General features: G+C 54.4%; 1 protein-coding gene and 1 pseudogene across 2 annotated transcripts; one reads left to right on the forward strand and one right to left on the reverse strand.

Moving 5' to 3' along the window:
* Positions 1 to 658: 658 nt before the first annotated feature.
* On the reverse strand, positions 659 to 52,422 carry CD82 (CD82 molecule). 2 transcript variants are annotated; one of them, XM_059709595.1, is made up of 11 exons: positions 52,291 to 52,422; positions 31,016 to 31,083; positions 26,100 to 26,226; positions 25,860 to 25,942; positions 20,289 to 20,361; positions 15,119 to 15,243; positions 14,925 to 14,999; positions 5,585 to 5,686; positions 2,422 to 2,643; positions 2,068 to 2,151; positions 659 to 1,529 (listed from the first exon to the last, which is right to left on the reverse strand). In XM_059709595.1, exons 4-11 carry the CDS (start codon positions 25,920 to 25,922, stop codon positions 1,452 to 1,454), a joined length of 822 nt encoding a protein of 273 aa, XP_059565578.1. In that variant the 5' UTR covers positions 25,923 to 25,942; positions 26,100 to 26,226; positions 31,016 to 31,083; positions 52,291 to 52,422; the 3' UTR covers positions 659 to 1,451. The 2 variants fall into 2 exon arrangements, with proteins under 2 accessions (XP_059565578.1, XP_059565577.1); XM_059709594.1 differs by lacking the exon at positions 26,100 to 26,226.
* An 8,939-nt stretch (positions 52,423 to 61,361) lies between these two features.
* LOC132242318 (small ribosomal subunit protein uS15-like) lies at positions 61,362 to 62,090 on the forward strand (annotated as a pseudogene).
* Positions 62,091 to 70,543: the final 8,453 nt, after the last annotated feature.

Here is a 70,543-nt window from a genome sequence, read left to right on the forward strand (position 1 = left end):
CCCTAACCCTCTGCCTCTCCCAGGGCCCCAAGAGGTTGGAGAGGAGGAGATGGTGGGGCAAGTGCCCTCCTATGTCAACCTTTCCCCCGACTTCCACCCCCATCTCAGCGGAGTGGGACTCCCGTGACAGGCCTTACAGCCGCGGTGCAGGCTGGGGAAGCCAGGCCTGGGGAGTGCCGGGCTCACGCTCCGTGTACAAGTAAGAGCTTCCTTTAAGGTCCACGTTGCATTGTTAAAGCTCCCGAATTCTGCACATCTTGCGCCATCACATCTCTTTAATACAAAAATGCTTCCTTCCTTTGTCAAAACCAGATGCTCAGGTAGAGGCCAGGCTTGTCCTGCGGCCCCACTGACCACTCCCTCACCAGCCCACTTTCTGTACCTTCTGGGGGCACCTGGTCTCAGAAACAGGAACCTAGAGGCACAACCTACACCTGTTTCAGTATACAAATCCAATTCCAGCCACATGGGCAGGCAGGCCAATGGACCAAGGCACGGGGCTGAAGAGGGGGCCAGAGATGCCGAGAAAGGGCCCTGCCCTGGGGACAGTAGTGGGTGTCACCACACTTCCCTGCAGAACCAGCCACTCCACTCACACCCTCTCTCTCCCCTCTGGCCCTCCCGGGCCCGGGACGCAGCATCCCCAAGTCAGACCAGATTCTTACAAATCCTCTTTAATCGTCAGTCTTCAGATCCGCAGCGAGCTTTACAGAGCGGTGCTCGGAGCCCTCCTCGCGCTACAAAGCACAGCCTCACCCACCCACTCCTGAACAGCTCAGGTCCCGGCAAAGGCAGGGCCAGCTCTGTGCCACGCCCCGAGGACGCACCCCTCTGATGCCCTAAGCAGCCCAGGGCCAGGCCCAGCCCCTTCAGCCTGGCCCAGCTAGGCCTTGCTCCCACAAGTTGGGCCAGGCAGATCTGAGCTGCCTGGGTGGGGCTGGGTCAGGCCTGGGGAAGGGGTGCCGTCCCTAACGTCAGGTAAAGCTTACCCTTTCCCACAACCTTTAATGAAAATATGAAAGCCAACGGTATAAGCCTTATAGTGGAAAACAGTTGACCCACGCAGTGGGTAGTCCCCTGACAGCTCAGGGTGCCTTATCTACCCCGCCCCCCATTTTTAATACACTTCCCCCCATACAATATATACATCCCCCAAGGCAGGTAGAAACCCAGCCCACCTGCGCAGAGATGCTGCAGGGAGGGTTTTCCTTGAGTTGCTCAGAGAACCCTGGTGGGCAGCGAGCGGAGGAGCCACAGCGCAGCCGGGCTCAAGGCTGGAGGCAGAAAGGCAGGGAGGCATCCAGGCCCCAGACAGCCCCTCACTTCCAGCAGCACGGGGTGCACAGTTGCCTTGGCAGTGAGGTGCGGGGAGGGCCTGGAGGAGGGAGCCAGGGACACCCTGGGAGCCCTGAGGTTGGGGGACAGGCAGGGAGTTGGGGACAGCAGCTGCCTCAGTACTTGGGGACCTTGCTGTAGTCTTCAGAGTGTACGTTCCGGCACAAGCAGATGGACAGGAGCATCCCCAGGAGCTGTTGAGGGGGAGGGCAAGAGTCAGTGGAGGCGGGCTGCCCAGCCCCCAGAAGCCCCAGGGCAGCACCCCACTGTCCAGGTCCACACACAGGGAGTAAGAGGATCCTCGCCCAACGGCATGGCTCAGTGGTTGAGCATCAACCTATGAACCAGATCATGGTTCAATTCCCGGTCAGGGCACATGCCCAGGTTACAGGCTCCGTCCCCAGGGTAGGCTGGGGGGGACATGCAGGAGGCAGCCTATCTATGATCCTCCCCTATCACTGATGTTTCTATCTCTCTCTCCCTCTCCCTTCCTCTTTGAAATCAATAAGAGACGAAGAGAGAGAGAGAGAGAGAGAGAGAGAGAGAGAGGGAGAGAGAGAGAGAGAGAGAGAGCTATAGCCTCATGACCAGCCTGAGATTCAGGCGGCAGAGGGCCAGGGTGGGACAGTGCTCAGGCCAGGCTTGCCACACGGCCTCCCCCAGGACATCAGCACAGCAGGGACAATCCGCGGGGACAGAGCATGGGGAGGGCTGCAGGGAGGGGACACGGACCTCAATGACAGCGACGCCCACGCACACGCCTAGGATGATGCCCAGGTTTTCCTGCAGCCACGCCTGCACCGTCTCCATGCAGCCCTGCGAGGGAAGAACACAGCCACGTCACCCACATCACGCGCCTCACCCCATCATGCAGAACCACTGGGGGCCACCCCCAGCCCAGAGGGGTCTGTGCGTATCTGGAATAGATATATTAGTGAATAGGTAATGAAGGTACCAATGGCAAGTGGACAAATGGATCAAAGGCAGGAACAACTAAGTGAAGGAAGGGGAAAGGATGGCGCGGGAGCCCAGGCGAGCCTGGGTGCCCCTGAGCCCAGCCCCTCGACCCCACCGCCCTCTACGTACCTCCTCATACACGGGCCACTGCTCGGGACTGTTGCCGCTCTGGGTCCCGTTGCCACTCTGGGTCCCGTTGCCGTTGGAAACCTGGCAGAAGCCCTTCTTCACGAGGGGGCTGCCGTCCTCCCCCTTCTTCTCGCAGGAGCAGGGGTAGGTGACGGTGGTGCGGTTCAGGAGCTCAGCATTTTCTGTCCAGTTGTAGAAGCTGACCCAGCCACAGCACTTGCCCTGGGCAGAGAGGGGACAGGATGCTCATGCCCAGGCCCATCAGGCAGGCTGCCCTCCTGGCAGAGGTGGGGCCGCCTGGAAAGAGGCTCGGATCTGCTACTTCTAGGCCTCCCTGGTCCCAGCCACACCTCCAGGACTCGAGTTTAGGTTTTACTTCGGCTTCTGTGAGCCATGAAGAATTTAAAGGGGCTTTCGGGAAACACATGCCATAAATTGCTAAACAGTGGGAAGAAAAAAAATCAGGACCAGCAGAACAGGAGGGGAGTTCATGTTGAAAAGCAGAACACGGGTGTGGGGGACAAGTAGGAGGGCAGATGGCATTCAGCTAAGAGCGTGGGGTCTGGAGTCAGGCTCCTGGGTTCAAGTCCCAGCTCTGCCACCTACCAGCTGCTCAGCTTTGGTCAAAGTACTGACCTCAGTTTCCTCATCTGCAAAACGGGGTAATACGTTTTCTAACTCCCTGTTACTCGGACTAAACGGGACGAGGCAGGCGGAGCGCCCAGCACAGGTCTGGAGAGCACAATCATTGCTCAGGAAAGGCCAGTCCCACTGCCAGGGGCTGGGCCCATGCTGGAAATACCCCGGGAAGGCACAGCAGAGTGGGGGCAGGGCTCCTTTCCAATCCTGGCCCTGCCCTGTGCACAGGCAAGCCTCTGCCTTTCTCTGGGCTCGACTCCTCGCCTGGAGAATGGGATGGCAATAACCACTATGCTAGGATCCCTGGGAGGATTAAATGAGTTGCATGGGCGAGCTGGGCAAGCTGGGTGAGCTGCGTGCCACTGTGCCCAGCACATGGTCAGTTCCTCACCTGCTTCCTTCTCAGTGACGAGTCCCTGACAGGCAGCCCGGTGGCCAACAGGGGGCGTGCCAAGCATCTCGGGTGTTCTGGGGCTTCAGGTTGTACTTTTTATGTTGCAGTTGCCTGTCTGCTTTCGCTCTAGCACAGTGGTTCTCAACCTTCCTAATGCCGCGACCCTTTAATACAGTCCCTCATGTTGTGGTGACCCCCAATTTCGTTGTTACAAATTGAACATAATGAAAGCATAGTGATTAATCACAAAAACAATATGTAATTACATATGTGTTTTCCGATGGTCTTAGGCGACCCCTGTGAAAGGGTTGTTTGACCCCCCAAAGGGGTCGCGACCCACAGGTTGAGGACCGCTGCCTAGCAGAAAGGTTGGCACCTCGGAGGTCCTCCCACAAAAGGAGGTGGCTTTCCTTGGCCTGTACTGCACCAGGCGGAGCCCTCCTCTCCACGACCTGCTGCCCTGACCCACCCACCCTGTGTCTCGGTGTTGTGCATGGTGAGTAAAACACCACCACGTAAGTGCTAAGTGCTGCCCAAGGGCTTTAAAAGTTCGCCCCATGAATGATACTATAAATATCCAAATGAGTATGGATCAATAGCCCCATTTTATAGATGAGGAAACTGAGGCTCAGAGAAGGTCTGGCCAGGAAGGGGCAGAGTTAGTATCCCAGTTGTCAGGAGCCTGACTTAACCACCTTCTCAGGCGGTGTCTGACAGACATCAGAATCATCTAGAACAGTGGTTCTCAGCCTGTGGGTCGCGACCCCTTTGGCGGTCGAACGACCCTTTCACAGGGGTCGCCTAAGACCATCCTGCATATCAGATATTTACATGACGATTCATAACAGTAGCAACATTACAGTTATGAAGTAGCAACGAAAATAATTTTATGGTTGGGTCACAACATGAGGAACTATATTTAAAGGGCCAGAAGGTTGAGAACCACTGATCTAGAGCCTTGCCAGCTGCAGGGAACCCCCACCAGCCAACCACCTCCCCGGGTGGGCTGCTCCTCAGCTCCCAAGGGACTCGCTTCTCCCCCCCCAGGCTTCTGGGAAGGTGGGACTTGTTCATCCTGGGACGGCGACTCCCTCCAATCTTAGCAAAGCATCTCAGGAATTGTGGGTCACACGAATGGTGTGATGACAGCAGCCTCCTGTGTGTGCCCAGCCCTCCAGGTGACCCAGGCCTTCCTACCTGTCCTCACCTGGTCCTCACCAGGAAGTCCGTGAGGCACTCGGGCCAGAAAACATCACCCTCCCCTTTTCCCAGCTCAGAAAACTGTGCCCACGTCCCCTGGACAAAGTCCCTCCTCCATGTCCAGACGCTCCGGCTGTCACTCGGTGCCAGCAGGTCCTGTGTGATTGCTGTGCCCAGCGTCCTCAGGGGAGAGGAGGAGGCTGCTGCCCAGAGGAGGGGCCCTGGCCAAGGGCCCACGAGAGAGTGAGTCGCCGGGACCTGATCACCGCTGATGTGTGTGTGATGATTGGCTCACCACCAAGGCAGGCTGGGAGCCCAGTCAGATGGCCATTCATTCATTCAGTCAGTCAGTTATTCCATCAGTCATTCAGTCAGCATCCAGTCTGTCTGTCACGTAGTCCTTCATTCTGGTAGTCAGTCATTGGTCTCTGCCTCTCCCACTTTAATTCAGGTGGAATACACATACTACACTAAAGTACACAAATGCCATCTGTGAGTGTTATATGCATGCCGGCCTAACCGCCTGGATCAATGGTTAGAACATTCCTTTTACCCCAGAAGTTCCATGGGCTCCTCCCGAGAGGTAGCCTCCACTCAGACTTGGCACCCCATTTCTTAACCTCCAGGTAGAGTTCCCAACACTGGCCAGCCTGGCTTGTGGTGAGAGGGCCGAGAGCTGAACCCTGCTCTCTGGCCACAGGTGGGAGCACTGTGAGCCATGGGACAGCCTCCAAGCCCCGGGGCCCCTGAGCAAGGAGCTGTGGTGGTGGCTGAGGGGCCAGGAGCCCCGAGCCCATCAGATGCACACTCACACAAACTCGCTAACATAGTCTGTCAGGTACATACAGGCACACGGACGACCAGACCCAGACACACAGATACCCACAGGCCGGGAGCCTCACACTGGCCACCCCTCCCCACCCAGCTTACCTGAGCCTGCACGTAGTCCCAGCCCTGCTGCAGGCTGTCCTCCTGGCCGTCCTTGTAGTCCCGAATGAGCTTGATCACGATGCTGCCCATCTCCTGCTTCACCTGCAGAGAGGAGAGCCAGGGTCAGGTCTGACTTCTGGAAACCCATGCCCACCTCTGGTCACATCGATTTAAACCGCCTCTCCCCCCTCCCTCACCCGCGAGCCCGGGAACATGCTCGTGGTGCCACAGCATTTCATTGTCCATTCCAACCACTTTCCTGGCACTTCCTGTCGGTCACCACGCCATGCTCAGTGCAGCCAGGACCAACCGCTCCTGCCCGCAGTCTATTTGGCACTCAGCAGCCGCAGGGCCCTTTAAATGTGAATCTTTCCATGTCACCGAGAAAACCTCCCAGTCGCTCCCTGCGGCATTCAGGACAAATGCCAACACCCTCTCAGTGCCCACAAGGCCCTGCCTCATCTGTGCCCTGCTCTCCCCAGACCTCGGTCCTTCTGTTCTTGCCTCCTCTGTTTCTATTACACTGGTCTCCTTGCAGTCTGTGTGCTAGGCTCACTCCTGCCTCAGGGCCTTTGCACTCACTGTCACTCTGCCTGGAATCCTCTTCCCCCAAACATTAACACGACTCCCTTCTTTACTTCCTTCAGGGCTCTGCCCAAATGTCACCTCCTCAGACAGGCCTTCCTGGACCACCCTACAGAATAGCATCCCTTCCCTCCCCACACCCACCCAGGCCCTCCTTGTCTTGTATTTTCTCCATAGCATTGTTATGACATGATCATTTGTTTCCAGGATTTATCACCCTCTACTTCTCCCCCCTGAGAACGTCAGCTCCATGGGAACAGGGATTGTGTCTGTGAGCCTGGCCAGAGTAGGTGTGCGGTGTCCACAGTAAGGAACATGTGCAGAACCGCTGCTATCTGCATGCACCCCGAGGTCCTCATGCACACACCCACAGTCCTCATGCATGTACCCCACAGTCCTCATGCATGCACCCCGAGGTCCTCATGCATGCACCACACAGTCCTCATGCATGCACCTCGAGGTCCTCATGCATGCACCCCACAGTCCTCATGCACGCACCCACAGTCCTCATGCATGCACCCCGAGGTCCTCATGCATGCACCCCACAGTCCTCATGCACGCACCCACAGTCCTCATGCATGCACCCACAGTCCTTATGCACGCACCCAGTCCTCATAACCGCGGCTATCTGCACGCACCCACAGTCCTCATGCATGCACCACACAGTCCTCATGCACGCACCCACAGGCCTCAAGCACGTATAACACAGCCCTCATGCACGCACCCTGTCTACCCTCACACCTGCCCTGGGCCCCACAGAATCCACATCCTGGCAGTGCTGGTCGCCATGCTCAGGAATTCAGAGGCCCACAATGAAGAAGAGAAAAGCACACCGCTTTTCACTAAATGCACAGAGAGATACTGATTTACAAATAAGGCAGGTGAGGGGTGCAGGATCAAAAGGATTCACCCCAAAGGCCTCTCACTGAGGCCCTGAACTGAGGCCCTCACTACAGCAGCTTTTCAGGAACGAGTTAGCTGTGTGAAAGGAGGCAAACGGAAACCAGCCCAGGTGGCTGAGGACAGGGCTTTCCCCAGGGACTAGAACAGCCCCATGTAGGACGGGGCCCCGGAGCCAGCCCTGGCCTGGCCCTCCCTGGCCTCTCCCGCGGACCTTGCCCAAGGCCCTTCTCAGCATGCACAGGCTGGTTGTGGTCACCCCAGGCGAAGGGCCCGAGAGGCGCAGGGGCACCTGCCTCTCAGTTCCTGAGAAAGGGGATCGGGGAGAGGCGACAGGTGCTTCCAGGCAGGGACTTTCACAGCCTGGCTCCGAATCCTGTGCGTGGGACTTCCGCCAGCACCCCACAGGCAGCCGCGCCTGCTGTGCTCAGAGAAACCACATCCTCCGGATGGACCTGCGGCCCTGGGTCCTGGGCCTCCGTCACTAACCCAGGGAAACCAGCCTGAGGACCTTGCTCTGCCCTCTCCCTCTTGATAAAACCATTTGCATGTTGCTTCTTGTTTACTCCCCAGAACTCTCTACAGTTTACCAAGCTTTCTGGTCCATAACAAGCCCAGTGGCTAACATGGACCGAATGCTTGCTTTGCACCAGTGCTGTGCTAAGCACTTTTCATGCGGCATCGCACTTCAATCCCCAGAGCAGACCTATGGTCAGGGTACTGACCTCGTTCCCTCAGTCTAGAGATGTAGAAAAGGAGGCTCAGAGAGGTTCGTTAACTTGCTCAAAGTCACACAGCCAACAAGTAGAACAGCTGAGGTTTGAACTCAGGCCTGATTCGAAAACCCAAGCTTTTACCCATTGGGCTCTACTGGCACTTTAACCATATGGCTATACCTTGAAGTGGGTCATAGCACCTTTAAGAAGGGCCCAGAGAAGCCTAGTGGTGGGCCCCTGCCACATAGCTGGGCCGGTCCACCTGCAGATCTTGTATCTTTCTGCCCCGCCATCTCTGCTCTCCACCTCTGCCCCCGGGAACGGATGATCACCGAGGCGTGGAAAGAAGGGGGTTCCCCAGAGGCATTTGTTGGGGAACATCCTCTCCCGGCCTTCCCCCACATCCTCTCGGCCTTCCCCCACGGACCCAGGCTCCATTTACACCCCGGGGTGGTTGCCGCAGCAGCCAGGACTTCCCTGTTTCGGGTCCTTCCGAAATGAGAAGGTGATGGAAACCACGTGCTTTCCACTGACACTGGGTGGTTTCCATGGAAACACCGTATCATCCTCCAGCCCAGAATGTGGCTGAAGGCCACAGCTGAGCCACAGGGACCACGGCTGCAGAGGCCGGTTCAGCTGATGCCTGGGGATCCCAATCCCAAGGCTGTGTTGGGAGCCCAGGGAGGTCACCCTGGCAACCAGGCTGCTCCTGAGACAAGGAGGAGCAGGGAGATAGAGAGGATGCTCACCATCTCCTTCACCTCTGCAGGCTGCCTCTATGGTTCCCGACTGCCCTGCACCCATTCTCCCTTCTTCGTGAAATAACAGCTCCTTTCCTTAAGGGTCAGCACCCCTCAGTCCATCCATGTGCCTGGCAGGCCTCCCCCCACCCCACCTCCCTGCTGCTATGGGCAGGCAAAGACCCAGGCTGCCCTTCAATGCCTTCCACACCGTTGGAACAGGGGGTGCTTTAGGGATGAGTATGTGTCCCATGGTCACACACACAGGCTCTCTCTTTCTACTAATCTGATGGGAGGAGGGCCGCCACCTTGGGCTCCACTGGGGACAGCCCGCCTGAGAAGAAAGTGGAGGAGGGAGAGGGAGAGACCTGCTGGCAGCCTCTGGATGCCTGGGCCCAGCTGAGCCTGCGGCCAGCCGCCTACTCTCAGTGGGTCACTGCCGCCGGCGATCAAGTCCTGCCCAGGAAGAACCACATCTTTATAGCCAGTGCAAGATGGAAATGCAGGGCCCTCGCTCAAAAAGGACTAAGAATTTCGAAGCAGCAGAGCAGCAGGCCGAGCACAGGACCCTTCTAAGTGCGGGACCCTGCGTGACTGCTCGGGTCATGTGCCTAAGAAGCCAGCTCCGGTCCTGCCATCCTCCCATTTCCAGGAGAGCAGACGGAGGCCCCCAGGGTCAGAGCAACTTCCCAAGGCCACACAGCTGCAGGCAGCAAAGGTATGACTGATGTGAGCAGCTCCAGAAGCCCGAGACCTGAACCACAACAAGCCACTCACTGTCTCCACCGACCCTCAGATGGACACCCCCCGCCTTTCCCCACCAATGCTGTGCCTTTATTTCACCCTGTGGTGTGACTTTGCACAGGAAGGCTAAATTAGAAGAGAACTTTGAGTCCAGTGTATCATTTACAATACATGTAAGAATCCCTCTCGTACTTTTCCAGGTTCTACTTAAATGCTCCCTTTGATGGGGACCTCAATACCTCAGAAAACAGCATATTTTAGTGTTGAGGGCCTCTTGAGAGAAGCAATTCATTTTAAGTTGAGCCCAAATGATTTCCACCATTCGTGTTAGTTCTCATCCCCCCTTTTTCTGCCCAACGGGGAACAATCAAATCGCTCTCTCCCCCAGGACAATGATGTTTCAGATATTCGAGACCAGGCCACGTCTCCCTTTACCCTCTTCTTTCCAGGGGAAGTTTCCAGGTTCCTTTGGTCACCCTTTTGGGATGGTGTCCAGACATCTCCCCACACTGTTTATACTAACTCAGAGGTGGGGGACATCCTGCCCACGGGCCATATAAAACCCACAAAGTCATTTGGCCTTGCCCTGCTAAGGCAACCGCAGGTGGAACTCAAAATTCAATAAATCTAGGAGCTTTTATCATAGCGACATCTATATATATAAAAGGCTAATATGCAAAGTGTCCCCTCGGGAGTTCAACCAGGAGACCAGGGGTTCAATCACTTGCTATGATGTGCGCTGACCACCAGGGGGCGGCACGGAATGAAGCAAGGCTCCGACTGGCAGCCAAAGGCTCCGGTTGGCCCTGATCACCGGCTAGGCCTAGGGACCCTACCCGTGCATGAATTTCGTGCACCGAGCCTCTAGTAAATTTATATTAAGTGAATTATATTAAGGACCCTTGGCAGAAAAAAGGTTCCCCACCCCTGCTCTAACCTGTCAAATCCCCTTAGAATGAGTGCCCCAGACGCAATGTAACGGCTACATTCTCCTGTCTTCTCCCTGGGTTCCACGGGCCATGTGCCTGAATGCTTCCAGGCTTCACCCCGGTGTCCTGAGAGGAAACGGGCACCCTTTGCAAGCGCTAATGTGGAGGGATGGCATGTTTACTCTTAATGACCACCAGAGTCTCCCCGAAATTCCACTGCAATCCAAACAGCCAGAGACCCCGAGTTCACGTCATGTCCCGGTCACCTCAGGAGGTCCTGAGGGCAGGCCCTGAGCCGGAGTCACCCGCACAGCCCGGCACCCGCAGGTGCTACAAGTCTTTGTCCCACTTTCCCTGGGATCCCTTCCCAGAGGGACAACCTGGACACTTCCTTCCCTAAAGCGAAGAGAAAGGGCGCCCTCTCCCTGTGCTGCCCCAGGGAGTTTCATCTCAGCGAGGGGGCCTCTCACAGACTCGCATGGTCCCCGAGGAACCTGCTTTCCTACCTGTAACTTAGGACGCGTGCCCGGTGCCTATGTGGGCCTCTCGGGGAAAGAGAAGGAAGGATCACAGCTCTCCTGACCACACTCTCTGAGGACCACGGGCAGTCTGCTCAGACAGTGTCCTGACCTCCCACCCCCAGCTCCCACCCAGACCATGCGAGCCCCTTCCCTGTCAAGCTCTCATCCCCCAGGCCTTCTCCTGAGCCCTTGATATAACCCCTCGGAACCTCAGCAATTTCATCTGTGCAGGCTGCTGGGCAGGTGAGAAGTGTGCATTGCGTGAGTGCAGCCAGCCCAGTGCCCGGCACGTCATAGGAAGCGGTATCAACCCACTTCCTTCCTCCTTACCTCCTCCCACCGTCTGCTGCCTGCAGGGAACACGTCAGAACCCCAGACTGTCAGGTCGCCTGAGGCTCAGAGAGACCAGGTAACCTGTCTGAACACACACCGCACCCAGTGGCAGAGCCCACCCTCCAGCACAGGGTCCCCGAATCCCAGACCTGCCCTTTGCCCTCTAAATGGAGGCTGGATCAACAGTCAGGCGAGGAAGCAGCCAGGGGAATCTCAACCTCACACTTCCTGGTCCCATAGTCCTTGCTAATATCAATATTGATACCAACAACAGGAACAGCTGCCATTTGTTGAGCCCTTACTAGGCACCAACGAAGTTAATAACGGTGACAACAGCCATCACACTTGCAATGATGCCAGCGACCATCTGCTCGGGGCCAGTACTACTCTGAGCCCTTCCCACGAGTCAGCGCCCTTCCCCCTCGCCACGGCCTATAAGGTGGCTCTTGGGGCCCACGTGCTCCGGCGCTGAGATCCCCCAAGTTTCACAAGGGGATCAGGCTGTGTCACAGTCCAAAGTCTCTCCCATTCACGTTTCCGGGGAGCACCTGAATGGGGGACACAAAGGCCACAAAGAGCCCCACTTCCGTTCGGGTCCATTTTGCCACCAAATGAGCTGCAAATGTGTGTGTGTGTGTGTGTGTGTGTGTGTGTGTGTGTGTGTGTGTGTTGGGGCGGGGGGGCAGCGCGGTTTCAAAGTGGTTTGGGGTTTCAGAATTGCAGACAATTGCTTATTGCCATTTGACACACAAGGCAACTGAGGCCCAGAGAGGCTAAGGAATGTGCTGAGTCTCAGCGCAGAGGTTCCAACATGGGTGGTTTACTCTGGAGCCAGGCTGGGCCACCACGCTGTATGTTATAAACGTGTTGTAGTTGGTGCGCCTGGGTGTGTGTGTGGGGGGGGACAGGCAGGTTTATCCTGATTTATAATCAGGGAACCCAAGGCTGGAGAGCCCACATGCCTGGTCCAAGGACCCGGCTGCCCTCGGCTCTGCCCTGGAAACAGTGGCCGCTGGAAGCGAGGGGCAGGAAACACAGATGGCAGCCCAGGGGTTCCTTCCCTCCCACCTGCCCAGGGGGCCTGGCAAGGGGGGAGAAGGCCCTTCACCGCCGCCTTGGAACAGGCCTTCCCTTCAGGCTCCCAGCGCCCGCCCCCCCCCCCCCCCCCTCCAGCTGGGCCTCATCTGCAGGAATAAACACCATCAAGGGCATGTTTAGTCTTTAGCTGGGATTTACAATGTGCCGGGAAAGAAAAAATAAATCATTCATTCCAACTTGGGCGATAGGGTGGCGCCAGAACTTCCCCAGAAAAGCCAGAAAATTTCCCTTGCCTTCCAGAGAGGAGGTGGGCCAAGGGGAGGGGGCTGGGACCAGGGGAAGGGGGATGTCGAGCCTGGGGGTGGTGAAGGAGGCAAAGAAGGGGACAGCGTCTAGCGTGGAGTCAGGAGAGGCGATCCTCGCCCCAAGCCCTGCTCTGGAGCCGGGGACGCCTCCGCGGTGTAGCGCCTGGTGGTGAGCCAAGCAGAGACTGTACCATCCTGTGGGCAGGTGGCGTGGTGTCGGGGGAGGCATGGGCCTGAGGCAGAGGATGCGGAGGGAAATCTCCACTCTGACACCTCCAACCTGTGGGTGACCGTGACCAAAGGTCACTTTGCTTTTCTGGGCCTCGGTTTCCTGAAGTGGAAAATGCTTGCAAAACTGAAACGTGTGTCGAGTTATGAAGTCAGCTCCTGGCGTGTGGTTGGTGCCCATAGATGGGCACCACCTTTATTACTGTGAGATGGGGAAACACACAGGGGTGAGAAGGTGGACTGCCCGGCACCCGACAGAGCTGACTAGCTTCTGAGTCACAGGAACCACCTCATTGGAGACCATTTCTGATCTACCCTGATGATAACGTGCAACTGACTGGGTCCCAGAAAAGCCCCAGGGACTGATCCCCAAACCCTGTCTCTGGAAAAGGACAGTCCTTGCCCTAAGCATTTGCCTCCTGTGCGGTGGCCAAGCAAGCTTCCTGTCATCTGCTGAAACTGTTTCCCTTTTTCCCTTGACCACCAGGAAGCTCAGTGTCCAAGTTAGCCCTCCGTTACATGAGCATCTCATCCCATGGCTTCAGGCAGAATGGTCTTCCTCTCTCTCAGTGTACATTCTGATCTCTCCAATTTGGTTTTCTGTAGGAAGTCAGGGCCAGTCCTCCTGGCAAACAGGCTGGGTGTGGATTGTAAATAAGTAAAGCAGGTTTAGGTAGGAACCACCACAGTGAGAAATTTCACCCGCGTGAACCCAGAAGCCAGGTTGCTGGGGTTTGGATCTCAGCTCTGCCATTTACTAGCTGTGTGACCTTTGGCCAAGTTGCTTAACCTCTCTGTGCCTCAGCTTCCATATGTGCACACAAGGGTTTTCATATCCATGACCTCATAGGATTTCTGTGAGGATCGAATATTAAATGCAGTAAGTACACATTTAGTTCCAGGTGTTTTCTAAGTGTTAGCTATTGACGGTGTCATGTTTTCTCAGCTTCCTTCTAAGAGGGATTGGAGGTAACTTGACCTTCAAATGGTAAAATGCAGGAGCCCTCATGGCTGCCGGCTCTGCACCTGCTCAGAGGACCAGACCTGTAGCACTGGACGAAGGTAGACCCCAGCCAAACTGGGCCACGGTGAACTTCTCCTAGAGTCCGGGAGTCTGAGCGCTCCCTGCTCTGGCCATTGACCTGCTGGCTGCCCTCACGCCCTCACCTGTAGGACAGGGCTCTCACACTTGGGGAAGCGTGGTGGGGATCAGTGGAAGAATGAATGTAAAGTGGCCAACACTGCCCCAGCATATGGTTTGTGCTGACCCAATGTAGGGATGGTGGAGGCTACTGTTACTATTGCTGACATTGTTATCGCTATTAATCTCTCTGAGCATCTGCTTTCCTGTCTGACAACCTAACACTTACTGCACAGAGCTGCTGTGAGGAGAGACTATGTGTGTAAGGCTTCTAGAAGTTACCATGTGCACATAGTAGGTCTTCCTTAAGTAACTGTGATTATCACAATTGACTGGCTCACCCAGCAGCCATTCCCGGCTCCTTGTGTCCCTGTCTTTAGAGTCGGAAAGCCAGATACGTTCTCAGCCACCCTGAACGCCAGGGGTGCCTTTGTAATGCAATCTGGGGCACGTTTTTAGGGGCCTTGCTCTTCTTTCCCTTGATCTGGCCACAGCGGCACAAGACGGGGCTGTGGCAGCCACCGTGGGACCACAAGGTGAGTGGCATGCTGTGGAAAAGCCATCACAATGAGGATGCTGAAGAGACAGCCAGGACCGCAGTCCCTGAGCTTCTACGCTTAACTGCTGGCTACGTGCACCAGTGTCCTTAGATCTGAAGCACAGTAAGTCTAACGTTCTCGTCCGCAAAGCTGCGCACCTTCCCTCTGGCGCAGGCCGGGGGTTTTTATTGACAGCCTCCTCCCTGGGCCTCACCTGTGGGTGAGGGGCATGGATTTAACGGTTGCTAAGGAGCCTTCACATTAATGAAAACGTTTACTGAGTCCTTACCATGCCAAGCACTGACATAATCTCACGGAACCCTCCCAACGACCCAAAGAGTTAGATTTCATTATTGTCCCCAGTTTGCAGAGGGTGAACCGGGCAGAGAGAGGCGAGCGGCTTGCGCACAGTGGCTACAGGCCTGGAACAGGGTGGAGTGGGATCCTGGTCCAAGAGTGACCCTTCCAGGCCAAGGGTCCGCGGTGTGACCACGGGAAGGCTGCCTGTACCCACGGGCTCATCTGGGACAGCTGAGGCTTCTATCTCCCCCCATCCGCTCCGGGCGGATCCCCCACGTGGCCGTCCAGTGCCGGCTGGGCACGGGAGGGAGGGGTGCGTACCTTGTCCATGTTGAAATAGAAGAGGACGCCAGCAGCCACCTGGGCGATGAGGATCAGGAGGAGGAAGACGAAGTACTGGGGACACAGAGCCGGCAGGTTAGCTGGAAGCCCTCACCAGGTCCCCCCTCAGGTGCGCCCCACCCAGCCGGGGCCCCGCAGGGCTCAGGGCAGGAGAGGCAGAGGGGGCTACTCACCAGCCCCAGCAGGCAGCGGACCTCGTTCACGGCGCCGATGCAGCCCAGGAAGCCCATGAGCATGGTGACGGCCCCCACGCCGATGAAGACGTAGGCGCCCACGTTGAGCGAGGTGGAGGAGGCCTCTGGGGGATGGGAAGGAGGGTGTTCCATTAGGCCCGGCTGTCTCACCCTCATGAAGTACAGAATCAGGGGCAGGGCCCGAAGGTCCAGGACCTTCCTTGGAGTCAGGGTGCTGGGTCAGCCCCCCAGCAAGGAACCTGCTCCTCACCCCCTTTGGAAGCTGCCCGGATGTGCCTCCCCCAATCTACCCTGACCCCCATCCCTGCTTCACTTGATCTCCTCAGCACTGACCAGGAGTGAGAAGACGACCTTTTGCTAATCTCGCTTGCTCCTGCCTGCAGCCCCACAAGAATGAGAGCTCCAGGAGGGCAGGGACTCAGGTTTGCTCCTGCTGAACCCCCAGATCCCGAGCCGTGTCTGGCACAGCAACAGGATGAGGGAGTAGCTGCTGAATTAACGAACCGTGGACTGGCAGGTCCTGCTGGGGCCACGGACACCACTGCCTGCCTTCCTCCTCGCCCATTGATAGGACTAAACACCTGCCTCTCCAGCCCACTCACTCCCTGTGCCTCAGGGCTTCACACGCCACCTCCAACTCTGACATCACTCAGCACAGCCGCTTCCAGCCGAGGAAACGAGGAAACGGAGGCCCAGAGCAAGGAACCAGAGGCTCAGAGCGCTGCACCAGCACAGACCAGAGCTGGGATGGGAAATGTGCAGACCTCCAAGGCCGCTCTTTCCACCAAAGCACAGGGCACATGTCCTGGCATGGGTGTGGCCCTTGCTCATTCCTTCAGCCAACACATGTTTACCAGGTGCTCACCACCTGCAAGACACTGTGCTGGCTGCTGGGGATGCAGAGTCAGGCGGCAGAGGTTCCCACACCCAGGAGCTGACATTATGTGGGGTGGGGAGTGGGGACAACAAGAAAACAATACAATCTTCTGGCCGCATAAAGGGCCATGGAGGTGCTAAGCCGGCTAACGTGGAGAACTACGGAGCAGGGAGTGGGTTGCAGTGTGCGGAAGGCTGGTCTGAGCAGGTGATGTTTGAGCTGAGATGAGAAAGGAGAAGTCATTCAATTCAAGACCTCAAGGGAAGGGAAAAGCATTCCAGGCAGTGGGAACAGCAGGTGCAAAGGCCCGAGGAAGGAGTAAGCTCGATGCATTTGAAGAATGGAAAGAAGGGGAGAAAGAACGGACCAGTGTGAGTGGGAGAGGAGTATGACAGGCAATGGCAAGAGTCCCTCGCCAGGGCCATGGACAGACAGAGCCTGCCCCTGTGGGTGGAGATGGGCAGTTCTGTGCAGGCATTTCCCAAGAAGCCCAACAGATCACACAGGGCAGAGCGCATGTCCACCTCTGGCCTGTAGGCATGGGGTACCCTCTAGCCTGAGGCTGGGACACACCAGGAGGCCAGGGTAAATGTGCCCCTACAGGCAGGGGCTGAGGGCTCACTCCCAGGAGGCAGCTGGGAGCAGAGGCTGGAGACCACACTAGCGATCAGAGGAACTTCCTAGGGATACGGATTCCTGGGTGCCGCACAAGACCGCCCGGAGTCTGCATGTGCGATGTGCCTCCACAGGACTGGGGCACAGTCAGGGCCGGCCCAGGGAGAACACAGCCTACCCCTGGGGGACCTGGGAGGCCATGAGGGGTTAGCGCCCTTAAGGAATAACCACACAGCTGGAGTGTGGGTGGGGGGAGGGCCTGGTCCAGCTCCACTTCCTGTTGGCAGACAGAATGTTCTGGAACTCAGGACGAGCCTGGCCCGCCCACCCCACGCTCAGGGTGCCAGGGCAGGGCTGCCTCTGTCTGGCTCCTCACAGGCCTCCAGGAATCCGGGCAGAGCTCTGCTGGGTGAGGGTGGGGCTTCCTCTGGCTCCAGGCCCTCGCCGCCCTGGCTCTGAGCAATCTCCATGGGCAGCAGGAGCCCACAAATTTCACTTTTCCTGAACTTCCTGGGCTTGGGTTCTGACGGGTCCTCCCAGCAATGACAACTCCTAGAACAAAGGACCTGGCACTGCCTGGTGTGTGGCAGCCCAGCAAGGCCCTTTATCCATCATCCTGCTTCCCTTCCACCACAGCCCCCCGAGGGCAGGCTCACATCCTGATTGGTCCCTAAGGGCCCGAGGCCCAGAGAGGCTGAGAGGCGGCTGAGGTGGCCAGCAGGCCAGGCCCAGGGCTGAGACCCCAGCTCCGGCTCTGCCGCTGGGAGGCAGCTGAGCCTCTGGATCTTGGTTTCTCAGATACCAGCCCCTGTCCTCACCCAGGTCGCAGGCCGGCCCCTATCTGAGCAACTGACTGAGGAAGGGACCTGTGACTATTCCAGGGTGACCCATCCGCTGTGTGTGGCAGAAACACCTTGATCTTACTGGGCCAGGCAGGTACCAATGAGGGAGAGGGAAGTGGCCGAGCCCAAAGGGACTGGGGACCACGAGGAGGGAGCTCTAATCCCAGCGCTGCTGCCCACAGCCTCTGGGCACTTGGCCGGCACGTCCCTGACTGAGCCGAGTCCCTATGGAAGCACATCGAAAAGGCAGACTCCGGGCGGCCTTGTGGCGGACCCCTTTCCCTGGCTTCTATTCCTTTCTCTGTGAAAAGGAACAAAGCCCTACTTCCTAAAGACGTTATAAGGATTAGAGGGTGTTATTAATGTTATTCTTTAACAATTATAATTATTATAACTAATGTTACAATTGTTGTAAATATTAATCTTTAACAATCACGTAGGCGTTTTCTAAACTCTTTTTGAATAATTAACTCATTTAATTTCTCACCATCACCTTACGAGGTACATTCTATTACTTCTATTTTACAGACAAAGAGGCTCAGAGAGGTGAAGTAATGTGCCCAGGATCACAGAGCTCACAGGCAGCAGAGCCGGGCTTGGAACCAGAGGAGCCCGTATCCAGAACCTGCACTCTTACCCCTGTGCTTGCGTCCGCTCACTGTGTGAACCCGTGGTGTCCGCAGAACGACAGGGGACCAGGAAGTGGGGGCTCAGGAGCCATGCCACCTGGCTCACATCCGGCTCTCCACCCTCCGGCCGGGTGCCCTCAGATACGTTACTTCCCTCCCTGTGCTTCCGTTTCCTCCACTGTAACACGTGGATAGAAATGCAGGGAGGATTCGATGAGGTAAGAGAGGCGCTGTGACACGCAGCCTGCACATAGTAGGTCAGGAGCCCTGGGTTCCCGGCTCCCATCCTTACTTGCTATGTGACTCTGAGCAAGCCATTTTCCCCTTGCCAAGCTTCAGTCTACCCAAGGGTAGAGTGACTGGGCTAGCAGATCAGATGGGTGTTTCTGAACCCTGTCTGCCTGGGGAAACACCTGGGGAGCTTTGTAAAAACCACGGTGCTCCAGGCCATACCCTTGGGGAGGGTCCCAGGCCTGGTATTGGTAAAACACACAGAGTGCATCCAGGAGCTTCTAAAGCAGCGGTTCTCAACCTGTGGATCGCGACCCCTTTGGCGGTCGAACGACCCTTTCACAGGGGTTGCCTAAGACCATCCTGCATATCAGATATTTACATTATGATTCATAACAGTAGCTGCATTACAGTTATGAAGTAGCAACGAAAATAAATTTATGGTTGGGTCACAACATGAGGAACTGTATTTAAAGGGCCAGAAGGTTGAGAACCACTGCTCTAAAGTCTGGCCAGCTTGAGATTCTCAGACTTGAACAGGGAGGAAGCAGGAGGAGGCAGGGGGAGTAGCGAGCAGTCCCTGGAGCCTTGGGGCGGGGTAAAGAGGGCAGAAATGAGCAGGCTGGGCCTCAAGACTTTGCCCTGTGGCACAGTGCCCACTGGGTGTGGGTTATGGCCCAGGAAGTAGTGAGTCTGGGCTTAGTCAAGGCCAAGGAGGATGGGTCCCCTCTTGGGAGGGCATGGGAGTGTGAGCACCCAGCTGAGACAGGAAACCCGGATCCTCGCCCCAGAATAGGGGAACAGTCTGCTGCCCCCCAGTAGGAGGAAAGACTGACAGCCCCAGGTTGAATCTGATGTGGCTGGCGGGTGGATCACCCTTGCTCCCCTCATGGTCTGAGGGGAGAAGGCTCAGCCCCCTGGGGCCACGGTGACAGGTGTGCCCCTCCATCACCCATCCCAGCCCGGTTCTGTTTTATTCAAATCAAGCAGCTGTCGTGGGCCTGAGTCCAAACCTGCTACCTCCACAGCTGCTTGGAGGGGAAGTGAGCCAAGGACGACACACTCACTGGTGGGAGTGGCATCACTGTGCTACTTGGGGCCATGTGCTCGGCTTCCCTCCCACCACAGGCGTCTATGAGAGGTCAGTGCAACAAGCCTGGTGGGCTTCCTGGAGGAGACTGCGAGTAGACTGGGAACGGCTCTTATCATCTTGGGCGTCTTTCTTCCTGCTTCTAAATAGTGAAAGAAGGGGCTTCCGTGTTGTGGCTCTCTCACCATGTGCAGCATTTAGGGCCAAAGCTCTCAGAGCTCAAGCCCCACACCTATCACTCATAAGCTGCGTGAACTTGAGCAAGGGGCGTGAGTCCTTTGGACCTCATTCCTTCATTTTTGAGGCAGGGATAGCACAGTTCCTACCTCGCAGAGCTGTGGTGGGATTAAGACAATTGATCTGTGCAACATGCTTAGGCCTGTGAGCACGAACAACAGAAGTGGTCGCTGGTACCTTCCTCCTCAGTGCACGTGCCCGGCCCACCTAGGCATTGCCAGGGATGCAGCAGGCACCTCATCAACACCCGACAACCTGCCATTCCTGGCTTTCCTACGTCTCTCTGAGCTGGGAAGGGGAGGGACTGCTGCCCACACTTGGCTGAACAGGCCAGTGGAGAATGTAAGAGGCTTTCTCAAGGTCAGGGCTGAGGGAAGGGCCCAGGATGGGAGAACAAGCCTCCCACCTCCCAGTGTTCTCCAGACAACAGCCGCTTTGTCTGGGGAGGGAGAGAAAATTCCTTCCGGAACCCCCGCAGCAGCCAGTCAGCGGCAGGACTGGGCAGGGCTAGAGGTCAGCTGGGAAAGTGACCGGCAGCTCTGGAGCTGAAGTCCTGGTGGGCCAGCCCTGCCTGCGCCTGGCCCTCCCCTCCAGGGCCGGCAGGGCAGGGGCAGTGAGGGCTCCTTACGCAAGACAGAGATGAAACTGCTCCTGTCGGCCAGGATCCACACCCCGAAGCCCAGGATCACTCCGCCCAGGATCTGGAAGAAGAAGTGGGGGGCGGTTAATGGGGGGACTGAGAGTGGGTGGGGGAGAGAACCCTGCCCAGCTGTCCCTGTAGCCCAGGCCGGGGGATACAGGGGGGCCACTGCCATCCTTGCCCAACCCAGGATGTCAAAGTGGCCTCAGGCCCCGAACCCCAAATCCCAGTGAACCCAGCAATCCAGACAGCAGGACCATGGTGGGGAGTCCCTCCTGCCTCCAGTCTCCCCATGACCGTGTGAGGGGCACAGCCTCCTGCCAGGGTGCCCTCTGACTTATCTCCTCGCCCTTTTCCACACTCAGCGCTCATCCTCTCCACTCCAGCCCAGCTCGGGGGCTGGGAGTCTCCCAAACAAGCCAGGCTCTGGGGAGGACCCCCATGAACTTGAACTCATTAAAACCCACCTTGTCCTTCAGAGCTTGGCTCCAAGGCCTCCTTCCGCAGGAGCCTCTGACTCCCCCGGGCAGATTTAGGGGCTCCTGTGGCAACCACTATGGGACCCCTCAAATAGGCATTCCACTGGGTTTAACTACCATGCGTGACTCTCTGGTTAGACTGCGCACCCCCGGAGGGCAGGGCAAGGTTGCACGCAGCTTGTACCTGCACCAGGAGCTGAGGGCTCAGGAAATAAACGAGTCCATGAACCCAACGGTGAATGCAGGAGTAGAAAGGCAAAGGAATGAAGCGTGGCAGGCGTGGTCACAGGCCCAGGCCCAGGAATTTCCTGCCTCTCCCCTCCACCAGGGCGGCCCCACAACCTGAGCCCACCTCCCAGATGGAACCCTCCAAGCCAGTTAAGGCGGGGAAGTGCCTACAGTCTGGACAAAACTACAGGTTCCCTGGGTGGGGAGCTGCATCACCCCTCATGACTGCCCTTGACCTGGGGCCTGGCCTGGGCCCACCTAGGGATAACCCATCGCCCACCTTTACCACCAGCCCTGGGTTCCCACCTCAGCCATCACCCCCTAGCCCTGGGCACAAGATCAGCAGCTGCCCCTAAAGCCCTCAGCCTGGGGTTAGCATCCCAGCCCGGGTTTGGTTAGCCCTGCTCCACTGTCACTGAGGACCAGAGCTGGGACCCTGAGGAAGGCGAATGGGGCATTTGCTCCAGGTGTTAAAAATTAAGGAGACACCAAAAGACTCACCAAGATAAGTAAGAGTTTACAGCAAGTATTTAAAAACAAAATTAGTGCAAAAAATCCATGATGAACAAAATAGTTCTAAATGAAAACTGTCTCAGTATTACTGATTTTTCCTTTTAAAAATATTTTTATTGATTTTTAGAAAGAGAAAGGGAGAGGGAGAGAGACATTGGTGTGAGAGAGAAATACCCATCAGTTGCCTCCTTCTGCAATGCCCTGCCAGGGATTGAGCCTGCAACCTGGGCATGTGCCCTGACTTGCTGGAATCGAACCAGCAACCTTTCGGTGCATCGGACGACGCCCCACAAACTGAGCCACGCCAGCCAGGGCCGTTTTTTCCTTTTGACGAGGAGTGGGCCCCCAATGTGGCGTGGCACGGCACTGTTTCTGATCTGGAAGTGAGCGCCTCACTCGCCCCACCCTAGTCCAGGCGCCTTAAAGACAACAGCAGGTGATGACCATGGAGGTGAAGGCAGATGACCACCCCACATTGTTCCCCAGTCGCCCAGCAGCTCACTCGCCCCCTCCTCTCTCCTTGGCAGATGGGCCCTGTTATTGTTTTCCTTTTACAGGTGGGGATACTGAGGCCCTGACCTTGCTCAAGGTCATCCAATTCATCCACCAGGGGCTCAAAGCCAGGTCTGACTGTTAGGCTGGGTCAGATGGTGGCACCTCAGCTGCAGGGATAATTGGGGTCTGTCCTGGGTTTTAGCCTAGAAAGCCAGTCTCGGTGGGGGGTGGGGCCGTGGGGAGGAGAGGGTACCCTCACGTGGGGGTGCCTCAGACTGCACAGCTTACTGGGAGGAAGGAGAGGGGGCTTTACAGAACCTGGCAGTTAGGTTCCCAAAGACTCCTGATTCCCTCCCCACCCCAAACCTCACAGCACAGCTGGGCAAGCGCCCCAGTCAGGCCCAACATCTGTTCCTGTCACCTCAAACCCATGAGGGAGAGGGAGCCCCTGCCTCACCCACCTCCCGCACTCACCGGGCCGGGCAGGGTGGGGAGAGCCACCCTTCCAAAGAGGGATGAGAAGCGGGGCAGAAAATTCCCTCCGGACAAATGTAATCCCATGTAGAGTAAACCCCGGACTGCCGGCTAAGCTCCTGGCTCTCCTGGAGAAATCCCGGGCCAGTCCCCGTGCGGCTCTGTCAGCTTCTCTGCAGGTCCGATGACTGCAGCCTGACCCGCAGGTATGGCAGGTCAGCCACCAGGTCCTGCTGCAGCCAGAAAGGAGGCCAGGCCAGGTGGCTGACCAGAATGGGGGAGGCACCACGGTACCCCCTTTCTCTGAGAACCAAGTCTGGGGCCCTGGGACACACCCCACATGAACCCCCTCTCCCGCCCTACCACAATCTGCCCCCCTCCCCAAGGCTGGGCCAGAACCCTGATAGTATTCTTCCTCCAGCAGCCTCAGGGTTCTCTGATGTCAGAAAAGCTGATGGGGCAATTTATGAGGAGTCTGGATCAGGAGGGTGTAGGCAAAAACGTACATGCACGTGTCCACGTGTGCATGTGAGAGCATACACGGCAGCCAGAGCAATCGTTCCAAACCACAAGTCCGACCACGTGACTGCTTCCCACTGTGCATCAAACGAAGATTAGAATCGCTCTGGGAAGCCTGCGGGCTGTGCCCTGGAGAGGCAGCCCCTGTCCTGTTGCCCGCTGGCCTCAGTTCCTGCTGCTGCGACCCTCTCTCCCCAGCCACACGGAGCTCCAGGAAGTTCTGCTGAGGTCAAGTGCCTTATCGGCTCTCCTAGGGCCACATCCTTCCTTCCCAGAACCTACAACTGCGATTTCATCACCAGTTTGGGTAAGTCTGTCTGGAGCCCACCACCGCCCCGGACATAAGCCCCATGACCGGCTCTGCTGCTGGTTAGTGTGTACCTGGCACCCCCACAGGGTGTGAGTACACAGAGGTGTCAAATACACAGCTGGTGGACGAGTGAACAGCAAACACATACTGTTGCCTCCAGCTCTCTCCTTTCCTTCTCGTCCTCTGTAATAGACGCTTCCCTCCCCACCACACCCCCACATCCTGAGGGGCCATTCTGGCCCCAGCACACAGGGAGTTAACAGCTGACTCCCGCCAGCCCCCTGGAGTAGCTGGGAGGGAGCCAAGCCCCAAGAGCAGCCCCAGCTTCTGGCCAGAGAGAATTTTCCAGTCGCTGGCTGCATAGGGCTGCCTAGTAGAACAGGAAAGGACAGTCGGCCAAAACCATCAAGCCCGAGGCCTCTCACCACAAAGTCTCTACCCTCCCTCCTGCTGCATGGGGAGCGGGGGTCTACAGCCCTGAACCCCAAGCAGCGTCACTATCTAGGATATAGTCTAGACCCCTCTCTCCTGTCCCTAGACCCCCCCACCCCGTCCCCCACTGGCCCTAGAAACCAGGGAGCCTCCTGCCTGCCAGGGAAGGCTTGGCTCCAGCTGCTTGGGCAGCTGCTTTCCGCAGACCTGGCCAGCCAGGAGGGCCGGACTGCCAAGCTGGGGAAGCCCAGGTGCCCAGGCCCTGCCCGGGTGGCTTCCAGGCCTGGCTGCCATCAGTGAAGGGCTCAGCGTGGTGCTCAGGAGGGAGGGGGGCTGGAGCCAGGGTGGTCCATATGCATGTGCATGTACATGTGTGACACGTGTGAGCTTACATATGCCAGGAACTCACTTGTAAGTATCTGTGTGTTGAGTTCAAGTTATAAGGAGGAATTTAGATTGATTCTTTATTTTCTAAACTTTCCGTAATCCTAGGTAACTTGTAATATAAAGCAATTTTCCCCCCACAAATAATTCATATCTATTTAGAACATTTGAAAAATGCAGAGGCACAAAGAATAAACCCCAAATTCCCAGGAATCCAACATTAACATTCAGAGGTATTTTTTTCTTCTCTTAAAAATATGCATGCATGTGTATAATTTTTAAAAATAAAATTGGTTCATAAGAGACATCCTATTGCAGAACCTGATTTTAACAGCATGGGATGAACGAGCATGGAGAGGCTGCAGCCCCCAGCACCGGTCCGGGCTGTGAAGGCCCCTCTAGGTCACTCTCACCCCCATCCCATCACACACACATCATACACACGTTCTCATGCACACATTCTCTCTCTCTCACACACTCACGCACATACACTCCTACTCATACACTCTCACACACATACTCACACACTCTCACACATTCATATACTCTCTCTCACACACACCTACTCATACTCTCTCACACACACATACACACTCATACACTCTCTCACACACTCATACACTCTCTCACACACATACTCATACACTCACACACACACACAAATACCTACTCATACATTCTCACATACATACTCAATACACTCTCTCACATACCTACTCATATTCTCTCTCTCTCTCTCTCTCTCTCTCTTTCTCTCTCTCTCTCTCTCTCACACACACACACACACACACACACACACACACACACACACAAACACATCATCATCATCATCATCATCATCATCATCATCATCCTGGCAACTCCAAGGCAGAGGAGTCAGTCGGTGCCAGACCAGCAAAGAGAATCAAGGCCCCAGAAAAACCAGGTCCAGATGTGCATGGAGCTCACATCTGGGCGTCCCCTGGCTCAGGGACCTGGTGATGCCTGCCAGGATGGGTCTGGGGAGAGGGAACTGTACCTCCCCCTGGCCCAGAGCCCAGTCCCCTCACACCCTCCAGGACTCAGGGCACAGCCCCCACACACCCTCAGGGACTCAGGGCACAGCCTCCACACACCCTCAGGGACTCAGGGCACAGCCCCCACACACCTTCAGGGACTCAGGGCACAGCCCCCTCACACCCTCTGGAACTCAGGGCACAGCCCCCACACACCCTCCAGGACTCAGGGCACAGCCTCCACACACCCTCAGGGACTCAGGGCACAGCCTCCACAATGCAGGTGGGAGCGTGGTGAGGGCAGCTGAGACCAGAACTGAAACAGGCAAGTTCTCAGAGGGGCAGAGGAAGGTGGTGGGTCAGGGTAGGACAAGAAGGATCCAGAGACACCCCCTCACACACAGTTCCCTGATGACAAGGATTTAGGCGATGCCCAGAGGGCTTCCTTCCCCCACACCAGGCTCCAGCCCTGGCAGCCTGGTCTGGCCTCAGTGCCCCAGGAGAGGGGAATGCTGGGCCAGGAGTCCAGGGCTCTGCATGGAGCCAGCTGGGCATGCCAGGTATCTCCTTCTCACCCGAGCCGGTTCCACTTGGAATGGTCTGCCCTCAGTCCGCAACTACCACACCCACCACCATCCCCAGGCCTGGTAGCTCCGCAGGGTCTCAGGCTGGGATGCACCAGGGATCAGAGTCCTGTTGGAGACAGCCAAGCAGGGCTGGCCATACTTACAAAGAAGAGCAAGTTGAAGAGGAAGAGGAAGTATTTGGTGACTTTGATGCAGGCTGACCCCATCCTGCCGGCCCTGGAGCTCCCTGTGGAGAGAGAAGGCAGGTAGGTCAGTGGCGGGTGGGACTGGGTGGGGCAGGAGGGAGAGAGAACCGATGCTAGTGGGCACCGACCATCTGCTGGCCCCAAATCCTCACAACGACCCAGGAGGTAGTACTAATATGAGGTCCCGTTTTACGGCACCTTGAGGCCCAGAGAGGTTAGATGACTGGTCCAAAGCCACACAGCTGGGAGGTATGGTCCTGAGTAGTCTCGGCTGTTAGATGCTTGGCAGTCAGGGTCTGGGTCAGCCACTCAGCTGGGGCCAGGCCTGGAGGAAAATTATAGAGGAGAACCTCAGGGTCTGAGACTTGCCCAGATAGGCTCATGAAGTCCGGGAAGTTAGTGAGTGGCTGCTGGACACCCAGAGGGTGAGACCTGTGGCTTGTCCCACACATGTTCAGATCCTCTCCGACACAGCTCATGCTTCTGAACAACACACACCACGCTTCCGCATGCTGGGACCCTTTACTCAGGACCCCAGGCCAGGGCAGGACTGGGGCGGAAGGGGAAAGCTGCAAGCTGGCTGCCCCTGTGCCCTCCCCTAGGCCAGACAACCCAGGAATGACAACAGCCAGCTCTCAGGCCCTGAGGGGTGAAGGGAACCAGAGCCAGGCGGTTAGGGCTGGGACAGCTGGCCAGGGCAGCTGCAAGGCTAGAGCCAGGCTGGGGGTGGGGGAAGCAGGCACCAGACCCAGCCATGTTCCCACCACCCTATGAAAGCGGGGGTGGGGGGTGGGGGGAACAGAGCAGAGAGAATAGGGGCCCGGAGGCCCCAGGTGCGGGGTTCACCCTTCCTGCTCTTGCAGGTGAAGGGCATCCGAAGTCATGGGAATCTCCCCTGTCCATGCGGAGGTCCCTCATGTGCTCTGGACATAATAACAATCTTCCATCATCCCTGCCAAGCAGACGCTCAGCTTCTACTTCATGCTTCCAGGGACAGGGGCAAGGGGGCAGGGGGAGGGCTCACGGCCGCCCAGGGGCCCAGTTGAGGTTCCCAACACCCCTGTCGTTAGCTAGCTGCCTTTCTAGGGGTCAGATTTGGGCCCATGAAGCAAAGCCACCCGAAGAAGGGAAAAGGCAGCCTGGCTGGTGGGGAGCGCCCCGTCACAAGTGTCATGGAAACAAAGTCTGAGCCAAGACGTAGGGGGTTCAAGTGCTACATGGGGAAACTAGACTAACTGGCTCTTCCAAGCCACGGGGGTCCAAGGTCTGGGTCTGAGAAATGCAAAGAGGCAGTGACTTAGGAACCATGAAAGTCCAGCCTTAGCAACTCTGCCTGGGGCCTCCCCAAGACCCCGAGGGGAGAAAACAGGCCCGCCACCCCCGTGTCAGGAGACACAGAGATCTGAGAGTAGGCCTGCCGGGGGCCGGGGCCGGTCTGCATACAGGAGAGCTACTGTTTTCCGTGGGCCGCTCCCAGCACAGCGCCTGACACGCCACAGGCACTTCACAAACTTGCAGGGAACAAAGAGCCAGCTAGGAAAGATCCTCCCATGGAGGGAGGCATGCTTGCCTTTCCTCCCAGGACCGGCTTGCCCGCCTGGGTTTTCTCCCGTAAATGACACGTGATGCCCGCCCCACGGGCTGACACAGGCCCAGCCAAACGGCCTGTAGATAAAATAGTCGGAATTTCACCAGAAGGACTTTTCAGTAACCACGTCCCAGGGTTGAGGGGCCCAGATGCACGAGCTGGTGCCAGTTGGTTCTTGTGAAACTGGAGACGTTTGGAAACAGCCCTTTGGCAACTGCAGCGGCCTCAGAGCCTGGGAAGGGAGTTTGTATACTTTCCGGCTCCCACATCCTCCTCTCGGGCCAGGTGTCCAGGCAGCTTTTAAAAATTTTTTGCTAATGTTTTTCTTTTCCATTGATTTCAGAGAGAGAAAGGGAGGGGGAAGCACTAGAAACATGAATGATTTGAGAGAATCATTGATCAGCGGCCTCCTGCACACCCCACACTGGGGATCAAGCCTGCAACCCAGGCATGTGCCCTGACCGGGAATCAAACCGGGACCTCCTGGTTCATGGGTTGACACAACCACTGAGCGACACCGGCCGGACTGGGATGGGGCAGCTTTTAGACAAGAGTGAATACCAGGAATGGCGGCCTGTGAACAGCCATTGGCCTCAGTCATCCTTTTAATCCTCACAACCTGCCCAGAAGGTGGGAAGGCAAGGAGGGGATTCCTATCCTGGGGAGGAGGTGGGACAGGCTCAGGCAGGTGCGGTCACTTGCCCAAGTCACACAGCTCCTTAAGCAGCCCGAGACCTTCCCACCATGAAACACTGCCTGCAGAGAGTGGTTGCCACTGTATCTGGGGTGGCTGGGCTTCCGTTGACCAGGCAGGTGGCAAGGACCAAGGTGACTGACTGCTCAAAGGCACTCTGGTTTGGTGGGCAAGGCGGAGGCAGAGGCTGCTGGGCTGGCATCCCCAATACTCTGGCCCCCGGATCACTTCGCTGGTCTCTTGGTCACTCACACAAACTGTATCAAGCGTTGGGCAAAGCCTTTCAACATCCTATAATCAAACTAAGGCACAGAGCACAGGGGGGTAAAGGAGCATGTCCAGTTACCAGCATGCGGACCGGCCAAGGCAGAACCCAGGCCGCTGAGCCCTTGGGCCGCCCCCTCCTCTTCAGGAGGCAGCTGGTTGGTTTAGATGCTGGAGCTGAAGCCAGGCAGCCCCATGACTGGCGGGCAGCTTGGCCAACCGGGGTAGGTGCAGAGGCTCCCTGGGAATCGCTTGAGAGAGGAGAGGGTGCTGAGAACCAGAGTCTGGGGTGGGTGGCTCCTGGGCTCGTGGCCAAGATCCAGGATGCAAAGTCTTTCTGCCTAGACATTTCCCTTTAAGCCACAGAGAGCAGGCCTCTCCACACCCGAGAGGAGGTGTGTGGTTCCATGAAGGGCAGGGGGTCAGCGCAGGCTGGGAACACACCCAGGTCGCCCCACGATGGCATGTGGCATCAACTTTAGGGAGCCCACCACCACCACCAGGCCCCAAGGAGACTCCAAAGTTGGAATCAGAGGGCTTGGGGTTCCATTCTAGCTCCACCTGCTCATGCTGAGGGTCTGAGCCTCAGGCTCCTCATTCACAGATATGAATAAGGGCTAGGGTAGGACAGAGGGTGGCCTGCCCGGCCTGTAGATCAAATCCAGCCCATCCTTATGTTTGTATGGCTTGCAAAGTAAGAACAGATTTTACATTTTTAAATAGTTGGGGAAAAATAAAAAGAAGAGTATTGGTAACACATGAAGTTGAAATGTCGGTGTCCATAAATAAAGTGGGTTGGCACACGGCCACACCCTCTAGTGTGTCTCGGAGGCTGCTATGGCGCTGTGGGGGCAGGGCAGCTGCGGCGGACCCTCGGGCCATAGAGCCCAACACATTTACCGCCTGGCCCCTTATGGGAAAAGTTTGCCGGTCCCTGGTGTAGGGGAGCAAATGGTGGTGACACAGGATCCCCGGACACGGTGCAAATCCCGGCTCTGCCAGTCCATGGCCGTGGGAAAGGACTTCCGGGGCCTGGTTCTCTTCACCTGTAGAATGGGGCTCCCAGCTGAAGCCCCTGTTATAAAGACGGGGAGGTCACACCTGGCAGTCAGGACTCCTGAGCGGAGCTGGCTAGGCCTCTATGTTGGGACTTCTGGAAGAAGTGAGGGTGAGCGTCTCATTTGCATATGAAATTCAACAGAGAGCCTCTCCCGGTGTTATGCTTCCTTGTATACACTTTCTGTAAACACTGGAGGGTCTGCCCACGCTTTCCTATGAGGATGTTTGACAGCCACAAAACAAGCACCTTTTATCTGGAAAATTCCAGAACAGTCACTGACAGCTGTGTGAGCGGTAGGAGGAAGAAGGTACTAATTTCATGTTAGGCTTTATAGCAGGTAAATGGACCATTTCTAAGCATCTATCATTTAAATTGACCATATATATAGTTTTATGCCAAATCAGTTTGTACAGTGAAATTACTATGCTAATATGTTATTAACTCCTACTCATCCTTCAGTCTCACCTCAGACACCCGCCTCCTCCAGGAGCCCTCCTACTCCAGCCAGCCCTACCACCACTGCCAAGGCCACCCCTCCCCGGGAGCCAGCACTCGTTGGTTAGGGGCGTTCCCTCTCTGCTCCCTTCCAGCAGCACTGGGTGCTGGTGCGGTTCCCAGAACAGGCTCTGGCATCAGACTGCCTGGGTTTGAATGGGATCCTATCACCTCTTAGCTGTGTGACTTCGACAAAGAAATTAACCTCTCTGAGCCTCACCTTACTCATCTGTGAAAAGAAGAAAATGAAATCTATTTGGCAGATTTGCTCAGACGATGTGGGTAAAGTATCTGGCATGAGGTAGGCTTTCAATAAATGGAGGTTACTATTCCAACTCAGAATGCTGTACAGTAATTTTCTACTCACTTGTCCATCTCCCCTAGGGGTTGTGGTACCTTGAGGGGAAAGACAATGTATTGTTTATGAAAACAAAGAAGGCTCCCAGAAAATGTTGCCAATGGGAGCATGGGGGGATCGAGGGCTAGCAGGATGGAGTATGGATAGAGAGAGGGATGGATGGATGGAGAGGTGAAGGGGAGGGGAAAGAACTTCCACATCGAATACCAGGACTTTCAAGTATTCAACCACCTGAAGGGGGGTGAGACCCACTGGCCCTGGGTCAGCTGAGACTCTTTTCAGGCCTCTTCTGTCCTCACCTAAGGGATGAGTGGGGGTTGTGTAGGGTGAGCACCCAGGGCCAGCTCTGAAAGTCAGACCCACTCCCAAGGCTCCCTAGCCTTCCCCAGAGCCCCTGCACCTGTAGAGGAGGCGGCTTGGTTTGTCCCTCAGCTGAGGAGGAGGAGGAGCCTTCCACCCTGACCCTAGAACCTGGATGTCCCCACCTGGCCTTGGGGACACTGGGTGGGGCCTGCAGCATGGTACCTCAAGGCCCGGAGTCAGGGGGTGCGGGCAGGCGGAGGCCTGCTCTGATGGCTCACTCAGTAGGAAACCTAGCGCAGGTGACTGTCCCCACCCCACCCTCCCACTCGCACACCCACCCCACCCTCCTCACCTGTGGAATGACCGGACCAGAGCAGTGTTTCTGGAGTAGTTCCTCCGAATACAAGTCCTAGGAGATCCCTGTTAAGAACAAAAAGTTTTGCTGTCACCAAGTTTGTGAAGCAACAGTTCTCTCCAAGAGTCACCCTATATTAGGCTGTTAAGGACTCCACACTTAGCAGCAGCGATAAACACCGCTGACTTAAAACCATTGTTCACTTAATAGCCCTTAGCACCATGTGGAACACATCCTGGTCTGCTCTTGAGGTCCCTGGGGGGCCGGTGCTCCAGGATTCTAAGTACCCTCTCCCTTCAGAGGGGGGGCCGAGATGGCCCTTCCATCCTCCCGCTGAACACCTAAGAGCCTCAGGCAGGTCTCTGCCTCCTCCCCACCTCCCACAGCCCAATCCAGGGCCCCTCTCGGCCCCACGCCTCACCTCCCCCTGGACCAGTACAGTTCCCTGGCTGGTCACGGGTTCCACTCCTGCCCTTCCCAATCCGTTATCCACACCCCAGGAAGGGCTTTGCAAAATGCAGGCCAGACCTTGCCGCTCCCCAACCCTGCAACCCTGCAACGGTGATACAGCCGAGAGGTTTGCTATAACATCCGTGCTCTGTGTGGCCTCCAGAGCCCTGCCTGGTGTACCCTGCCCACCTCTGTCCTCTGCACCGCCCCCTTCCCATACACACGTTCATTCCTCGGGCCATAAAGGCCATGCTTTCCTGTTGTTCCAGTAGAGCAGGCCCTTGTCCACCACAGGCCCTTGACCGGCCTCTTCTCCCATGACCACTCCTCCCCCCAAACCCCAGGCTGGCTCCTAACCTCCTTGTAGGCTGAGCTCCCTCCTCCCAGAGGCCTTCCCTGAACACCTCATCTACTCACGGGGCCTCACTCCCAGCTGCACATCAGAACCAAAATATGCCAATGCCGGCCCCCCCTCCCTAGCCCACCAAGTCATCAAGATCTTGGGGGAACTCCCCCAGGGACTATCCAGAGCAGCAGCTTTGACACGTGGCCCTGCCACACGCCCTGTTCGCTGCATTTGTCCTCTTGGTTCACTACTGTGTCTGCAGCCCCCATTAGAGTCTGGCTCCTGGAGGGGAGGGGCTGGGTCTGTCTTATTCACCCGATACCTCAGAGCCTAGGACAGTGCCCAGTACATAGCAAGCACTTAGTATGTATTTGCAGGAAAGGAAACGGGGGCGGGGCAGCCTGGAGAGGTCAGGAAAGGTTTCTTAGAGAAGATAAGACAAACCGACTTTGAAACTGCAGCTGGAGGTTTCTAGTCCTTAGAAATGAAGTGGCTGGCTTGGGCTGGGGGAGGGGCGGGAGGGGGTTGCTTCCTATAAGAGTGGGATTTTAATCTCCTTTGGGTCAGAAAAGCCAGTGGAAGCTGTGAACTGTCTCCCAAGAAAGATGCACGCAGTGGGACAGGCAGATGTGTCATCTGGCCAGGGGGTCACTAAGCAGGGAGAGCCAGGAGGTACATACTTCCCTTTTGTCTGGAGCCGTGGCCCTCAGTCATGGCTGCACTCAGGAATTACCCTGGCAGCTCTGAAACTGGCTGGTGCCTGAGACCCCTCCCAGAGATGCTGGTATAATTGGTCCAGGATTTTTTAAAGCTTTCCTGGGCACTCTAATGTGTGAGACCCACTGCCGTAGGCCCATCCCCAGCATCGCCCGGTCCCTCTGCTGGGAGTGGGATGCAGGCAGGCCTGGGATCCCCGTGCAGCAGGGCCTGGCCAGGGAGAATTCCCACCAAGCTCCCGCACCCCTGCTCCACCCTTGACTTCCTCAGGCGGCACAGCCCCCTGAGTCACGAACTCCAGAGCAATGTCCGCTCTGTGGGTGAAGACCTTTCAGATCAGTGCATTTTTCAGAGGGGGCCGGAGGGAGCAAGAGCCTGCAGGTCACACAGTAAAATCAGGGCTGAGCACGTGGTAGGGGCCTGGGAGAGTCTGGGTCCAGAGCTCTTCTCCCCCCATCGGCGGCCCTGTCCCAGCTCACCAGCCCTTCGGCATAGGAAGGTATGAGAACTGACCTCAGTCACATGGTGACCCTTGGTTCCCTCCCTGGACCTGCCACATATCAGCCACAAAGCCCTGGGAGTCACTGCAGACCTACCTCCTTATCAGTGAATGGGGATCCCAAACCCGCCCACCCACACTGGTGTGACGGTGACCTGCTATCAGGCTAGCACCCGGGAGGGCTCAGACCGTGCTGGCACCCTAGCCCACTCCTTCTCTCCCTGCCTGAAATGCCAAATCGGCTGCGTCTTACCAGCTGTGTGGCCTTGGGCAACCACTTCACCATTGTGCCTCAGCTTTCCCACCTATAAAATGGACTTAATAATGGGCTATGATGAGACTGACAAGAATTAGTACCTGTAAAGTGCCTGGCACCCAGTAAATGTCAAATAAATGCTACCAATTACGATGATGACGACTAGTCTCCGGAAGCTGTTCGTGTCCACCAACAGTCTGAAAGCCCTCGGAGGGGCTTGACCAGCCTCCAGATGTGTGCCCAGCCTGGAGGGCTCCATGCCAGAGGGTGACTGCCGCTGCTCTGAGGCAAGGGGTTGGGGGTGAAGTTAAACAGGGCCGGGCGGGGCCGCCTAGTTAAGGAGGGCCTCTGCCCTCACAGGGGAGGGGCCTCTGTCTCTGAGCTTCTGGCTGTGCCTAGGGGCCTGTCTCAGGCCTGGAGGTCCAGCCAGTCTGGTGAGTTGGACAACTGATCCCGTGGGAGCCCGGGCTGCCTCCTTGGGCAGAAAGTGGAGTGAGAGAGCCTGGCCTGGCCGCTCCGCTTGGAAGCCCACCTGTGTGTGGGCACTCCACCTGCAAGCCCGTTCCTGGCCACCCGGCTCTCCGGTGCCTGGACTTTGTCTCGATCACCCAGGCAGAGGCTGGTCACAGGTGGCTGTGTTTGTTTTCACATGTGACAGGTGATGTGTTTCCTGAAAACACGGCTGACTCCAGGGACTGGCTTTTTGAACTCTTCACTATCTTATTTTTCAGCCTCAGATCTTGGGTGTGTGTGTGTGTGTGTGTGTGTGTGTGTGTGTGTGTGTGTGTGTGGTGTTGTTGTTGTTGCTGTTGTTGTTAAAACAAAAGGAGGAAAACAAAAGTAAAAGGAGACTCTGGGAGACAGAAAAATCGTGAGGCCACCAGCATGATTAGAATCTCAAGTTTCCTCCAAGACCTGGGTGTGAGTCTCAGCTCTGCTTCCTACTAGCTGGGTTGTGACCTTGAGCAAGGGAGTTATTAAACGTCCCAGAGCCCAATGTCTCATCTCTAACACAGGGACACTAGCAGGACCCCTGTCTCGTAGGATTGTTGGGGGACTGAGATAAGGTGCGTAAAGAGCTTTGGGGAAACTGTCAGTTGCTCAATATAAGTGAGCAAATCCCACCACCGCCGCCATCATGGCTTGGAAGAAACATACTCAGATCAGACCCTTCCAGGAATCATGGGATTTCAGAGCCCCAAGGACTCCTTTCTTCTTACTGATGAGAACTCGGGGCTCCATGAGGAGCAGCTCCTGACATATGATTCCACCCACGTGGGAAATAGGCTCCCATTCTCCTGAGGACTTAACACCCTGGAGCTGGGACTGACCCCTGGCAGCTGGGGGAAGACCAAGGGTACCAGAGAAATGTAGGCAGCAGCCACCCCTGGCCAGACTGTGGCAAAGGAGGGGCAGCACTTTATAGCTTGTATCATGCCATTCCCACCATGCCTCATTTCATCTAATACCCTACCCTTGGGATATCATTGTCCCCATTTAACAGAGAAAAAAACTGAGACTCAGAGGTTCAGTGGCTTGCCTGAGGTCACACAAGTAAGTGGCCAAACCCTGATTAAAACTCAGGTCTGGCCCTGGCTGGTGTGGCTCAGGTGACTGAGCATTGTCCCATGCACTGAGAGGTCGCTGGTTCAATTCCTGGTCAGAGCACATGCCTGGGTTGTGGGCTTAATCCCCAAGGGGGGGGGCATGCAAGAGGCAGCTGATAGATGGTTCTCACTCATCGATGTTACCCTCTCTCTCCCTCTCCCTTTCCCTCTCTCTCTAAAGACATCTCAGTGGACGTCCTCTGCTCAGAGTTTCCGACCTGCTGCCTATGGGAACGAGGTAGATGGTGGGGTCTGCCTACCCTACCCTTCCATACCTCTGTTTTCCTGCCTGGCCTCTTGCCCTCTCCCAGCTCTGAGGCCTGACTCTTAGCTTCCTGTCAGGAAGAAAAAGATCAGCCCCACCAAACCTAGCCAGGTGTTCCTTCAGTGTGCCTGATGAGGCTGACAGATGTGGCCTTTCCCAGCACATTTTGCTCCGAATCCCACGCAATGAGACTGGAGAGCCTTCAGCATCAAGAAGGGCTCCCCTCTGGCAGCGTGGGGAAGAGCACACACCTGGAGCCTTTCAGCCTCCCCATCTGGCCCTCACGCAACCAAAGACTCAAGTTGAGGCAGAGTCATTGCCTTTGGCCTCTCCTTCTCCATGCCTCCCTTTCTTGATGTTTTTGGTCTTCTCAGCGGGCTGCTTGGGCCCCATGCAGACCCTGCTCCCTCCCAACACTGGGTTCTAAGGCTCACACACTCAGGTCACAGTGCCAAACTGACCTACATTGGTCCCCATTTCTCAGATGAAGAGACTGTGGCCCAGAGAGTACCACAAATCCCTACCCTTATGGGGAAAGCGTGTGTTCAGTGTGTATGGTGGGGCAGGGAGGGGACTGGTTAGAGCTATCAGTACTTCCCAGCCAGTTTCACATCATGATACCCAGAGAGAAGTAACCATATTTGTTCAGTACACTGGGGTGACCGGCCGAGGGCAAAGGAGAATCTCAACACATCTGTAACCCATTTGGGCCTATCAGTTGGGAGGCCCTAACTTGAAGGGAAATTTAGGAAGATTTAAGACTGTCCAGGAGTCCCAGATTCCAGGGGCCCTGCAACCCAGAGGCTCTACAGGCCACAGCGGGAGGCAGAACAATGAACCAGGCCACACTATGAACTTGGAATTGAGAGAGACCTAATTCCACCACCGTCTCGTAGAGCTGTGTGACCTTTACCAAGTTGCCTACTTACTCTGAGCCTCATCTGTAAAATGGGATATCAAGGCTTGTCCAGGAAGATGGCATAATCCGCTGCCAAACCCCAGAATGTGAGTGTGACAGGGACAGAGGACTCTGGGAAGAGGTCATGTTGGACAGAGCCCCCTCCTCACACGTCAGGAGGAGAATATGCATAAAGGCTGCCCCTTGAGATGTGTGACACACGCAGGCTCCTATTAACTGCCCCAAAGGTTGCCATCACCCGAGAACTTGAAACAGAGGGAGAACTGATGAATGAAATGAAGACATATGAAGGCACCCCCATGGGGCCTGTTTCCTTCATCTTATCTCATTTAACCCCACCCCCTGCTGCCAGGTGACGAGCATGGCTTCATCGTCATGAAGCCATGGATGTTTTATAAGCAGGACCTCTGGGCTCTGGAAGGTGGCACTTATCCTGGTCACATGGAGACAGTGGCCAAGCTGAGCTTTGCACTCCAAACTCTCTGATGACTTCGGAGCCCAAGGGCCTCCCTGTTTTGTAATGCTGCTTCCCACGGACGGTCTGAGGGGCTGCGCTCCCAGGGGCTCCCGAGTGGATGCCCTCTGCTCAGAGTTTCCATTCACTGAATCCCCACTCTGGGTGGGCGCCTGAGCTGGACATAGAGAATGGATGCATGAGACCCATCTCTGTCCCCAGGAGTGCCCAGCAGAGGAGCAGACATGAAAACAAGCAATTATACACCAACGTAATCATAAAGTAGCATGGCGATCCCACCCAGCCTCCAGCTCTCCCTTTAATGACCCTATGAGGTAAGCATTATACAGTTGACGATACAGAGACTCAAGGACTAAGGCCCAAGGCCCAAGGTTACAGCCGATGGAGCTGAGGGTTGAAGCCCAACAGTCTAACCCAGAGCCCCTATGCTTTCCCGTCATGCTGTGCTGCCTGCAGAAAGTTATAAATGATAGGAACTAAAATAACCTAACCAAGGCCCAGCCTATGTTCATTGGCTTTTACAGCTCAGCCTCTAAACCCAACCAACTGAAGACATCCTGTGGCTGTACTAGGCACAGGTGCCTGATTGCAACCCACCCATGAGCCTGGCCAGCTGGGAGCGTGGCCAGAACTGGGGTTCCTAAGAGACTGAGGCTGGGTGTTGAGTGTGGGCCCTCAGCAGGGTAGTTAGGAAGAAGGAGGGGGACACTAATCAGGGACCCCACATAGTAGCAGGCTGGTAATTCAGCCACAATTCCCCAGGTACTGGGCTCAGGAAGGAAAAGACAGGGCTGCAGAGATGCCCCCTCCTTCAAGCAGCCTTCCCAGAACGTTCTCCTGCACAGACCCTCACCGAGCCCTGTCTGGCAGCCCCAGTCCTCTCCGCATGAGTACTGAGGGTGGGCATCCGATGGGTGTGGGTTCAAACAATGGCTCTGTCCTCCCCTAATTGTCACATAGCTTTTCTAAGCCTCAGTTCCTTTATCTGTAAAATGGGCTAGAACTTCCTACCTCCCAAGGCTGCAGTTCTCCACACCCCACTTTGGCATTAGGGGTACCCTGTTTCTGAGGACATCTCTCAAGTCTCTCCCTCTCACACCCCGAGAGCCTCTGAACATGCAGTGTCCAGGGCAACCTCACCCAGCACACCCTCCCCATGGCGGGCAGCCGCTCCAGGGAGGCGTGGCCCAGAGGAATCAACTGCAGGGTCCCAGGCCTCTGAGCATAGGGTGAAGGGCCACAGCATCCACACGGTGCAAAAAGCCCAAACCCCAAGTCCCAGGCAGGCTGATGGCCATTTAACCAGACACCTGGCAGTGGGGGCAGGAAAAGGATAACAGGTCGGGGCTCCCTACCTCAGGGGAGACAGCCCTGGGCTCTCAGGTCCCCTGGGATTCCGGGGAGCTGGGCCTGGACTCTGCTGGTGGCCTCAGGCCTCAGCATCTGCTAGACCCTCCTGAGATGCTCTAGATCCAGGGGGAAACTGAGGGGGGTGGGAGGGCATTGGTGGGGGGTAAAAAGAGAGGGGAAGATGGGAAGGAGTGAGTAAGTGAGGCAGAGACAAAGAGATAAGAGAATGTGACAAAGAGACAAAGACAAACAGAGAAGGACAGGAGGACAGGGAGAAACAGATCCCACGTGCAGGAACCTCACGCATCCAGGCCCTCTGGTCTCCATGGAAAGCCCCCAGGGAAGCCTGAGGCAAAACCTGCTCAGGAATGCAGCCCTGCTGACCCAGGCAAAGCCCCACCCTGGGAGCCAGCCCAGCCCAGGTCCGCCTCCCAGACCACCCCAAATGCTCACTCTCATCCTTCTGTAGCCAGGAGAAGTGGCCTCCTTGAGGGACCAGGACCCTCTGGTCTTACCCACAACACCCTTCCCCCACCAGCCATCAATAGTGGCCCAGCCCCTCTGCAGCCCATTCTTCTCAGCCCTGGCCTCTCCCAGATCCTGTGAGCGCTGGGCAGTGCCTAGGAAGGAGATCCCCTCCCTCTCGGAGATTCCAGAGAAGGCTGGGCTTTCCCAGGAACTACTGGAGTAATTCACAGGCACCAAGGGAGCTGAAGCAGGGAGAGGGGCTTGCCCTCAGCCAGCAGCAGCCACGCCAAAATGAGCACCGAGGTCCCAAGTGCCCCATGGAATCCCCCAGAACTGGAGCCCTCAGGGCCCTGGGGAGGAAAGAAGAAAGGGGCCCTGCCCAGCCAGTTCTACCTTGTCATCCCGCCCCTTCCCTAAACCTCAGCTTCCCTATCTGTGCAATGGGGGAGGTCCCTGTGCCAGCCCCCAGAGCAGAGTGGGCATCTAGGACCCTCCACCCTGGAGATCTAGGTCTCTGCCACCCTCACCTCCTCTCAACCCATTTCCTACTCCTCAAGGGCATTCCCCTGGGAGACATTTAGCCAAGAATGTGAGCACCTGCTGAGAGTGGGGGACTGGGGGCGGTGGAGAGGTCATGAGGCCCAGCTGTGGGCCTTGGATGCCTCCCCCACATCCCAGCTCCTTTGGTCCAAGACCCCTCCTGTCACTCTGGACCAGGGGACTCTGCCTTGGAGTTTGGGGTGGAAAGCCCCTTTGGGCTGTGACCTCGGGCAAGCAGGTCGCCCCAGGACCTTCCCTCTCTGGGATAACAACAGTTCATTCTTCCCTTACAGGGAGGTGTAAGGTTTGAGGAACAAAAATGCTCAATAAAGGGAAGTGAGGTGATTATTATCACTGTGAGAGGTTCTGGGCCATAGTCAGTTGGGAGGAGGGGGTGTACAGACAGACAGACAGAAATGGAGCCTGCCGGTGTGGCTCAGTGATTGAGCGTCAACCTATGAACCAGGAGGTCACGGTTCAATTCCCAGTCAGGGCACATACCTGGGTTGCAGGCTCGATCCCCAGTGGGAGGCGTGCAGGAGGCAGCCGATCAATGATTCTCTCTCATCATTAATGTTTCTCTCTCCCCTTCTCCCTTCCTCTCTGAAATCAATAAAAATATATGAAAAAGAAATGGAAAGGAAATGTGCTCAGTGCTCTAGGATGTGGTCTGGCATAGGGTCCCAGGGGTTAGCACAGGGACCTGTGGTGACAACGCCTTGGTCTCAGAGTGTCAGGCAGGGCCTCAGGCCTGGGTCCCCAGGCTGCACACGATAAAGAAGCTCAGACAAGCTGCTTTCCCAGGGGGAGGGCCCAGCATGCAGGGCCCAAAGCCAAGAACACAACAGCCTGGTGAGCCTCCGGGTGTCCGGAGGGAAAGTAGACTGTTTGCTTTGCAGCAGGAAAATGGATATGTAAATGAACCACTACTGGCAGCCAGGCTCCTGGGCGGGGCACTCAGAGCTTCAGGTCACCTGGATGGCCACTCTCATTCACGCAGTCTACCAGGGAGCCCCGTGTGATCCTGAGAACACAGGACATATACAATCCCATCCCACGGATCTGGAAACTGAGGCTCAGGGAGATACTGTGCCCAAGGCCACAGCTTGGAACTGGCTGCTTGGAGCTGATTCTGGGCCTCGGCCCAATCCTTCCCCCATTACTGGACTAGAACACCCCTAACTAAGGCAGATAGAGTTCAGGTCTCAGACGAGGCCCAAGCAGACACCCCACTCAAGGGGGTTAGGTGGGTGGAGGTGGAATGAAGATGACGGCAGGGAAGGGGAGGGGTCGGCATTTCCTGAGCTCCTGGAATCCACTGGATGTCAGCGGCAGGTGTTTTGCGTGGTTTATCTTATGCAAGCCTTCCAAGAGGTCAGTGAGGCGCGTAACTTCATTTTCAGGAGAAGGAAACCAAGAGTCAGAGAAGATAAGTGACTTGCTCAGGGTCACAAAATATGAGAGTCACAGGTCTGAGGCTGACCCTGAAGTCATCAGCTGTCCCCAGACCATGCAGAGCCAGTGCCCTGAGTTCTGCCAGCCTGGGAGACCCCACAGGGGTCTTGAAGCCCCAGCAGCCACAGCCCTTGCTCTCACGGCCTCATTGGGGAGTTACTGACCCAGTGAGCCAACTCACCCACGGGACAGACCAGAGAGAGTTGAGTTGGCTTGGCCGGAGTACCAAGGCTTTCCCAGGGGAACTGGGCCTGAAAGAATGAGGAAGACTCCATCTGGTCAGGAGATGCGGAGGAGGGGAGGACAGTGAGTCAGAACCACAGGACCTGGGCACCGATGTCTGAGTCTGGAAAATTCTGTGTATTTGGAGGACAGGTACAGGTCCCAGGGGAAGCCAGGGGCTGAGGTGGGAGCGGGGAGAGGGGACAAACCCAACTTCCCCCTCACTACCAGGGGTCTCAAATGCCCAGGTCTGGGCAGGAGGTAGGAACAGGGACAGCCTGGACCACCTGATCTTGCCTCCCCAGGTTCTGGCCCAGAGCAAGAATCTCAGGATACCCTTTCTTAGAAATCTGGGCCCCTTGCACTCAACATTTCCCCCCACCCCCCAGCTCAAATAAGAGCCCTGGGATCCCTAATCCTGTGGCTGAGAATAGAGAGGAGCCCAGGATTCTCCCTCCTCACTTAGGGGCAGGGTGTGGTGAGGGACCAAGCTCAGGATGGAGAGCAAAGAAAACATGGTTTAAATCCTGGCTCCAGCACCTCCTTAGCTGTAGGATCCTGGGCATCTCACTCACAGCCTCTGTCATCATCTATAAGATGGGCTCAGTAATAACACCCTCCCTGCCTAGTTCACAAGGTGCTGGGAGGCTTTTAGGACTAAGAATGTGAGAAAATGTCCATGGCTAAAAGCTATAAAGCGTAAGGTATCATTATGAGAGATGAGGATTTGGAGGCCTCAAGCTTGGGAGTGACTTGCCCAAGGTCACGCAGACAGGTGGTGGCAGAGCTTGGCTTTAACTGGGTCTCCTGATGGCTAGGCCAGGGCTCTCCCACTGCAAGACCCCAAATCCCAGGGAGCCGTGCCCCTGGGGCTGACCCCCTTTGCATGGGTGGTGGCCTCCCCACGTCCCAGCTCCTTTGGTCCCAGGCTTGCTGCCACTCTGGACCAGGGACCCCGCCTTGGAGTTTGGGGGTGAAGGCCCAGTTCTGCCCCTTTTATAAGTAGTTTCAGCTCCAGGACCCTCCGTTTCCTCATCAGTAAATGAGGGCTGATAATAACCTCTGCTTGGGGGTCTGGTGGGAGGCTGGCCTGACATCATGGCTGCCAAGTGCCCAGGGCAGGGTCTGGCACACATTAGATGCTCCAGAGAGGAGGGTTCTCTCCTCGCCCTCAGCTCTGCCTGCTAGGCGCTCCCAGGCTTGGCAGGAGCAACTTTCCATTCCCTGGGAAAACTTGGCCGGAACTATAACAGGGAACATACACTGGCAGGAGGACACTAGATCTTGGAAGAAGATCACATTACTGAATGGCTAGCGGGGCGGGAGGGAGGTAAAAAGTAGAGCAAGACCCAGGCTCAGAGACAGTGTAGGGGAACCTGCCTTCCCAGCCCCCGCACTTGGGGTCCCCTGGGGAAGCACAGTGTTCAAGGAAGGTACCCCCACTCCTCCACTGGAGCCGCACAGAATAAGCCCGGAGTTGGGGAGGATGGTGGGGGTGGGTGGGGGGAGGCATAGGGAGGAGACAAGGCCAGGGGTCCTGTATCAGTGGTCCTGCTGCCTTTGAGGGCACACCCTCAGACACATCAGGTCCCCTGCCAGAGCCTCAGTTTTCCTTTCTGTAAAATAGGGACAGTGATAATCGTCTTATCCTCCTGCTCATACATATATACAGAGCACACACTGGTGAGGGTGATGAGGTGGGGGCAGGGGAAGGTGAGTTCAGGCCTCACATGAGGCTTTACCAAATAGGGCACGGTTCCTGCTGTCCGCAGCACCAGGAGCTGAAACTCACCACACTGCCCCCACGCGCCCCATTCCACTTCTCCGTTGGTTCTCAAAGTGTGGTGCCCAGACCAGCAGCAGCTCCGGGGAACATGTCAGCTATGCACATTCTCAGGCCGCTCCCCAACCCCCCACAAGACCAACACAATCAGAAGCCCTGGGGGTACAATCTGCTTTAACAAATGCTCCAGGAGACTGGCATCTGTCAGTTTGAGAAGCACTGCATGACCCCATGATCCATGACCCACTTCTACTCCAGATAAACGTCCTCCCACAGCCTCATCTCCCCATTCCCTGGCTCCTGGAAGGCTGCTGGGGAAGCAGTCACCATGGAGAGAGGTCATTAAACAGTAAAGAGAGCCCATAATTAGTTAATGATACCACTGGCTCTTGGAGAGGGGTCAAAAGTCAGACTACCGTTGAGAAAAAGCTCCCCCGTATCTGTCTGTCTTACACACACACACACACACACACACACACACACACACACACACACACAGCAAGAGCTTGTCCCCTTGTTTCTGTGGGCCTGCTAACCAGCACTGAGGGGCACTGTCTGTCCCTCCCCCCAGGGGGACTGGAGCTAAATTTGGGGGTACGTTCTGGTGGGTGTCAGGGAAAGGGCTTTTCCCTGAGAAGCTGGCCCTCAGACCTTGAGTTTAAAAACCACCTGACTGGAAAGCCACTTTGAGGAATTCACTCCATGGTTGGTGAGCACAAAGTATATGTCTGGACAAGGTGACCACAGTAGCAACGTGGACAGTAATAAAAGATGCAAACCGGCCTACACGTGCAACAGCAGGAGAGCGCTAAACTGGGTCACAGTAGGTCCCTGTGGCACAACGCCATGGACAGAGAAGCATGCCGTGGAAGAGGATTGAATAATGTGGAAAAATCCTCCCTTAAATGTTAACTGAAATGCCACAGCACAGGAAGTAGTTCATATGGTATGCTCCCAAACGCGCGTGCGTGTGTGTGTGTGTGTGTGTTGTGTGTGTTTGCACTACTTATCCCTGAACGGTTATTTCCTTCTTTGCATCTGTTCTTCACCTGGAAAATTTCTCCACAGAAACCATTTCTCCAATAATTTAGAAAGTTATTCTCTAAGTGCCCATTTGGTTCAGATGGAGATGACTTCTTCTTCTTCTTTTTTTTTTTTTTTTTTTTTTTTTAACAGAAACATCTCTTTTGTACATCAGAGTCACTGGCCTGGGGTGGCCCTGATTACAAGGGAGACTTGGTCCTCTCAGAGAATATCCCACACCCCATATGGTCCCAACAAGAATGATCAGGATCGACGAGTGGAAGCGAAGGGAGGGTGGGTTTGCTCAAATTCTATACCGTATTTTTAAAGAATGAGATCTGTCCAGAGAGAAAAGGTACCGAATTCTCCAAGCCTTGAGGTATTCTCCAAGCAAAACACTGGATGTTTTCCATGGGATCAGACTGCGTCGGTGGGTTCACTCAATGAACTACAGAGCTACTCACAAAACCACAATCCTGTGAGTCTAGTCACAAGCACCCAACGTGGCCTTCCACTCTAAGGCCAAGAGCACCCAGGTGGAGGCTGGGGCTCGCACATTCTGATCAAGGACCAAATCGGCAGAGACCCAAGGCCCTCCTAACCCCCAGAGCTCCCAACAGCCTTGGGAATCTCCACTCCAGATCAGGACCTCACCCTGTGCCATTTCCCCAAAGGAGTGGCAGGAGCAGCCTTTGTTCATCATTATCATCCTCATCAGCTTCTGGCTTGGAGGGAGGATGCATTCTGAGCTGGGCCCCTCACTAAGCAATTCACCCACACTAATTGTCTCATTTAACCCTCATGCGAGCCTCCAAGAGAGGTGCCATTATCATTCTCCATTTCATGGTAATGAACCAAAGCTCTGAGAGATTGCAAAACTTGCCCAAAGGTGAGCAGATAGTGAGAGGAAGAGCTGGGCCATACCTAGGTCTGGCCAATGGCAAGTCCCAAAAAGCCAGAAAGAAGCCCAAGCTGTGAGGACAGCCCCAGGGGTTCCCTACATGCAGCTTGCACCCCTCTACCGCTTCTGGGGATTTCTGATATGCACAAAGTTTGATAAACACGATACCATGTTATACAGTCTTCTGGAAAAACAAAACAAAAACCCTCTGCTGAACCCTGCCTGGACAAAGTGTGGGGCAGAGAAAAAGGGAACCTGAGAAGCTTTTTTGGGGGAAAAAAAGTAGACGACACATCCTTCCTGTCCCAGTTACATTTCTGCTGCATATTCAGAGAGGCCAGAGGTCAGGGAGGTCAAGTGACCTAAAGCCTTCCCACTCATTCCCTTGCCACAGAACCTCCTAGGAACCAAGGCTCCTCACTCCCCATCAGTTTCTATTTCCTCTATTCGGGGTGTCTCATCAGGTCCCATTGCAACAACATTCTAATAGTCCATCTCCTAAGACAGTGAGTCAGGTCCCATTGCAACAACATTCTAATATTCCATCTCCTAAGACAGTGAGTGGGAGAGTGATTTTCCAGCTGTAGTAGTAGAATTGCTCATTGTTATCATTATCAGCAGCGACAAATGAGCACTTACTGAGTGCCCACTGCATACCCGGCATCGTTCAACGTGCCTTATATTTATGAGGGGAACACATATTCCCCTCTACTTTTTTTCGTTGACCTGGAACCTCTGCAGGGAGAACACCTCTGGCCTCGCCTCGCCCCGCCCCCTTAACGCCAGGACCAGCAGTGGCTTATCTGATTGGTTCGTCTGGAAGGCACACTGGGCATGCTCAGTGGGCCCACCTCCTGCGAGCTGAGCTGCCTGCTGGAGCGTTCCACCACCTGAGCTCCTCTCTGCTGCTACCACCTGCTTCTGCTGTGAGGCTGGCACCCGTCCAGCGCCGCCTGGGACTGGACGGACGGGTAACTCTGCCAGTGCCAGGGAAGGCGGCTAGCAAGCCCTCTGGGTCCCGGATCTCCAGCCACGGTCTCTGGCTGGCCTTCTCAACAATGACGCTGACGGTTGGCACTCCATCTTTGCCAACTGTTTTCTTTTCGCTTGCTTCCAAATTCAGGAGGAAAAAGGGGGTTCCTTCGGAAACCGCAATACATTTAAGCTCCTTTAGCGCTCACAGCACCTCCCTGAATGAAGTATTATTATTTCCCCCAGTTTTGACCTGAGGAAATTAAGTCTCTTGGTGTCAAGGACTGTTGAAAAGCTTGTTGAAAAGTTTTCTAAACAAACACCAAGCAGTACTCGGGGCGTGTCCACCACAATGGAAACTGGTGAAACTCCCATCCATATCACACGCTTATCTCCCAGGATCTGAGGCCCATGGCCAAAGCCACTCCCTCCATAGACATTCCCTCGTCTTTTGCAGCTTGACAAACTGATATTCATTGCAAACCCCACCCCCTTTTGAAAAAAAATATGCTTAACTAACAAAAAGCTCAATGTGATCCCAAGTTCATATAATACATTTCTGTGTAACTATGTATAATAAGACTTTTGATCACTTTATTGTTTCTTCTTAAGCATAAAAGTAATATGGGCTCACTACAGAAGATTCAGAAAGTAGGGGAAAATAAAAATAAAAAGTCTGTAATCTGATCTCTATAATCTCACAGTTGTGTGTATATTTAAATGGATTCATCTACTTGTTGAGTACAGTTGTGGGGGCTGGGACAGCTCTGCCATTCTGTGTCCGTCATGTCTCCATGGCAGTGCCAGGACCTGCCCACCTACAGAATGACTGCAGAATGGGCCAAGCACCCAGAAGTCCCTTCGAGAATAAAACCCTGCAGATGCCCACTGTGACATCACATGGGCCTCTCTTACAAACACCAAGAGCAGCAGCAGCGTTATAATTTTGTAGCCCAAGAAGGGCTGTAACTTGTCCAAGGTCACATGGCAAGGGAAGGATGAGCTGGTCTGAGAACCCAGGTCTCCTGATCCTCAGACTCAAGCTATTCACCAAGTTTTTCTGCCCCCAGAGACTTAAATCCTGCTTCCTATTAATAATAGCCAGCCTACCAAAACCAGCTCGTACCCATATAGCACGTGCTCTGTGCCAGGCACACTTCATAAATGCTTCGCGTACATGAATTCATACCGTTCTCAAACTGCGCTGTGAGGCAAGTATATTACCATCTCAATTTCAGATGCTGAGACGGATGCACAGAAAGGTCAAAACACTTGCCGAAAGTCACGCCCAGCAGCTAAATAGCAGAGGCGGGAATCATTTATAGGCAGCTTGGTTCCAGAGTTCGTGACATTGCCATGGTTCCTTCCCCCGCTCTCCTGGGCCAAGGCCAGCTGGACCCCAGGCAGGCTTCTGGAGCACTTGCTGCCTGAAGAGCAAGAGAGCCAGCCTAGGGGGTCACCTCCCTGACAAAGGCCACTCTGCACCTTCCCAGCAGAGGCCAGACCCGAAGCCAGGCTTCCTCAAGCCCAGCCTCCAGCACTCCGTCAACTTCTCTGCATTGGCTCTGTGAGCCCAGGTCTAGATTCTCAACAACTTCCAACCCGGATCACTTTTCACACACGTGGGAAAGCCAGGGGTGGCGCCCCAAGAAGGGGCAGGAGCCCCCACTACCGGGAAAGAAGACAAGGGAGAGTGGAGGTGCTTCCCAGAGCTTCCCACTTGGTGGTCTGGAGGGAGAATATCAGGGGTGGACTTCTTGGAGGAATGGGCCTCCCATTCCCCCAACCCTGAGCCCGTGCCCTCACAGGGCAGTAGCACCTTCCGCAAATAACTGCTGAGTTGAAGGTGCCTTCTCTGGCTGAGTCAGGGTTCACTATGGGCCAGAGTGACCCCTCAACAGGCTGAGTCTGGAGGAAGTCTGGTTGTTCCCCTCTCAGGAGGCCAAAGGCCAGGCCTCACAAGGGAAACTGAAATGCCAACCGAGCAATCCCAGGCCAGCAGACCATTCCCACCTCCCTGGACCCAGGTTCCAGGAACGGGGAGGGCAGGTCTGAAGGGCAAGGCAGGGCACTCAGACCCCGCTTCCAGGCTTTGCCTTTGCCCAGGAGTCGCCAAGGATCTGGCACCGAGCTGGGTCCTGCTGGGCTGCCCCAGGGAGAATCACTTATTCATTCAACCATCATTTCCCGACTGCCTGCTGTGTGCCAGGCCTTGAGCCAGAAGTCAAGGATACACAGACGGGCAGGCAGTCCCGGCCTGGGGGCTTCACGGAGACACTCAGTATGCCAAAACACAGCAGCAAAGAGCAAAGTACTGTGTGTACATAAGCACACAGGAAGAGGGTTGGGGAAAGTCTGCCACTGACGTTCAGACCTACTTCCCCTCAGGAAGCGTAGAGTCATGTTGGGGAGTCCCAGACACCACCAGGAAGAGCCGGGCAGCACCACTCAGCTGGATACGACACATGTTGGGGAGCACAGAGGGCCCGTGCCATGGGTAGGTGCTCCAGGCAATAATCCTGGAGACGCCAGAAGCAGGCTGGTCCGAGCTTTGAAAGATGGGCCGGGGGCAGAAAAGAAGAACAGCTCTCCTTGATGGAGTTCTCACTGTGTGCTAGGTATAAAACTGCTAAGCTTCATGAACGTGTTTTTTCTCACGTTCCCCTGTGAGGTAGTTACCATTATTATCCCCAATTCTCAGATTCAGAAACTGAGGCTCAGAAAGAGTCACATAGCGAGGAACGAGCAGGGTCAAGATTGTGGCTCCAAGTCCAACTCTTCACCACCATGCTACCCCATGGACCTAAGTGGCAGGCAGGCAGGAGGTAGGTGAGGGTGCTTCCAGTGGAGGAATAAGCAAGGGTGAGGAAGGGGGGACTGGTTATTGTATGTTTGAAAGGAGCCTTCCACTCTGCATGGAGAGCCTGTGTTGTGTACGTGTGTGTCTGCGCAGGCACACATGCACGCGCATGCGTGTGTGCACATGAACCCTACTTTACACGGGACAGATCCTGGCTTTAGAACCCTCTGAGAGCCAAGTAGAGTATAGGCCATTAGCAGAGCAGTGAAGGGAAGCCCGGAGAGGAGAAGGCACTTATGGGAGGTCACACTGCCTGTAAACTGAGGACTTGGAACAGTGGTTCTCAACCTTCTGGCCCTTTAAATACAGCTCCTCATGTTGTGACCCAACCATAAAATTATTTTCATTGCTACTTCATAACTGTAATGTTGCTACTGTTATGAATCATAATGTAAATATCTGATATGCAGGGTGGTCTTAGGCGACCCCTGTGAAAGGGTCATTCGACCGCCAAAGGGGTCGTGACCCACAGGTTGAGAACCACTGACTTGGAATGAACTTCATGAACCAGACTACAGGCCTCTTCCCTCCCCTCAGCTGCTTCTGTGTGTCAGAACAGAGTGAATCAGCTGCGGACAGGAAAACCATGGTGTAGGGGGAACCCCAGGAGTGAGGCAGGAACCAGCCAGAAACCCAGACACCAACTGGGTCTGCTCACAGGCAGCATCAGGGCGCAGGGAAGAGGGAAGCGACATGTCCCATACACTTATGTTTACCTCTGGACTTCCCTCCTGGCTCCTTGGATTGGGGCTTGGAGGAGGGGAAGTGGTGGGCAGGGCAGTTCCTTCAGAGATTAAACCAGCTCTTCACCCTTGGCCCCCGCCTTGTCCCAAGAAGGGGCCCAGACTCTTCCCTCCCTCCTGCCTCCCCCAGAGTCAACTCCTGAGGGTTTGACGCACTTGATTACATCATAACCGCCCCCTCTGATCTTCCCAGGGGTGGAGGAAGTGGGTTTAACAGTTTGGAGCAAGGGGTCAAAGCTAAGCCAAAACCAGGGGGTGCCAGCTGACCCCAGAAGCTTCAAATCCAAAGGAGAGCTCAAGGCTTGGGTCTGCTGGGCCCTGTGACAGGATGGCCTTCTGAACCTCAGGGAAAATGGGTTGGGCCCAGGGTTGGAGGTGGAGGGTAAATGGGGAGGAGAAGCTTCCATTCTGTGGCTTAAGAGTCTGAGGCCTCAAGAGAGAGGGGACTGCCCCACATGGCAGAAACTACAGAGGAGCCTGGAGGAACCAAAATCCACCTCCACACATAGGAAATTTGTGCCCCCACTGGCTGACCTCTGACCCAGGCCCTCCCCGGGCTCGGGCTATGAGGGGGAGAGCCACAGGCATTTCTCCCCATCTCCCCTGCTCCCAAGCCCACTGCTGACTGGCTAAAGCTCTGCCACTTGGCCCAGGTGCCTCCCAACATGGCAAACACGGGGCCTCCTTGGGTGGCTCCTCTCTATCACTCTGTAGCACTCACCACCCTCCCCAGCACCTCCTGAGCCCCTGCTATGCACCAGGACCTCGCCTGGGTGGAGACAGAAAGAAACACAGGGACACTCACATTTCCCATGTCACCTGGGTCCCTCTCACTCCTCTGATGGTGCCTTTTCTATCCCCCAGCCGCAGACATCCCCAAACCTCCCCGGGCCCCTCCTTCCCTGTCACCACAGCCATCAGTTCATTATCCCTTGACCGCTGGGCCACCCACTCCAGCATATCTGGCAGACTGCCTTTCCTCAAGTGCCACTCCGACTGTGTCACTCCCGTGCTCAAAAACCTCCAGTGGCTCTCACTTTCTACAAATCAAATCCAAATACCTCACCTTGGCATTCAAGGCCCTCCACCAGTTGACCCAACCTACCATTCCCCCTTCATATCCCTGCACAGTCCCAACTCTTCAGCCGGGCTGATCAGCCCAGAAGTTTCTGTAAATCTCCCTGAACACTCTGACCTCCTTGCCTCTGACTAGACATTTTCCGCTGCCCAAACACTGTCTTCCTTGCGGCTGCGGAAACCCTCCCAATCCGCCAGGCCCACCCGAACTCCACCTCTTCCATGAAGCTTTCCTAACGATCCCTCTAGTCCTTTTTTCATTTATCTCCTTGTCTAACTTCCTCCCCAGACTGTAAGCAACTAAGGATGGGATCAGTGTGTCACGGTTGGTCATTCATCATGTGGGGAAGAGAGTGGTGCATAGGACTTTCCAGTCGATGTTTACTAAGCATCTCCCCCAACAAGCACCACTTAATGACTGCTCCCCCCGCCACCAGACCAAACTCCAACCTGATGTCACCCAACTGCTCAGAGAAGGGGAGTCTGTAGCCCCAAGTTGATTCAAGCCGAATCTGGACTTGGGAGCCCAGGTAGAAAGCCCTGCTCAAGTCTCACCAACTCTAAGAAGTGCCCTCATTTCCTGCCCTGCTTTCTCCAGTGTCTCACCGCTAAGCACCACATCCACCCCATACTTTCTCTCTCTCTCTCTCTCTCTCTCTCTCGCTCTCGCTCTCACTCTCGCTCTCGCTCTAGCTCTCCTCATTTAGTGCAGCCTTCAATCAGACTTTGCCCCATTGTATTTCCCAGCTGGTTCTAAAGTGTAGGGCTCATCTCCCCAAGAGATGCTGGGAGCCGGCATACAGCATTCCCAGTCTCCTCCGGTGCCCATCTCTGATCAAACAGATAACAGTCCACACTGCCCATACCTCCACCCAAGCCCACCGTGCAGTAGAAGAGCTGGATTCCAGTCACCAGAGCAGTACAGACCCGTGAAGTCTCATCTGGCCTGGAGCCCTGGGTCTGAGTTACCCTCTCCCCAAGGACCATGGTGGGGTTGGGGAGTCCTCACCGTCAGCAGCTCAAAGTGAGGGCAGAGACCAGGTCTGGCTAGGTCACCTCTGAAACAACACCTCATATATAGTAGGTGCTCAGAACACATTTTTGTGTTTATTTAACTGGACACCCACCTCAAGCAATATTACAGAAAACTCAGCCACTCCATCCTGAAATGAACAGTGATGCTGGTGGCAGGTGGCAATTTCTGGCTCACACAGGGTCAGAAGGGGATGCAGCCAATCTGTGACCCTCCAAAACCTAGCTCATTCCCAGGCAGGAAGCCAGTCCACCACCTGCCCATCCACATCAGAGCAGCTGGCATGTAGCGAGGCCTCACTGAGCGCCTGGCGCCTTGATGAGCACTGTATCCACACGATTCCATTAAGTCCTCGCTACTACCATTGGGTGCTGTCATCACCCCCATTTTACAGATGAGGAACCTGAAGCTCACAGGGGAGTGGAATCCAAGTCAGTTTGGTCCCAAAGCCCGAGCCCCTGACCACTGATTTAGGCTGCCCAACTACCACGGCCCTGGCACAAGCACCAAGGACAGAAACCTCCAGAACCAGGAACTAACCTAATCCCAGGGCATGCAGCCAGAACCCCAGGCCCTGGGCTTGACCTGGGTCCAAAGTTTGGCCGGGTTTCCCCTTATCTTTCCTATTCACCAGATGAGAACTTGTCCCCTGCTTTTTGCCCTGGGCCCCCCAGGCCAACTCACTTGGAAAAAAGCCCTAGGAGGTGGACAAAAGCCCCCTTGAGTTTCTGGCCCAAAGTCATACTGGGCTCTCCGAGTTGCGGAGGTGGGGAGGGGAGACTGAAAGTTCTCTGACTTGGGCTCTGCTCCCTCTGGGCTTGTGGGTTCAAACCCCATCTGAGTAATTAGTGTGGCCTTTGAAGCAATTCGCTTCACGCTCCCAGAGAGGTTGCTCTGCTTTGTGCCACTCGGCAGGCAGAAAACTGCGTCTGAGCCACGCGATTTGAATGTCTGTTGCTGAACTGCACTTGGCTCTCACCTGCCAGCCCTCACCTTCCGGGGTTGTAGTGAGAAAGGGCAACGGGACCATGAAGTTCAGCTGGTTCAACCTCCTTTTTACTGGAACCCGAGAGGTCTAGAGCCCAGGGGAGGGATGTGCTGAAGACACACAGCTGGTGCATGGCGGAGCTGGAGAACTGGGGTTCAGGATTCCGGAACTTAAGCTCCTTCTCACCCACCAGCTGCCTTCGTGGCCGGACCTGTCACTTGTTCCGAGAAAGCTGCCCAAGCGCGCTCGGGAAGTGGTGGCGAAAACTAACTTTGCCACCGGCCAGCACCCTCCGGCCCCCCTGCCCCCCTGCCCCTTCTTACCTGCTTTTTGTTCGGCGCAGCAAGCCTGGGGTCGCGCGATCGCAACCCTGTCAGCGTCCGACTGTGCAGAGCAGGACTCACCCACTCCCCGCGGAGAAAGCAGAAGCCTCGGCCAAGCCCCGCCCCCGCCTAGGACACGCCCCGGACACGCCCCCTGCTTTCCCCGACGCCAGTTCGCCGGCCCCGCCCCCGGGCGCTGCTGGATAGTAGCCCGGCTGCAAGCCAGATCAGGCTCCGCCCACACGGCCTCCCGGACTCCGAACTGGCCAGCCCCGCCCTGGGCCCTGCTGGGGGTGGGGCCCCGCCCCTTTCCCCGCCCCTTTCCCCCGACTCGCTGCGGCCGCCCAATCGACACCGCTAGCCCCGCCCCCAGACGCAGAGGCTGAGCCCCGCCCCCGGGCCCGCCCCCGCAGCTCGGTCCTCTGTGCCCCTCCAGCTTCCAGGCCCGGGATGCAGCCTGACTCCCCGCCTGGCGGGGCTCCGCGCTCGAGCCCTGCAGGGCGGGAAGCCCCACTCACAGAGCTACCTAACGGCCTGCCGCTCCTCGCCTTCCCCGTCCTACCCTGGCCCCCGCCCCGCTAGGATGAGGCCACACCCCAGGCACGCCCCCCCTTCCTCCGCGCCTACCTAATTCTGTCCGGCCCTGCCAACCCAAACCCCGGCGGGCGGGCGGGCGAGCCTCCGGCCCCCACCCTGGCATCCCAGGGCGGGTGTATCCGGGTGCGACCGGTGAACCGTGTGGGAGCGGTTTGCGTTCCAAGCCCGAACCTCTATCAGGAGGCGGCTTGGGCCCAAGCACTGTTTGAAAATACTAACAGCTACCACTGATTGAACTCTCGCCAGGGGCCGGGCTCTATGCCAAGCGCTGTAAAAACGACTGGCTCTTGAATTTGCACAACTCTATATAGATATTGCGCCCATTTTACCCAAGAGCAGCCTGAAGCCGAGGGAAGGGAAGTCGTGGAGGTGTGAGAGGGATCCAGCCCCAAGCCCTGAATCACAGGCTTGATGCTGCCCCAGCTTGCCTGGACCGGCTGGCCCCTGGGGTAGTGGCCTGGCCCAGCCAGATGTTGGGGCAATGCCCAACAGGCTGACTGAGGTGAGGGAGGAGGCGTGGGTTGATGGGGGGGGGGGGTAAGAGGGTTTGTCGGCCAGAGCCCTCAGAAGGTGACTTTCTCCCTAGAGAAGAAATGGCCCAGAATTACGATGGGCTGCCGAAGATCTCCAGATGGCTGTGGTGCCCCCACCTGCATTCCAGCCCTCTGCACTCTCAGACCCCAGGGACCAGCCTCAGGAAGGTTACCCGCAGGTTACTGACCAGGGCCATTTACTTGCGCAGTTGACAAAGCTCTTCCCTTCCCATTATCTCATTGGAATCTCCTGAGGACGTCATCTGCATGGGTGGAGTAGGAAACTGGATCTCAGCCAGCATGATCCTTCCCAGAAAAAGGTCCTTGCACCCACCGCAGCAGCACCTGGGAACTTGCTGGGTATGAGTGTTTTGGGGCTCCATGCCAGCCCTACTGAATGAGGAATTCTGGGGGAGGAGCCTCGCAATTTGTTTTAACAAGGTCTCGAGGTGATTTTGAATCCCACTCAGGTTTGAGAAGAAGTTAGGGTGGTCGGACAATCATACAGACCAGACAGCCTCCTGGGAACCTTGTGGCCCAGGGCAGGTCTAAACCTGTGGAGAATTTTTCTGAGTTTATATGAGCCAAAACTGATGACAATTTCGGGGAAGCAAGATCTTGAATGCTTCGGAGGACAGTTTGGCAGTTTCCATTATGCACCTGAAATCACGTGGGAAGTAAGAAAGGTTCCACGAAGGTGAGATGAGAGCAAGGTGGGGATTGGATTACAGGGTAGTTGACAATCTTATGTGCCCTCTTGAAGGTGATTGAGTATTTCCAAGATGTGTTCATTTAGATGCACAAGAACAATGGACAGGGCTTGCTCTAGTCAAATATAAACCTTTTACTAAAAATGGTATATGCCTGGCGGGTGACTACCCACCATGACCGCCAGTTAGGAACTTATGATCAGCTCACCCTACTTTCTGTAGAGCCCCCTTTTCATCCACAGTACTTCACTTTTTTGTAATAAGCCCTTCAAAGGGTAATAATACCAATGCTGAGAGTGTCCGCTGAGGATCAACTCTATGATAGTGTTCATGAAGCCTTAGCCCATACTTGGACACTGTACATGCCCAACAAATGTTCTTTTCCCAGTAAAAAGTCTTCTTCCTAGGATCTCCATGCTAAATTGTTCTTCCCACGGAGGGACACCATCTACCCTGCAAGAGGCCAAGAGCCTGACGAGCTCCCAGATGACGTTGATGCTGCTGGTTCAGGGACATACTGTGAGAACCACTGTGCTATTCTGTCTTGGGCTGGGCTCCCAGCCCAGCCATGCAAAATGGGCATAAAATGCCCACCTCTTCTACTGTGCTCCATGTCCCGCCCCTCAAACTGGGTGTGTTTGTGATGGTGATTGGCCGTTGGCAAAACAGCTGGATCCCATTGGCCCCTCCCTCCTCCATACAGACATCTGATCACATTAGTCCCATCTGCTACCCATTCCTGCCTCTGTCACTCCAGATTAGAGATGGGAGCAGCTGTGGCAACATGAAGGGCAGTGTACAGGCAGCTTCTGGAATTTCTGCCATACTCCTGCTACCCGCCCCCACTGGGGCACTGGGCCTATTCCCTAACATGAACTACCCTAATGTGTTGATAGTGCAAATTAATGCCCATATACCTTATATATAAACCTTTAACAGACTGGAAAATAAAACATGTTTATTCTCCTGTCCTGAGAAATATTCTTTACTAGAGGTCTGGTGCATGGATTTGTGAACCGGTGGGGTTCCTCGGCCTGGCCTGTGGTGGGATCAGGCTGAAACCGGCTCTCCAACATCCCCCCCCAGGGGCCCCAGATTGTGAGAAGGCGCAGGCCAGGCCGAGGGACCCCACCAATGCATGATCGGGGCTGGGGAGGGATGATGGGAGGGCTCCAGGGCGTGTCCGGCCCATCTTGCCCCATCCCCAGCAGCCGGACCCCAGCAGCAAGCTAACCTACTGGTCAGAGCATTTGCCCCCCAGGTGGTCAATGTGCATCATAGCGACTGTTCAAACAAATGGTTGGACACTTAGTATATTAGGCTTTTATTATATAGGATAATGACCAAGAAGGCCATGTTCAAATTTAGAATTCTTGGACTCTTAGAATTCCATGCAGGAACATGACAGTGTGGGATGGGTCAGCCCTAACCCCAGCTCTCAGCCCACCAATCTTGATTCTCCTCCTAGCTCCATGTCTGTCCTATGTTACAAGTGGCCTAGGACCCAGGCATATAAACACCCAGCCCATGTGACCAAACTTTCCACATGTCTTGCCTATAGTTTCTACTTGCTCAACTTTCTAGGGGTGCACACAGGGCCACGTTGTACCCTCAGAAGGGTGGTCCTGGGGAAAGTGCTTGTGTAAGCCCTAAGACTGGTGTTGGGTCCTCTAGGCAGAGATTTCCAGGGTTTTGTATACCTAAAGCGTGATTGAGGAGAGGAGTGGGGTGCCGACTCTGAGTGGACACAGGTCTGTGGGTGGCACTGCCATCTGTCCTTGTCTCCCCAGCGCCTCGCACAATGCTCACACACATTGGAAGCTTAAGGGACAGCCATTGAGTCGATGTGTGTCTGGGTTCTTTACTGACATCAAATGGGGTTGGTTGTCCCAGTATTTCCTCTTTCCAGCAGGAGTCCTGCTTTGTCACGGCTCACCTGGGCATTTTGCTGGCAGAGAGCAGCGCCCCCTCTAGCGAGAGACTACTTGCACCTCTTGTAAAATTCTCCAGCCCACCCAGAAGTGAAGCTGGGAGTTCTAGGGGTGGGAAAAGGGGCAAGAAGAACCACTCTAGAAGCCTTGAGAGAAGATATCAAATGGCCAACCTGGAGGCAGGGGAGATGGTAGGATGGCAAGACCTCAGAAGGGTTCCCACGGGGTTCCCAGCTTCTCAGAGAATCCCCCACACCAAGTGTGGCACAGGAGCTGCCGAGCAGGTGACCTGAAGGTTCTTGTGGGCAAGAACATGGGTGTCAGGGTCTCCTTGGCGCCTGCAGGGAGGGAGGATGGGAGGCAGGAAGAGCGCTGCATCTGTTTCCTATTGCTCGGTAACAAACCACCCAATCATTTAGCCCATAAATCTGCAATTTAGGGTGATTCGGTGGGAAGGGCTTATCTCTGCTCTGTGCAATGTCAGCTGGTTCAGCCGGAGCTTGGGAACCCGTTTCTAAGATGGCTAGCAAGTTGGTGCTGAGCCAGAGTGTGGACAAGGCCTCAGTTCCTCTCCGTGAGGCCTCTCTGCACGAGACGTGAGCTTCCTCATTGCAAGACAACTGGGTTTCAAGAGCACGCAGAGAACAAGGTAGAAGCGCGTAGCATTTTCTGACCTAGACTTGAATCATGTAGCATTGCTTCTTCCGTATTCTATTCGTGGAGGCAGTCACCAAGGCCCACCCAGTTCAAGGGGAGAGGACATTCCGTGCTCCCTCTCTTGATGGGGGTGATGTGGCAAAGTTTAAGACGACCTTGCAGGATGGACGCTATTGTTGCACATTTTCTGGCTGGCCGGGGCCTCAGTCAAGAAAATACACCCTCCCCCACGTAGGTTGTTAGAATGACCGGAGTAGAAATTCCTCTGATGGGAACTGAGAGTCTGAAGTAAGCTGATTCCACTTCTGGGGATTTATCTGAAAGAACCCAAAACACCAATTCAAAAGACTGGTAGGCACCACTATGTTCATTGTAGCATTATTCACAATGGCCAAGAGGTGGAAGCAGCCCTTGATGGATGAGTGGATAGAAAAAGGCTGTGGTACTTATGAATTAATCTGGCTTAAAGAAGTGAAGTAGACAATATTTCTCACATAACCATTTGTGCATGCGGACAATGAGTCCTCAGTACTTGGGTGATTTAGGATCTTCCCTCTTCAGAGTCCTCAGAGTAGAGTTAGCACCTCCTCCCCCTCCACCTGCACTGTTTCCTTTAAGTTATAAGTTTGTTTATTCATTTATTTTAAGTTATCAATTTAAATAGCACTCATCTGGTCCTTATAACAATGACCCTATGAGGCTGGGAATTTCCAAGATGTGGACATAGAGGCACTGAGAAGGCTGTATGGGTCTGCTTCCCCACCTGCAAGCTGCAGGCAATGCACGTACAACATTTGCTACGTTAGGCCTCTAAGACAGACGAGTTTGTTGTCTCCAAGTCATTTTACTTTCACCAACAGAATAGAGTGGAAAAAAGAAACGCAACTCGCCATACTCTTCTCTCCAAAGTGGGTATTTATCGCCCTCTGGTGTCCACAGCATTCAGTGCAGCCAATCTAGAGAAGCCTAGAGACTAGGAGAGAGAAGGAATGCTGGAGGGAGGGGGAAGGTCCCCACCGGGTTCTGGTGGCAGGAGGGCCAGGCAAAGGTAGACATGAACCTTCAGGTTCCAACTGCAGATTCTTCACCCAAGGAAACTTGGGGTATGGGATTTACAAGCCAATGCTAGCCAGCCGACAGTCCCCCTGGTGGCTGGAGGCCTCAAGGCCCCAGTGACTCTTATTTAACAACGGTGATGAAATAATATTGAGTCTAGTTGGCATTATAAGCATAGAAAGTGTAATCTGGTGGTTAATGCAGAAAAATGTACTAAAAGGCATTTTCAAAGCCTCCTGAGCTATTGGGAGGTAAAGGCAGGGAGGAAGGTTGGGGTTGGCTGGAGAGAGGATCAAGCTCAATTTGCAAGAATAAGGTCTCAAACTACTGCAGAACTGGCCTAACAAGACAAGTGTCTTCACCCTCCTCCACCTGACACACACTTTCCCCAGGGACCCCTGGCAGACCACCACCAGGAGGTTACCTCTGCCACACCAGCAAAACACGGCGCTCCTGGCAGAGCTGTTCCCTCCAATGCAAGCCTTGTATGGAGTGTCTGCCTGGAGAAGCGTAGGCCACTTGCCTGAAGGGCTGGCTGCCGGGAGGCTGGGAGCTGGAGTTCCCATGTCCACTGTGGGTGGTAGAACTTGTAATGTGGGAATTTTGTCAAATCTGGAAAGACTATTTAAAAGATGCAAGGCAGCTTAAATATGACAGATGTCTACCACAGCTCCTACTGCTGGGGGGCATGCTACATGCGTGCTGGGCACTGTCTCATCTAATCCTCACACTGACCCCTTGCAGTGGGAACAATTACCATTCCCATTTTAAAATATATATATATATTTTATTGATTTTTTACAGGGAGGAAAGGAGAGGGATAGAGAGCCAGAAACATCGATGAGAGAGAAACATCGATCAGCTGCCTCCTGCACACTCCCTACTGGGGATGTGCCCGCAACCAAGATACATGCCCCTGACTGGAATTGAACCTGGGACCCTTGAGTCCACAGGCCGACGCTCCATCCACTGAGCCAAACCGGTGAGGGCTACCATCCCCATTTTATGGAGTGGGAAACTAAAGCTCAGTGAGTTTATAAATAATTTGAATAAGATATCATGGCTGGTAAGTGGCAATGCTTGGAGCAAGCCAGGACTGTGTGACTCAACACCCAATAAATATGCTCTACTGTCTCCCCAAAATGCCTCCTTTTTCAGGACTCATGTCCCATTTACTGAGAATGAGCCATAGAGTCTAGGATAAGGGCCTTCAGAGGTCATCTATTTTAACTACTTCTCCAGTGCTACCATTTAGCCCTGCATTAGTCAGTTTTTGTGAGGTTATGCTGCAGTAACAAAGAACCCTGACAATCTCATTGACTTAGAACAAAGATTTATTTCTCATTTATGTTAAATGACCACTAAAGATTGCTATGAGTCAGATGGGGGTCTGCTCCTTCCTTATGTCTTTCTTATTCCTAGATTCAAGATGAAATATTGGCCCCTATTTGGGATATGCTTTTCTTATGGGAGAAGGAAAAAGAATGACCACGCCCCATGATGATTCTCAAAGCTTCTGGTCAGCTGTGGCATCTGTCCCTTTTGCCCACATTTCTATTGGTTAAGGCAAGTCACAGAGCTGAGCTCCACATCAGTGGGCAGAGAAGTGTCCTCTCTCATGTTAATCAATCACATGACAATGGGCAGGACTAGCTAATCTTCTTACAGGGAGGGGGAGTGGATCAATGGGAACCAAAGGACATTCTACCACCAGCAGCTCTAGCACTGATAGCTACATTCCAGGTGGCAGAATTACCACCTACGCCAGTTACAAAACAACATAATGCAAGAAATCATGCTTAATACTCTCATTTGACTAGAATTCATTCCTTTATCCCACAATTATTTGTTGGGTGCCTTTGGTGTACTGGGCAATATTCTCGCACTGATGAGACAGCTGTAAGCAAAATAGTCAAGGGCTCTGCCCTCTTGAAGCTTCTTACCTTCCAGTGAAGGACAGACAATACTATATAATAAAAGACTAATATGCAAATTGACCCAACAACCGCAATGACCAATTGCTATGATGCACACTGACCACCAGGGGGCAGACACTCAACGCAGGAGCTGCCCCCTGGTGATCAGTGCGCTCCCACAGAGGGAGCGCCGCTCAACCAGAAGCTGGGCTCATGGCTGGTGAGCACAGCAGTGGTGGCGGGAGCCTCTCCCGTCTCTGTGGCAGCACTAAAGACCCCTTAGGGGATGTCCGACTGCCGGCTTGCAGGGAGCGGGCCTAAGCTGGCAGTCAGACATCCCCTGAGGGATCCCAGACTGTGAGAGGGCTCAGGCTCCCCCCCTCCCCCCCCCCCCGCCCCAGTACATGAATATTGTACACCGGGCCTCTAGTAATAATATATAACATGGTGGGCTGGGCAGTAAGTGGATTGGAAGAGTGAAGCAGAGTAAAGGGTAGGGAGTTTCTGCAAGAGGAAAGCTGTTTCATATAACAGGTCAGGGAAGCCTGAGAAGATGACATGTGAGCAGAGACCTGAAGGAAGTGAGGGCGAGACCTTGAGGCTACCTGAGCAAAGGGCATCCCAGGCAGAGGGGTTACATGTGCAAAGGCCCTGAGGCTGAGCTAGGTTGGAACAGGTTGCACGCAGGGAAAGTAATAGGAAATGTGGCCAGAGAGGTGTCACAGGCCCAATGATGGAGCATCTGACAGGCTGGGGCTTGAGTCAGAGGGAAGGATTTGAGCAGGGAAACAGGATGATCTGACTGTTTCAACAGGTTCCTCAGGCTGCCGCTTGAGAACAGGCCTTGGAGAGGCAAGCCTAGAGGGAGGGAGACCAGGGAGGAGGCGATGCACTAGTCCAAGGTGGTTCATGAGCATCCAGGCACATCTCCCGATTGTGACCACTGTCAGCAATCACAATGAGAGGAAACTGGAAAACACCCCCAACAACGGCACACGGGAGCCAGGACGGAAAGAGAGAGGGAAGTCGTGCCCATAAAAAGCCCAGCGGAGGAAAGTTCCCACCAGTGAGCATGAACCGGAGTCCCGGGCCTTAGGCCGCTGGAAACATGGAAGCAATGTGGCTCGGTGCGCTTCCCAGGAAGCGTGATGTCCATGTACATCTTCACATCGCGGTGGACGCGCCTGGAGTCCAGCGGGGGAGTGGGGGGGGGGGGGTCCCAGGGGAGGGCCTGGGGGTTCCGGGCCCTCTTCCCGCAGCGCCGCTCCCAACTGGTCTGTTTCTAACGGAACCAGATTTCTTCTGAAGAAAGGGTACACACGTGACTTTAACAATCTTTACCCCAATTCACTCCAAGGGACATAAAGCCTGCTCCGATGATTCAGCAGAAGAATGGCCAGAGCACACGTCCAAGCTGGGGGGGGACCCAGTGTCGCTGCGCCTCAGCGGCTCTTCCCGGAGACCCACGCCCATCCTCTAGGCTGCGTCATGGGCCATGTGCCCTCTCCGGCCTCCCTCGCATTATTCATTGGAAATGCTTTCCACAAAAGAGGAAAAGCCTGTGGGGAACGAAGGTGAGTCAAGAGACCCAGAAAACCGAATCTGTGAATAGAAACGTTTGGCGATGAAGACACGAATGGAGCTCGTTTCTGGAGCCTGTCTGCTGCCAGCATGGGGCGCGGGCATGCTCCCGGGAAGGGCCTGTCGCAGGGGGCCTGCCTCCCCGCTGCAGCGCCCCCACCTGGCGGAAGTGGACATCTGATGAGGAGAAGGAGCAGGCCCACAAGCTGGCCAAGAAGGGTCCGACTCCCTCACAAACTACTGGGACCCCAGGAGACCCACATGGCATCGAGCAAGGACGCCTTGTAACACGCAATGAGATCTTGAGAATTCTTAAGTCCAAAGGACTTGCGCCTGGTCGTCCTGAGGACCTCTACCAGTTAATTAAGAAAGCGGCCCTAGCCGGTTTGGCTCAGTGGATAGAGCGTGGCTTGCAGATTGAAGGGTCCCAGGTTCGATTGTGGTCAAGGGCGCATGCGGTGGTTGCAGGCTCAATCCCCAGTGTGGGGTGTGCAGGAGGCAGCCGATCACTGACTCCCTCTCTCTCATCATTGATGTTTCTATCTCTCTGTCTCTCTCCCTTCCTCTCTGAAATCAATAAAAATATATTTGAGCTGAATCAATAAAAATATATATGAGAGGGGAAAAAAAGCAGTTGCTGTTCGAAAGCATCTTGAGAGGAACAGAAAGGATAAGAATGCTAATTCCATTGCATTGTGATTGAGAGCCATATTATTCACAGTTGTATTTACCAGTTGGCTCAATATTATAAGACCAAACGAGCCCTACCCCTTCACTGGAAACGTGAGTCCATCCACAGCCTCTGTCTTGGTTGCATAAAATGTCTACGTACTCAAGCAATAAAGTCATTGTTTAACTAGAAAAAGAGAAAAGAAAACATGTATGGATAAAACTGTTCACTGCGCCACACATGTGCCTCCATCTATGGCACACACACATATATTTTTATGAATAAAAAGGCAGAGGACATTATAAATGTGCCGTTGGTTCTGGAATGCATTACCACATTTCCTGAGCATGACATGTTTGTTAAAAACCTAGAGAAATGGTTGAGTGGTGGACTGACAGCCTTCACCCGCCACACAGTCTGTGCCCAGTGGACAAACAGGCACACCAACGAGTCCGTTCGGGGTTGAGTAACTAGGCAATTGGTGTTTCAGCCACTTTATGTTTAAATAATAATTGGTGACTTGGTTGGGAATTTGGGGTGGGTTAGGAATGCATTATGTTTGCCACGCAGACACAGAAGAATGTAGTTCCTCATTATGCAAAATTCACGGTGTAACACTCGAGGCACGGATTAGATTTTTAGGCTAAGACATGCTTCTATACATAAAATTAAAGACCTGGCCATAGTGATATCTGATATTAACGAGTCCTTCCCAGGCCCTGAGACTGTGCTAAACCTTTAACATGCTGTAATTTATTTGATACTTGAAATAGGCCTGAGGTTCAATATGTTTGTTATGATTAATGCTAGTTTAAAAGTGAGGAAAAAGAAGAAAGAGGCTGAATAACTACCCCAAGGTCACAATTCCTGGCTTGGGTAGACAGACATTTGTTTTTAATATTGTCCTTATGGTGGACATATACGTTTTCATATACATGTGTATGTGTGTTCTAAATTTCACCATAAATAAAAGTAAAAGGAGGTAGAGGGAATCATTCCTAACTCATTCTAGGAGGCCGGCATTGCTGTGCTACCAAAACCAAAGACATTGCAAAAAAGAAAAGGAAGCTACAGGCCAAGAGCCTTCGTGAACCTAGATGTAAAAATCCTTAATAAAATATTTGCAAATCAAATCCAACAATGTGTAAAAAGAATTATACAGTGTGACTAAGTGGGGTTTATCCTAGGTCTGTAAGTCTGTTTCAACATTCGAAAGTCAATTAATGTAATCCATCACATTAATAAGCTGAAAAAAGAAAAGTCACATGATCATATCAACAGATGCAGAAAAGCAATAGACAGAAAAAGTATCCACCAGCCTGGATTCCTGAGGAAGAAGAACCGACACTCATTCATGACAAAAACTCTCAGTAAACTAGGAATAGAGGGGAACTTCCCCAACCTCATAAAGCATATCTGCCAAACATACACTCACACATACACGCACACACACGTGCACGCACACGCACTCACAGATAAACTACAGCTAACATTGTACTTAATGTTTAAGAAATTGGAAACTTTTTTACTAAGGTACAAGGCAAGGATGTCCCCTCTCACCACTCCTTTTCAACACCACATTGGAAGTCCTAGCTAATGCAGTAAGACAAGAAAAGGAAATAAAATGTATGCAGATTGATAAGGAAGAAATAAAACTGTCTTTGTTCATAGATGACATGATCATTTATGTAGAAAATTAGGAATAATAATGAAAATACCTCCTAGTACTGTTAGGTAATGATAGATTGTAGGATACAAGATTAATATACAAAAGTCAGTTGCTTTTCTATATACCAGCAATGAACAAGTGGAATTTGAAATTAAAAACACAATACCATTTCCAATAGCATCCCCCAAAATGAAATATGTAGTTATAAATCTAAAAAACATGTATAAAATCAATGAGAAAAAGTACAAAACCCTGATTAATGAAGTTAAAGAAGAATTGCATAAATGGATGTTGTTAATAGTGACACTGATGGTGGTGGCAGTGATAATGGTGGCAGTGAAGATGATGATGATAAGGCAATGGGTATGGTAGTGGTCGTATGAGGATAGTGATAGTAGATTGTAACAGTAATGGTGAGAATGGTGACGTGTTGTGGTGACATTGATGACAGCAGTGGTGACATTGATGATAGTGGCTGATAATGGTGATTGCAATGATTGTTACAAAATATAACAATATTGTATGCTGCAAGGTTCTTGAGGGAAATGCCTCTTCTGTGCTGGAAGTTTCTTTAGGGAAAGGATCACATTTAGTTCTGTGTTTATAACACCTTAGACCAAGCACGTCAAACTCGCGGCCCGCAGGCCACATGCCTCGTTTATTTGGCCCATGTTAGCCTTTGAGTTTGATATGCTTGCCTTAGACTGTGCCTGGCACATAGTAGGACTTCAATAAATATTCACAGAGAAGAAGGAAGTGAGGGAGTGAATGTGCCCAGGCACCTTCTAGGAAACTGCCCATAACATTTAACAGGGTGCCATGCTCATACGCTTCCACAAGGTGTCGCACTTGTCCCTAAAAGTGGGCACTTGCAGTGCTGCACACTGCGCCAAGCCTATGGAGGGGCAGGTGATACCTGAGGATGCTGCTGACCGGAGCAGATGGGGACAGGGGTGGGCTGGGGCTGCATTCAGCAGGAGGCACTGGGAGCGGTGTGCAAAGCCTCACCATAGCAGACCACATGGGCAGTGGAGTCTTAAGGCGTGGGTTCTAGATCCAGCCCTCTGGGCCTCAGTTTCCTCATCTGCCAAGTGGGGGCCATAATGCTATGACAGGACCCTATCTGACCGTTGAAAAGGGTTTGATTTGCTTTCTTGTTTCTCTGTTTGTTTCTAAGTTGACCTTTCCCCTGCATTTGCTGGAGAAGGCCAGGGCATCTGCAGACCTTCCCCCGTCACCGATTCTGCCTCTCTGAGTGGAACTGAAATGAAAAATTCACCAGCCTGGGATTCATCCCTAGCAGAGATAGTAATAGTTGTTGATAACAAGAGGGTTGTTGGAATATTAACACATTGTTTGCGGGTAGTTTTTATCGCGCACTAGCAGGTGGCGCAGGCCATTTTTGCTAATTTTTTGCACAAATGGCAACGTTCAGTAAAATTACAATAACTTTAGTTTACGTATTTATACGTTACCCGCATTCTACTGCTAGTCTATAAAAAATGTATTAATATGTGTCCCGCACTCTACTACACTGGTAGAACATATAAATACATAAAACGTGTAAACACGTTTCCCGCATACAATGTGTTAAATGAGATAATATGTACAACACCTTATACATATGCTATTGTTAAATCATTTTATTATTTTTTCCCCCAGAGAGATCACAATTTCTCTTCTCAGCATTCAAGGCTCCTCAGTCTGGCCCCAGGACCTGCGCCTAACCTCTCCCCTTCCACACCTCCTCACCCAACTCTCCCTTCCAGGTACCAGCTCCTTCGATCCTCCCACAAACACCCACCTTTGCCGCTGCTGCTGTTCCTCCCTGGCCCTGCCTCCATGCAAATCAAGAGTCCACTCCTTCCCTCTCCTCTGCTTGTCCTGTTTCTGCTCAGCCATCACCATCTGCTCCAGGCCTCCTGGGTCATGGGGACCTTCTCCACCCACTCGCTGAACCCTTTCCCAGCTCACTTGCCAACAAAAGGAGTTCTCACTACGTGTAAAAGCTCGCGTGTGGTGAGAACTAACAATGACCTAGGCCCGATCCCGAGCACTTTTTGCATGTTAGCTGATGTAATCTGCCCAGCAACCCTATGAGGTGGGGCTACTACCGGCCCCATCTGACAGATGAGGAAACTGAAGCACAGAGAGAGGAAGCAGCATGTCCAGGTTGCATAGCTGGTATGTAGCCGAGATAGGCTTCAGCCCCGGCCAGGCCAGCTTGAGTCTGGGCTTTTCAGAGGTGCTGGTTGCTGTGGACAGGGGCCATGTTAGGCCTGCCTCAGTCCCACTTACTGGTTAGCACCACCAGGCACAGCAGAATTCAGACTCCAGGCCAGACCGTGCACTGTACAACCCCAGTAGGCACTGTTCACATGGAATGCAGCATGAGGGCTGCCCCCTGGAGCCGAACCGCCCATCGGTCCCACAGGCAGCCCTGCCTGACCGTGTCTGGCTTCTCCTGTCCTCGCTGGAATTCTGCCACCGTGTGGACACAACAGGAATTACCTGTGCTCTGCATAGCTTGCAGGCAGGCTATTTACCAGTAGTTACCTCCAGCTCAGCCACCAGATCATCTCAGTTGAGCAACTGGGGCTGCCTCCCTGATTCTACTGTGCCTTCCAGTTTGTTCCCAGCCAGTATCAGAGTCATCTGTTGAAGAAGACCCCAACCTGCTACAACCTGCTGAACACTTTGTCTCCGTTCACCCTGCACGCCCTGTCCCCTGTTCTTCTCTACCCGTCACCTCTTCCTCTTCCCTACTCACCATGTTCCTGCTGCACTGGCCTATCTATTGCTCACATGCACCAGATGTGCTCCTGCCCCAGGACCCTTGCACTGGCTGTACATGCTGCCTGGAGGACCTTTTCATTGAGAATGTCATCCAGGTGCCAGCTCAAATGCCTCTTCTCAAGGAAGCATCTGTAACAGTGATGGCGAACCTATGACACGCGTGTCAGAGGTGACACGCGAACTCCTTTTTTTTGGTTGGTTTTCCTTTGTTAAATGGCATTTAAATATATAAAATAAATATCAAAAATATAAGTCTTTGTTTTACTATGGTTGCAAATATCAAAAAATTTCTATATGTGACACAGCACCAGAGTTAAGTTAGGGTTTTTCAAAATGTTGACACGCAGAGCTCAAAAGGTTCGCCATCACTGATCTATAAGGACCCTAACGTAGCCCTGCCCCTCCTCCAGTCTCATACCATAGCGTCTTTCCTCACAGCTCTTGTCATCTAAACCATTCTGCCCTGTTTCTTATGTCTCACCCCCGACCAGTGTGTGCACCTTGTGAATACAGGATTGTGAACCTAGAATATGTCCTGGCCCTCAGTAACCGCTCAAGAAATATGCGTTGCTTGATTGGAAGGATACATGAATGAATGAACCCACCAATGGCATCTTTCTCTAAATTGGAGTACAGTAGGTCCTCGGGTTATGTCGGAGATCCGTTCCTATGGCGCGACATAACATGATTTTTGCCGAAAGTCGGAACCCACGTACATAAGCATCTACATCACTCACATGGAGCACATACACAGCAGTCATGAAATGAAACAGTAAAAAAAAAATTTAAAAGAAAGATAACAATTCCTGACCTTTACTTGTGGTAAATAAATAATAAAAAACTTAAAGCACATATGTACATACCTCGAAATGACAGAACTTTTTTTTTTTTTTAATAAATAAACTAGAGGCCTGATGCATGAAATTCGTGCAAGGGGCTTGGCCCTTGCAGCCCCGACTTCGTGCGGAAGGTCGTCCAGAAGGTCGTTTGGCTGTCTGGTCTAATTAGCATATTATGCTTTTATTATTATAAATGGGAGATGGCGACGTAACCACGAAACAACATACGTCGAGTCTGATGTAACATCGAGTCTGATGTAACCCGAGGACTGTCTGTATATAAACCCAAAGACAGTCAGAGCTGGAAAGCTCTAAGTAGCTCACAGAGCAAATGGCCCATGAACTTAAGATAGATTCTGGGCCCTCCCCCTGAGATTCTGGGGGAGGCTTGGAGTGGAGACCCGAAATAAGTAGGGCTCCCCCACCCCACCCCTGCATGAGCCCCAAGTGATCCTGATGCTGTGGCAGCTTCATGTGGTGTCACTTTCACAGATGGGGAAACTGAGGCTCCGAGAGGGGAGGAGCTGGCCTAAGATCGCACAGAGAGTAGGAGGCAGCACCCTGTTCATGAGCAGTGTCATCTCAGCAAGCCTGAGGCACTGAGCTTCGGGGGAGGGGGAGCGGTGGGGAGGTTCCTTCTGCCTTAGGTGAAGCGAGGCAGTGGGATCCCAGATCAGGGCCAGGACTGGGGTGAGGCAAGCCGGACACCAGGAAGCAAAATGTAAGGAGGTGCTTCTCTCCGTGTGTGCGAGTGCCCGCCTACCAGGAGTGCCTCCTTCAGTTCTGTGCCCTGGGCACCAACTTGCCTCACCCTGGTGCCAGCTCTGGGCCTCTCCCTCAACCCCTCCCCCAGCCTGGATTCTTCTGGAAAGAGGAGTTTGGGGTCTGCCTCCCTACTCTGAGGGCAGCCCCGGGGTGAGCTCAAAGCTTTGATGTCTTTGACCTTTTAGCCCTGGAGGCCCACTGAGCAACAACCCCCCAGCTCACTTCACCTCGGGCTCCTCGAGATTTCTCAGACACATGATCACACTCCTCCTGCCCCAGGGCCTTTGCACGTGCTTTTTTCTCAGACCCAATGCTCTTTTCGTAGCTACTCACATAGCTCATGCCTTTGCTTCCTTCAGAGTTTTGCTCAGACTCACAGCAACACCTTTCCTGGCCATTTTGGGTAAAGTAATGGCCCTTCTCCATTGGCTTCTTTTCTTCCATAGCATGTGCCTCTCCCATACTGTGCTTATTTTACTTATTTTCTGTCCCCCTCTCCACCAGGGCATGAGCTCCAACAGGTAGGAACGTTATCTATTTCTCTTCAATTTCTGTATCTCTGGAACCAGAACAATGGCTGGGCCAGGAAAGGAGCTCGGGGAATATTTAGTAGATGAATGAGTGGAAGGAGAGCAGGCATTGGGACCGCAGCCTTTGGCAGGGAACAGTTTCCACGGAGGCTGTTAACATTATTTTGTCTTCATTGTATTTATTTTTCTGGTTACCTTTTATTTCTTATGGCAAGGGATACTGGTTTTTTCATTTGTGGAAGTGATTTAAAATTTCCTTTTAAAACAAATGTATTTAACTGGGGGAAGTGCCTTTGTTTAAAGAATAATATTCAGTTAATAAAGTTACGGGAGTAGGTGAACAGGATAAAAATTAGGAAGGAGGGGCCTGAGTGACCGAGGCTGCCTGCTGGCTGGAGTCCAGGCCCCCATGTGACAGCTGGGGAAGCGGACCCCCAGAAGTCGAGTGACTCGCTCAAGGTCACACGAGTTAACGCCAAGGTGAGCACCTACACCTTGGTCTTCGGCTTCCAGGCGTGGTTTTTCCATCTTTGTCCTAAATTTCTACTTCACCCAGGAGTGGACACTTAAGGGGGGTGGGCAGGGGCAACCTGGGCTGGAGAGGATAAGCCTGAGGCATTTTTAAAGTGACTTTATCTCCCTCATCAAACAGCGCCTGGCGTGAGGCGCTTGTTAGAGGAAGGAGTAGAAGAGAGAAGACCTGGAACCGTGTCCTGTCCGGCCGAGCACCCGGTGCTGCTGGGGAGAGACCGGCTGGCCCATGGGGCACAGCCAGGCCATGGAGGGAGGTCACCTGCTGGTAGATCTCTATAGTGACTAGTAGATACCTCCGGACAGAGGACAGTGGAAGCCGTGGGTGTGAAAATTGGGAGAGGGCACGCCCTTTGGGACAGGGAGAGGTTAGGCCACACAGGGACCGAGCTGCAGGAGCCCCTAAAGCAGAAAGCGAGAGTATTCCTTCCTCCCTCGGACGCCCCTGGCTGTGGGCTCTCCAGCGTGGGGTGGAGGCGCAGGCCCCAAATCCGACAGCTCTGGCTGGAGTACAGCTGCTCACCAACACCGTCTTCAGCATCTTTATCGTCTTCCTCCCTCTCCGAAGGGCTAGGTCAGGACTAAAGGGGCACTCCACAGAGCGCTCACGGAGCGGCTGGTCCTTACATGGAGCTCGGAACAGCGAATGGCTGGCATTTTAGGGTAGGGATCAGGTTCAAGGACGGCTTACAGGCACCAGGACGTCCGCTGTGCATATTTCTTGGTAGCAGCGTTCTAAGGGCGTCCATTGGCATTGCACTGAAGAGAATCAATGACAGTGAAGGCCCTGTCTCTGTGGGGCTGGGGCAGGGAAGGCGGAGGCTGGGGGCTGAATCAGGAGGCTGGAGAGGGCCGGGAGCGAGGGGGGATGGACCTGTCTCAGAGGGTCAAGCCCAGGACCGTGGCCACACCGCTGGCTGGGGCAGGGCTGGGATCGGAGGCCATGTGTGGGCTCCGCACTCTCTGGCCCGCCCATAGTTTCCAGCTGCTTCCAGACTCGAGGGTTAGCACTTCACTTGCCTTGGTCAGGCCTTCGGGACACGCAGCCTCGCCTGGCTTTGCTGCCGAGTGGGCCCCGAATGACGGGGGGCTGGCCTGAGCCTCAGGTTACCCCTCTGCTCGACGGGGAGAAAGGTGCTGCCCAGGTCATCTCACGGAGCGTCCTGCCGGTCAAAGGAAAGTGTTCTTATTCCCTTGTATTTCTCTTCCAATTATCTTGTTACTCTGATTTCTGAGCTGCCTGGCCCAGCCCCTGGAAGCCGGGGACACCTGAGGACCAGCCCGCTGGGAGGCTTGGGGAGCCGGCTCTCAGGAGTCAGGCCTCGGGGTGCTGCAGGGTGTGGGGAGCTCTTTCCCGCCCCTGGAGGAGGAGGAGGAGGATTTATGGTTTGGCCTGCGATGTGGTGAACTGCTAAATATGCAGATTATGGGTACAAATCCGGGGGCGGCAGGGAAGGCAGCCAGCGGGGTGG

Source organism: Myotis daubentonii, chromosome 9, assembly GCF_963259705.1.
Source record: "Myotis daubentonii chromosome 9, mMyoDau2.1, whole genome shotgun sequence".
NCBI lineage: Eukaryota > Metazoa > Chordata > Mammalia > Chiroptera > Vespertilionidae > Myotis > Myotis daubentonii.

What these genes read in the sequence shown, in the direction of transcription:
- CD82 (XM_059709594.1), bottom strand. Translation starts at nt 25,922, where the DNA reads ATGGGGTCAGCCTGCATCAAAGTCACCAAATACTTCCTCTTCCTCTTC. An exon ending in TCCGCTGCCTGCTGGGGCTG is followed by an intron (nt 15,000 to 15,118) that starts GTGAGTAGCCCC and finishes CTGTGTCCCCAG; the next exon opens with TACTTCGTCTTCCTCCTCCT. An exon ending in AGTGGCCCGTGTATGAGGAG is followed by an intron (nt 2,152 to 2,421) that starts GTACGTAGAGGG and finishes CTTCCCTCGCAG; the next exon opens with GGCTGCATGGAGACGGTGCA.